Consider the following 72,089-nt stretch of genomic DNA (forward strand, 5'->3'; position numbering starts at 1 on the left):
CCTTGAGCTACAAACACTTTATGAGCCATGGTGTTTTGATCATATGCCTCTAAGGTACATCCCAATGTTGAGGAGCTGGCTAGAGCTATGGCACCAGAAACAGCTGTGGGGGTGAAATGCAAAGCTATTCCTCCTTCATTTCCCCTTTCTCCACTTCTGAAGGTCATGAAAAAGACCAGGGCCTTTTATCAGAAGAAGTAATCAGAAGAAAGAAATTTCAAAAGTTGGGAACTACAAATAAACGATCTTCTAGCATGCAGTGTTGGTGCTCTGCCCACGTAGCCTTGGCATTCACCTCTACCCACCCCAGGCTGCTTGCTGTGAACATCTGGAGCTCTATTCCTGTAGAATTTTTTTTATCTGATTGCAGATTCAAACTTGTGCATGGGTCAGAAATACCAGAGTTAATACCCTTGGGAGTCACCCTCGACTAAGTGACAGACTGGGGAGGGGGGTGTTTTTGGTGGGCAAACTTCCCAGCTTTCTAGTCCCTCTTAGTTAGCTGGGTTAAGTCCGAGGCATATTCTATACTATCCCCCACAGCTCCTAGGAGGATTCGATTCCAGTTGCCCACCCTGGCGACTGGCTCAGAAAGCACTCTTCATGCCTTCCTTCCCTGTCCTGTGCCACTTCTCCGCCTCTCTATCAGTACTTCCCATGGTCACCCCATAAATAAAACACTTGAACTCAAGTTTTTGCCTCTGGTGAAACCCAGACCAGATATTCCCTAGAGGCTAATGTGTCTCCGAGTGGTCATATTCTTTTTATTTATTTATTTATTTATTTATTTATTTATTTATTTATTTATTTTTGGGACAGAGAGAGACAGAGCATGAACGGGGGAGGGGCAGAGAGAGAGGGAGACACAGAATCGGAAACAGGCTCCAGGCTCCGAGCCATCAGCCCAGAGCCTGACGCGGGGCTCGAACTCACGGACCGCGAGATCGTGACCTGGCTGAAGTCGGACGCTTAACCGACTGCGCCACCCAGGCGCCCCCGAGTGGTCATATTCTTACTGTAAGCTTTACACAAGTAAAACGAACTCAAGAGCTGTACAAGTAGAGTGCTACTCTAGGCACACAGAACATTAGAAGAACTCAACAGCCAACAGCTTACACAGGAAAATCTTGGATCTGGAAAGGATTCAGATGGTAATTTAGTTCAACCTCCCACTCAGAACTAGAGCAGCTCATTCTAAAAATCCCTGGCCAGTGATCACCCTCAAGTCCCTATTCAAATACTACAAAACACAACAGACTAGCTAAAGAAACTCAGCCCTTCATGTTTAAGTACCTGCCTTGGGTTGACTGTGGTGGGCCCTAGAAAAGAATGAAGGTAACAAGTGATAACAAAAAAACATGGCTAGTTATCTACAATTTAGATTGATCATCTACAAGAATACCAGGAAAAACCGCCTTTGATAAACATTCTCGAGCCATTAAGCCAAGCATTAAACTGAGCTGTTTCTTTGTCACTGAATTTCTAAAAGATTTTCTTCTTTACTTTCTAACCCATCCCTATTTTCCCTAAATAGAAATTTTCCTTTCTCTCTCTCTTCCTCTCATTTTCTGTTCGAATGAGCATCTCTTGACAGCCACCCAGTAGACCCTCTTGACACTCAGTAGACGGTAAGCAATTTTCATAGCACATGTTCACTCCTAGTCACATAAGCCTCATTAGAGACTCCTTATCACAGAGTTGCACCCCCCAGGCAAACAAAAAAAGGCTAAGAAGTAGTGTGAATACACAACTTAGTGCCAAAAACAGGAGCTGCTTATACAAAGTGCAGCAGCGAACGCAGTCTTCTGTAGAGGATGCTAGAACGCTGGGCTGTTTGCCATTCTTCCCCTCCCCTTCCCCCCCCACCCCAACAGGAGCTGCTTCCAGAAACGAGGGATATTGACATGCAAGTTACTAAACAGAAAGAAATCAACCAATCTAAGAAGTCCTAGAGGCCAGCCACAAAATTTTACAAGCTGAAAGCACACTGTAGTAGCATGGACGCGAATGTGAGGCAGGGTGGTGGGAAGAGCGTGTATTTGGGGCAGATTTGGGTTTCAATCCCAAATTATGTGAGCCTAAGCCACTTACCTAGTCCCTCTCAATCCCAATTGCTTCAGTAAAATGGAGATAGTATGAGCATTTCAAGAGTCCTTTTTGAGAGTAAACAAACATTTAAGTATGTTTAGTAAAACATCAGGTTATAAGGTGATGTGCCGATGTTAGTTATCATTGCCTGTTCTTGAGGCTAGACTGCATCAGGTAACAACACCAACGATACCCTACTTCTATTTAAACAACCCGGTCTGAGTTGGGTAGCCTTGGTCAATCCAAAGCAGCAATCAATTCTGATGAAAAAATAATCACTCTTATCATGGTTAAGACTATGACTTACAGGCACTTCCTGCATATCAGATACCGTGAAGCACTTTTCGTTATGGTCTCGTTGAATTCTTAAAATACATGCATCGAATGAGATATTATTATTCCTGTTTTAAAAATGACAAAACTAAAGCTCAGAGAGGATAAATTGTTTGTATGAAGGCCACGATGACCGTGTGGTAGAGCCAGGACTAACGCTCGGCTCCGTCTGATCCAAAACCCATGCTGCAGACTGTCAATCTCTACTCGGGAAACCATAGTGGAAGAGGTGGGGTGGGGGCAGGGACACCCCCAAAGGGGAGGAAGTGGAGCAATTGGAGAAAAGGCATCGACCAGGGGCAGCCAGGGAGGCCAAACTTTGTACTCTGGTCCAGGTAAATGAAAGGTTTGGCCAAGGAACTGGGCGGGAGCCTATTGGGTCATGTTGTTAGATGTGTTCTGTTAAGGGGAAAAACACCACGAAACGTCTAGTTGCGAGGAAGTCAAGACTCAACCCGGAGTGGCCAAGGCAGAATGGGCTTTATTATCTCATTGAATACACAGTCCAGAGAGAAAGTACTTACAAGGTTAACTGGGCCAATTGATGATGTCTTCAAGGATCCGGGTTATTTACATCCTGTTGCCCTGCCATTCACAGAATGTCACCACACCTTTGCTTCAACCCTGCCAAGTTGGGTGCTGGTTGCAATGGTTCTGACATGTCATGAGGAAACTATATCCAGCGAAGAAGAGAGGTGTGTCTGTCTATGTGTCTGTCTCTTCTTACTCTGAAGAAAAACTGTTCCAGAAGCTACGAAGGACTACCCCTCAGGTTCCATTTGTCAGACGGGTTAGATGGTCATGCCCAAACCAGCCCATGGAAAGGGGGAAAGAATTACTATAATTTACTGAAACTGACCGGTATTCACCTTCTGGAACCAGGACTAGGATGAGGGGTTCCTTTCCCTGACCACATGGCGGTGAGGGCACCTAGACAAAATCAAGGCAGGCCACCCACCCCACAACACACACCCACGTGAGATTGCGTGTGTGCACGTGTTTGCATGTGCAAGTGTGAGCTCTTGGAGACAGGATTGCCACAGCAGGACAGGGTCATCCCAGCAGGCAGCTTGTGTCTCTTCAATGTGTCTCCTGAAAGCAATGAGAAGGGAGTCAACTTTCCTGTAATGAGACCAATAATAATTCGTTTGCCCCCAAATCTCCAAGCCAGAGGTCTCTCCTTTCTCCCTGAGCATCTTCATTTTATTATTTGTTGATCCCTTTGCCTGGAATGCACCCCCTTCTCCACCTGGTCTAAATCAGGCCTGGCTTAGTTACCACCACCTCCAAGACCACTGAAACCTCTCTCACCAGTGCCTATGGTTAGACACTTATTTTCTGTAGAGCCCTTATTCTCCAGCTCTTTATTTTCCAATTTTTTTTTTTTTTTGATCATAGAACTCTCTACCTACATTTTTTTTTTTTCCAACGTTTTTTATTTACTTTTGGGACAGAGAGAGACAGAGCATGAACGGGGGAGGGGCAGAGAGAGAGGGAGACACAGAATCGGAAACAGGCTCCAGGCTCCGAGCCATCAGCCCAGAGCCCGACGTGGGGCTCGAACTCACAGACCGCGAGATCATGACCTGGCTGAAGTCGGACGCTTAACCGACTGCGCCACCCAGGCGCCCCTCTACCTACATTTTTTAAAAGAAATATCCCGGGGCGCCTGGGTGGCTCCGCTGGTTGAGCATCTGACTTTGACTCAGGTCATGATTTCGCAGTTCATGAGTTCAAGCCCCATATCAGGCTCTGTGCTGACAGCTTGGAGCCTGGAGCCTGCTTCAGATTCTGTGTCTCCCTCTCTCTGCCCCTCCCATGCTCATGTTCTGTCTCTCCCCCTCTCTCTCTCTCTCTCAAAAATAAACATTAAAAAAATTTTTTTAAAAGAAATATCTATTGACACCATAGAATCCAGTTGAGGAAATCCTAATGTCAACAATTCATCCAGCAATGAAATATTATTTAAAAGAAAAATGAAACAACAACAACAACAACAACAACCATTTTTGGGGAAACAGCATTCCTTCCTAAATATTTCCATATTTGTAGCTCCTACCAGAAAAGCTGCTCTCTGTCTTCCCTTAGACACCAGAGAAACAAAGGCCTCCTTGCTGCATCCCGACAACACCCCCCTGTGACCATCCCCAGCTGCTTCCTTAGTAGGCATTAAACGTGGTGGAGCCCATCCTTTCTCATCAGAAGGGTGGGGGGCGGGGGCGGGGGAACGAGTGGCCTAATATTAAACAGAGCTATATCACGTCCTGAAATGAGCAGCACAAGAAGCCCAGCATTAAAGACATAAATAAGCTGCAGGTTTTCAGAAACTCGCCAGCAACCCTCTGAAACAGGGAGAGCATACTTAGAGCTGTCCGGCTAACTCTCAGCCGTGAGCCTTATGCTCAGGTCTGAGGCTCCATAGCTGCTGAAACCACTAGCCTTGGAGTGGACTCCAAGGGCACCGCACTGAGAAGCCGCCTGAGATCCCCAGGCGTGCGGATGGGGGAAATTTCAAGATAACCTCTCCATTTGCAGCAACAGAAGGGGGTTATAAATGTCATTCCTTTTCTGGGAGATGTGGTATCTGACTCCATTAGACTACCAGCAGGGCTAAAAACAAACAAACAGAAAATGAGAGGGCTTAGGATAATGGAATAGAATCAGGGCTGCTACTTTAGTCGGGACCCTTGCACCCTGCATTCCTGGACCCGAGCGTGACTGGGATTTGGAGCCATGCTGTTCAAACGTGGAAAACGCCGGAACAAGGTTGCAGGCACCACTACAGGCAGACTAGGCTTTGGGCCTCTCAAGTCTGAGAGCTTCTAGTTTTATGTGAACGGCTATTACAACCAGTAGAGTTAAAACAGATTCCTCATATGAAAATGAATGATGGTCAGGGCCCGGCTGATGGCCTATTTAGTCCAGCAGCGTCTGATATCGTAAAGTTCCCATCCCATGGAAGACGGGGGATCATTCCTTGGAGTTCACAGTGATGAGGATCAAGCCTGGGGCGTAGACCGCTGAACTTTATCAGCCAACAGAGAAATGTTTATCAAGCACGATGTGCTCAAAGACACAGAAGATGCGTCTTCTTCAGAAATTATCTTGAAGAAAACTGTCGTTGTCAAAACCTTAACGTTGCCACAGGCGTGTATCAAGTTAAATAGCGATTTGGATGATAGAACAAGAACACACGACGCTATCTGAGCGGCTAGTGTGTGTAAGGCATCCCACCTGTGGGTGGGCAATGAGGTGACGTGGCCCACGGAGGCTTCGTGGAGAAGGTGGGTGAAGGGGAAGAGAGAGGGGACGCTTAGGAAAACTGCAAGGAATAGCCTTGTGGGAGCAGTGCGGTTTCATACTGGGAGTTTCATTTAGCCCCGTGCCCCTCCATGCATAATCATCTGCCTGAAAATCATTCTTACCATGATCTTCTTTTTTTTTTTTTTTAATTTTTTTTTTTTAACGTTTATTTATTTTTGAGACAGAGAGAGACAGAGCATGAACGGGGGAGGGTCACAGAGAGAGGGAGACACAGAATCTGAAACAGGCTCCAGGCTCTGAGCTGTCAGCACAGAGCCCGACGCGGGGCTCGAACCCACAGACCGCGAGATCGTGACCTGAGCCGAAGTCGGACGCCCAACCGACCAAGACACCCAGGCGCCCCACCATGATCTTCTTTTTGTGGCTGTTCTAAAAATTAGTTGTTTCTATCTTTAAAACAGCTTTGTTGAGTTACAATTGAAATGCAGTAAGTTGTCCGTGTTGAAAGTATATAACTTAACGTTTTGACATACGAGTACGATTCTGTAGCCGGCTTAGTGAATGTACTCATCACCCCTAAAAAGTTGTAATCTGCTTTTCAAATAGGAAGCCAGAAACGTGGCTTCAAGACCCTCATTCTATTCAGATTCTAAAAGCCAGTTCTTCTCCTGCTCTGATATGGGGCCCCTTCCTCTCCACCACGGAACACAGATTTCATGTTTTAATAAGAATCGCAAGAGTCCTTTTTCACTGGAAACATTTGGCAGCCTGGGTTGGTGTTTATTACTTTATTATTCCGAAGGACAATCCCAGTGTGGTAAGTGTTCACTCTATTCCCATTTCAGAGACAGAGGAAGCAAACCTAGGAGATCAGTTAATTGCCCGGGGCTGACAGTCGGCAGGTGGCAGAGATGTTATTGGATCTCCAGGCAGTCTCTCTCAGGACTAGACTCATCTGTATATGCTCAGAGACCTTTATAAACCTTTTCTGGGGGTATAAGGATCCTTCCATCTTGCACACGGGGAAGGAGGATATTGAGGGTCGAGTCCATAATCATTGGATCGTGGAGTCGATAATACAGTGAGCTCAGTTTGGCTGATTCAGCTTTGAAAAGTTAGACGCTGTCAAGTTACATTCCCTCCAAGGGTGCACAGGGTTTACCTTTTCTGCACAGCCTCACCAACACGTGTTCTCTTTTGTCCTTCTGGGAACAGCCATCCTGGAAGATGTGAGATGATACCCCGTTGTGGTTTTGATTCGCAGTTCCCTGATGATTAATCTGGCCTCCCGTGTTCATTTCAGTATTCCCTATAATACCCAAGATGTGGAAACAACCTAAATGTCTTTCAATGGATGAATAAATGTGTGTGTGTGTGTGTGTATACACACATACATACGTAATGGAATATTTTTCAGCTTTAAAAAAGAAGGAAGTCCTTCCATTGTGACATGGATGAACCTGGAGGGCATTATGCTAAGTGGGACAAACCAGACCCAGAAAGACAAACACTGTATGATCTCACTTCCATGTGGAATCTAAGAGTCTAATTCATAGAAGCAGAGAGCACAGGGGTGATTACTAGGGACTGGGGATTGTCAGTTATACCTCCATAAAGCTGGGCAGGGCAGGGGCGGGGGCAGTTAGACCGTGACTTCTTCTCTTCTCCTTCCTATAAAAGAGCTTTGGTGGTCCTGCGTGGGAAGAAGGCAGAGGTTCCTTTATCCAGTGGTATCCTTGCCATCCCACTTTCCTGAAACTCAGCCAGGATCTTTCCTAATCAACAGAAGAAGCCCATCTCAGAGAGAAGAGAAAAGATGGGCATCTTCCTCTCACAATCTCCCCTCCTGGCCTCCACCACACATGGGAAGGAGGCCTCTGCTCTGCTCGCTGCTGTATAAATGTCCTGTCAAGCTGTTTATACTCGCAGTGCATTTTCTTGGCTTCCCCAGCTCTGTTAATTGCCCTCAGTTCAGGAACCTTTGAAGGATTGAGAGCCAGATTGCAGAAACATACCAGTGTTTATCATGAGTGACTTTCCAGGGGATCCCCATAACAGAAAAGGGCCGGTCCTTTTCTTCCGAAGCCAAAGCTTTGCTGCTTCAAGTCTGGGCCTAACTCTTGCTCCCTCACTTGCTCCCTTTGAGATGGGGGCCTCCGAGGTGCAGGAGAGAACAGATTCCTACTCGTAGGCTCCAGCCCCCAAAACTTGCATGAAGCTGCATCTCATGACGTGAAATGCCTGTGTTGGGCGAATGGTTTTCTGGCTGCATGTTTCTGCATCACCATAGGCCACCGTCAAGCCCTTCCAGACAATGCCTCATGTGTCCTCTGGATACTAATCTCACCCCACTCCTCCTTCCCGGTGGTGTTCACTCGTGTGCTTCACTATTTCTTTGGTAACAAGGAATGCAAAGGTCTGCATATATACTCAAGGAGGGTGTTTAAGAGCACAGAAAAGCACCACGTCAGGAAGACCCTTCTGTTGAGAGACTCAACAAAATATGGGTGCTGGAAGGACGGCAGGAAGGCACCCAGTGGTAACCCCAAGGTAACCCCATCGGGTAAGGAAGCTGAGGCTTAGAGAGATGGTGTGATTTAATCAAGTTTACACAGCCAGGGGTAGAGCAGGGATTTAGACTCTGGAAGCCTGACTCTTAACCACAAGGCCACACTGCAGAAGAGGTCCTGAAGCTGACCCCCTTGGGAGATGCATGGGATCAAGACTGGTGGGGCTCGGAGAGGGCATCCCAGTTTGGAGAACAGGAGGAAAATAGTAAAAGAAATGTAGTAAGAAAATCAATGAAAGCATCCTTAGGGAAACTCATTCATTCAATAAATTATATAAATTGAGTTATTCATTCAATAAGTATTTATTGAACACTGTGAAGGCACTGTGCAGGCTCGTAGGATTCATCAGGGAGCAAGCAAAGATCCCTGCATTCATGGAGCTTGTATTCCAGCTCATGATACAAGTATAGTATAAGTTGCAGAAGTAGAGACACACAGCCTATAAGGAAGGATTAGGAGTGTGAGGTGGGATGGAGTCAGGGAGCGGTTAAAATCAGGTGGTGAGGGTCAGGTTCATCACTCGCTGCTCCAACTCTCCCTTCTCTTTTCATCCATCTGTTTATCCGTCTATCCTCACCAGACTCAGAAACCATGGAATTCTTGAGGCAGTGTCTTGGGACAAATTCTTCCTGCTGCATTGACAATCTCAAGCTGCTGGAACGATCTCTGAACCAGCCTGGAAAGTGCTACAAGCTCAGGAGGTTGTGAGCTGGGCACAGGGCTGAGCACGGTCGCTGATGTTTCCTGCTCCCCAAGCCAAGCAGGGCTTGCTGTCTTCCTGTTTACCACATCCCACTTTGCTTCCTTCCCCACAAGAGGGTCAACTACTAGGACAAGGCTGGGTACAAGCCCTGTACGGGCTGTGCAGCCAATCGCTCTGCTGCAAAATGACCCTCCAGCTCAGAGGAGGCATCAAAGGAATGCAGAGTGTGACTCAGGAAGGGGAGTGTGGAAATCCACTGAAGAAATACAACCCATCCCCAGCACCCTGGCCTGGATTCCGCAGTAAACAAGTCAGACAGAGAGTAGTACATGGAGAGATGTGTGGAGAGAGTCACTGTCTCAGAGGGGAGACACTGCCTTTAGAGTCCCATTAGGGAACTCAAAATGAACTAACGCTCTTTCTAACAGCTCTGTAACGGGGATGCAAAGGAGCTTAGTTTTGGTCTAGACAGGCAGCACATGATTGCACAAGGGGTTAAGGTGAGAAGGGAGGACTTCTTTAATCCTCCCTTTGTCACCTAGAGGGTGCTCCATCCCATTGTTGTAACACCCCACACTCTAAAACATCTCCTGACCTACAACGAAGTAGCGAATCAAATCACAGGCGTGTGTCCACACAGGGTCCTCCCTTGCACAGTTCTTTCCTGTTGACTTCACCCCCGTGACTGTTAGCAAGACTTTTCAGGGGAAGGGGAATAGGAGACCACACAAGGATGTCATGAGCCGGTTGAGACAACGTTAAGGTCAGGTGTTGAAAACTCGCAGAAAACGAAGGGCCCTTCCTAGTCCAATATTGCTTAATTTCAAACACCTGAAGACCACTTGACTGGTTTCAATCACACAAACACACACACACACACACACACACACACACACACACACACACACACAAAGGTGGAGAGGAATGTGAGGACATATTGCTGGCACGTTATAGAGGCATCTCACGCACCTGGGGGTTGGGGGGGTGGGGGGGAAGAGTCAGGCTTCAGCAAGACCCCGAACAGGAAGCCATGAGCTGAGCCCGCTCTGAAGACCTCTCTCTGCTCATCTGTCTCTTCCTTCTTTCTCTGCACGCTGGCTTTCTCGCTTTCCTGGGTACCTGCAGAGGCACCCCTGGCTTTGCACGGCATCCAGTTCTTGAGAGGCACTGACCAGGGTCTCTGGACCCCAATTCTAAATGCCTCTGGGACAGATTTGGCCCACCTTAGGTCAGCTGTTTACCCAGGGGGGACCAGAGTTCTTTATCACAAAAATGGCACAGAGGTTACCAACAAGGAGAGGTGTGGCAGCAGGGCAGGAAGGGGAAAATTTTCTGAGAAAGGGGGTTAGCTGGACAATTATTTCAATGACGATGGTGGGTCCTCGATACCTGGAGAAATGTTTCCAAGGATGAAACGAATTGGGCACCATTGATTAAAACACAAGCATGGCTACCTTAACGCAGATGGGTATTTATTTCAATTTCCCATAATGGTGGTGGCAAACGCAGACCACCAGTGAGAGGGCAACTCCATGGTGTCAGGATCTATGGGAGGCAACCTCTAAAATGGCTCCCAACGATCCTCACCTCCTGGTTTTTATGCCCTTGGGTAATCATATCCCCTTGAGGGTGGGCCCAGTGGACCCGGTGACTCCCTTCTAGCAAACAGTACACGGCAGAAGGGGTGAGATGTCAGTTTTGAGACTGGGATACGAAAGACCACCGTCCATTTTGCTAGTTCTGTCTCTCTCTTGCTTACTCTGGGAGAAGGCAACTTCCGTGTTGTGAGCTGTCCTATGGAGAGGCCCGTATTACGTGATGGCTTGGATCAACCTCCAGCTGGGACTGATGACTGCCAACAAGTACATAAGTGAGCTTGGATGCGGATCCCACCCCGGTCAAGCTCTGAGATACAGCAGCCCTGGACAACACCTTGACCACAGCCTTGTGAGAAAGCCTGACCCAGAGGATGCAGCAAAGCCATGGCCAGATTCCTGCCCCCAGAGAAACTGAGAGATCACAAATGTTTGTCATGTAAGCCACTATATTGTGGGATGAATTATTACAGAGAAACAGCTAATACAAGGTGCCAGGCTTCTCCCTTCTTGTGTCTCTGCCAGTTTTGGGTGTTGCCCTCATTCGCATGGTCCAAGATGACTCACTAGCCTGCTTACTCCCAGCTGGCGGGAAGGGGGAAAGGGAATGGGAGGGCATTGCCTCTTATTTTTCAGGGCATAATTCAGAAGTCACACGCATTGCTTCCACTCCCATCTCATTGGCCAGAGCTTAGTTGCGTGGCTTAGCTACCCAGGAGGATAGAGGAGATGGTCTTGTGCCCAAGTGAGAATCAGGGATTCTATTACAATGGAAGAACAGGAGAGTGGGTCCTGGGGGATAATTAACAGTCTCTGCCACAGGCACCAATGCCACAAATATTTGTTCGCTTTGTGTGTGTGATGAGGTTACAGCCATATCTCTGTGGTTCCTGGAGGCTGGGATACATAAAGCATCATGAAGAACCCAGGGAGGTGAGAGATCATGGAAACTATCTCCATTGACCTGGTGCAGAGTGTGCACAGCAGGTGACAGTTTGCTGATGAGATCCATGAGCCAGAAACCTAGTCCCTGTGTGTCATTTCCTCAGGGTCACATAACTATTTAGCAGCAGAGCCACTATGAGCCCCAGGCCTTCTGCCTCCCAGCTCCCAGCTCCCAGCTCCCTCTACTTCTAAATGGCGACTCTGAAGTCACTATTTTGGGTAGGACTAAATGTGTGGTATGAAAATGGGGGCAGAATAACACACAGCAAGAGGCTCATGACAATCAAATGCCGACCTGGCATTTTTCCCCCCTTCCAAACCAAAATGGTTTGATTTCTAACACCTAGTGAATATGATGTCAGCTCTTTCCATCACCATAAGCTCACCCAGTGCCATATTATCTGCGGGTGTTAATTTTTTTTTAATGTTTATTTATTTTTGACAGAGAGAGAGAGAGAGAGAGAGAGAGAGAGACAGAGCATGAATGGGGGAGGGGCAGAGAGAGAGGGAGACACAGAATCTGAAGCAAGCTCCAGGCTCTGAGCCATCAGCACAGAGCCTGACGCAGGGCTCAAACTCACAGACTGCAAGATCATGACCTGAGGCGACGTCAGACGCTTAACCGACTTAGCCACTCAGGTGCCTCAAAACATTTTAATTTAACTGAAGCCAGGTGAGAAGAGAAAGTATTTGTCTCTGTTATAATTCCCCACAAATAAATGAATATGTAAGGGATGGTCTTGTGAATTTTGTTTAAAAATGGTGGGGTTTTCCTTTTAAAAACATCGTACTAATGAAATCCTTTTTCTTGGAAGATTATCTCCACAGTGAAATAGAATATTACACAAGAAAGCTTCCCATAAATGTTTGCTCAATGAAATTACAGGCTTGATTTCTTTCTAGCAATTAATGATGCATATAGAGGAAACTTCTGTCACTCCCTCCCACTCCCTGTATCCATTCGCTCATTTTTCAATTAGGAATAGAACCCCTGGGTTTCACTGGATACATTGGTGCCCAGCAACTGACTGTATTATCCACTTTCATTTGTGGCTTTGTGACCACGTTTGGGTCAGTGGCATGTGAAAGGAAGTGATGCATGCAACGTCTGAGACTTGTGTGGCAGGGGCATTTGTGTGGCAGTGGCATTTGGAGCAGCATTATTAGATCTAGAAACAGAAGCCACATATTGAGGAAGGTAGAGATTCTAAGTGCATGGATGAGTTCACGGATCAGGACCACCTGCTTCACGTTGGACTTTTGCATTAGAGAGAAATAAATTTCCATCTTATTTAAGGCTTTTTTTAGTTGGGGTCTCTTAGTTTGTACCTTAAGTAATACATAAAGTTATGTATTATTCCTACGTTTGAGATATTGTCCAGTTGATAGCTTTTCCTTTCTTCTAAGACTGTGTGTTCTATTTAAAAATGTGTAACCTAAAATGTATGAAGTATTTTAAGAGTTGGCTAAGATTTCTCCAAGGCAATTCCTAAATAGGATGAAGGACAGCCCATCCCACCACCCCCCCACCCCAGAGATCTACTCTTCTGTTTCTCCTCCATAGACAATGACATGGATTTTCGTCCATTACAAATATCTTTCCGCTTTGTCAACTAGAGACTCTACTAGAAAATTAGCGTTCTATGTCTACACAAAACGTTTTGTGTGAAGGGTAGGTCTTTAGAAAGAAGGCACCCTGATGTGCTGCTTAGGTGGCTCAGTGGGTTAAGACATCAGACTTTGGCTAAGGTCATGATCTCATGGTTCATGAGTTGGAGCCTCGCAACAGGCTCTCCGCTGTCAGCACAGAGGTGTCTTCAGATCAGAGGTTTCTTCAGATCCTCTGTCACCGTGCCCCTCTGCTTCTCCTCACCTCAAAAGTAAATAAACATTTAAAAGAAGGCAACCCGATTATATTTTATGAGGTGAAGGTGTAAGAAATTCCACTTGGGTGATGGAAATACTATTCGAAAAGAGAACACATGTGACATTGTGAGCACCCACAAAATATCCACTGAAAGTAAAGAAGTGACTTATAAAATGGACGCATGGCCCTTCGGTGACTATATCGAGTTTTCAGCCTGAGCATCTATTCCCGAATACCATGTTCTCCCCACTGTCTTCTGTATATCTGTCATGTGTTGATTTTCAAGAAGTTTTTCTTATCAATTTAAGTATAGTTGACACACAACGATACATTAGTTTCAGGTGTATAACAATAGTGATTCAACATCTCTGTACATCATCCTGTGCTCCCCACAAGTGCAGCTTCCATCTGTCACCAGACTTTGTTATTACAATATCATTGTGTTGACTTTGTAATGACAAATCCTTGACATAGGGTCGTGTTCTCTCTCTGAGGATCCAAGAAGTATCCTTGGCATTTGCTTCATCCTTTGTAGACCTGACTTGCTCCTACAACTATTATAAGGTACCATCTTGGAATCAGGTAACACCAGTCTGCCTTATACTTATGAACATACATGCAAGGAGAGTTGTGCGTATGTGGGTGCAGTGTATGAATATGTATAATTGAATGAATTGAACATCAAAAACTGTAACTGGGATCCACCTTTTCTTTTCTTACCATTTTCTAACAGACGCTCTGAGGCTTAAATTGTTCTTCGCTGCCCCTTGGGTGAAATCTCAGGCAGATCCAATAGCTTTTTTGGGTTAATTTCAGATCTTAAAGTCCAGTCTCACCCAGCATTAAAACTCTGAACCCAGTGAGAACTTTTTCTCGTCGTCCTCCAGCTCTGAGGTGCCTTGGGCCAAGTGCCTGCAGTGGAAGGGGCATGGCCATTTTTTTTCTCCCTTCCTCGTTGCCTCTCCTCCTCCTCTTCTAGGTGTCGTTTTTGCTCTCAGGGTCAGGATGGGGTCTGCGTGTCGGGTGGGAGGTCCGGTGAGTTAGGGAACGACAGCAAAGTTGTCACTGCAGGTTAGCATTGAAGCCCTCTGTGTTCTGCGTGCCCCAAAGCCTCCTCTTTCTCTGGGTTCCTTGGGACCCTCAGCACTGAGGATCTCATATCTGTGACTCCTTTGAGGCAACATCTCTCTTGGCTGGCCGCAATTGCCCCCCACCCAGTCTCTGGCTTCTGGTTCACTCTCTGTTGGACCTCCAGGAGGCCTCCTTGTGCAAGATCCCTTCAGAGTTGACCTATCAGCAGCTCCTTTCCTTAGGGGGCCACATGTGGCTTGAGAAACATGCATACATCCTTGCCGTCCCCATCCCAAACTCAGCAAGCTCCAGCCTCTCTCAGGCAACCTGCCACTCCGCTCCACACTCGTGTTTACACATCTCAGCTGGGACTATCAGCCTCCCCAAATTCCAGGGAACACGGGCCATTTTGTCTAGCGGGTTGCTTTAAGGGCCCCACTGCAGGGTCCTCATGAGCCTTTTCTCTACACGTTGAACAAGAGAAGGATCTGGCTTAGATGCCCTACACACACAGTCCTGCTGAGGGCTGGCCTTTTGGTCCATTTCTGACATGACCCCTCACTGCAGGAGTTTCCATAACCCGGCCATGACTGTAAGAGCCATTTCCTTAAAACCCGTCTTTCTGATGGTGGGTGGTCCGATGGGCAGTTGCCAGCCATCTTGTGTCCAGCTGCCTGAAGCCATGGGCAGGAGGCGGATGTGTTTTGGAAGACGCCTCCCAGCTGCCCCCCTGGACTAGGCCATCATCACATTAGCACCAGCAACGTGCCAGGCCCTGGGAGTTCTGCATGGCAGAGCCAGGCTCGCTCCGGCCTGGGGTGGGACAAACAGAGCTCAGTGAGGAGTCCCCACTAAGCCACCTGGGCTTGTTCTGATTGATGGTCCAGCAGACCCCCCACCAAACTGAGCACCCACGTAACCAGTGCTTGGTGATTCAGCCGCTGCTTCCCGGTTAAATAAACTTGGGTGACATTTTTTTTTTTGTTTTAAACGGAAGATCCTTGCTTAGTTCATCTGTTGATAACAACTCCTTTTCTGGGTTGTGGCTGAGGGCCAAACCAGACGATCTTCTGCGGCTCCTTTCAGATCAGGTTTCTGTTGGTGGCCGGGGTGGGGAGGACTCAGGGCACATTTGTCTCTGCAGCCAAACTCCATTTCGGCCTGCATTTGAGAGGTGGTACCGTTGCGGTTAAGGACCCAGACTCTGGAGCCAAACTGCCTGATTCAGTTACTAGTTGTATGACCTAGAACAAACAAGATATGCATTGACCGATACACCTCCCCGTTTCCTTTTCTGTGCAGTTAGGGCAAAAATCCATGGTGTTCAGAACAGGGCTTGGCACACAGCAAGTTCTCAATAAGATGCCGCCCTCTCTCTCTCTCTCTCTCTCTCTCTATATATATATATATATATATATACGTATATATTTTTTTTCTTTTTTCAACTTGTAGCAAAAATTACTACCAAACTCCGCTCGTTGGGCCAGAGACCCTTGCGGTGTTAGCGGAAGACTTGACCGTCGTGTAGCACACTACCTACACTTGTGCGTTCATCGGCCAGCCAGCGGCCTCAGCTCCGAGCTCTAACCACGTGCAGTCAGCTGTCCTCATTAAGCAGGAGATGGTTGAACGCTTCAGTTACACCCCTGTGTTGTGGTTCTGGGTCGGCTTGCGTGGCCACAGATGCCAAGAGACCAGCACAGTTGTGCGTATGATACTACGTGTTAAGCCGACACAGATGCCGACTGTGGACATACTACATCCGGATTGTGTCCCACAAAGACCCAGGAGCATTATTTTAGGGATCCTCGATTGTCTTAGCTCAGGCTGCTGGAACAAAATACCAAAACCTGGGTGCGCTTATGTGAGGTAATCATGCGTGTGAAGGCACTTAGCACAGTACCTGGCAAATAGAGACGCTGAATTAGCATTTTGAAAGTCGGTAACGTGCTTACTGTTAGGATCTGTGTTGTGATGGTTTCAGGCAAGGCGCCGGTGACTTAGACCAGATTCCTCGTTCCTGTCCTGGGAGTTTCTGATTTAGTAGATCTGGGATGCGGCCTGAAATTTGCATTTCTAATGGGTTTCTGGGTTACCCATGCTGCTGGTCTGGGGACCTCGCTTTGAGAATCACTGACTAGATTGTACCCACCCCAGCCAAGTCCTCCCCTTTCCTGTTTCTTTCAAGAGAAATCAGGGGCGCACAGAATGGGCACCTTGACCTTGATCTTATGTGTTGAGCTGAGGTTTTCAAGGATGCTAAAGGAGTAGACATGCCTGGGGGGATCTGCCTGAATAGCAGAAGCTATTCACTGTGGAAAAAGAAGTTCCCACTCCTCAACTTTGGGGGAGGAGAGAAGGGGCCCCCACTCTACCCTTCCTCCCACTGACAGCCACATGTTCCCAGGCATGAAAGTTTGCCCAGTTTTGCCTGAACTTCAAAGGAAGGTCTGCCTGCCAAATGTCTGCACGTGCTGAGCAGCCACAGAGTCCAGGAGCCCCTGGAGTTGCTGCGGCATCGGGACAATTGTCTTACCTTGGCAGAGTGGGGCACCAGCATTTCTATGCTGCCCTGCGTCCCGGGCAGGACCTTGCGTGCAGTGGAACAAATGGCTGTGTTCCTTTTATGCAACCCGGCAATACAGCTGCAAGGGCTCAGTGCACGGCACGTCTGACCTGCATTTGAAGCACTTTGGGGGGCTCACAGACAAATATTTTCAGAATGACTGTGGGAAAGGCCCAGCTGGAGGGGTGCTGGGATTGCAGAACGGTTCCCGGTCACTGCTGTGCCCACTGTCGTCTTTCAGCCCCAGGGGGTGGGCTGGGCAGGAGGGGGCAGCCGATTTCTTTGTGGGGTTGGACTTCACTCGACTTAACCACTTTGCCTCATGGGCAGTTTGGAGATGATTGGCACCACGAGCGTTTGCTGAACGAAAGTCTATGGGGTCCGCTTCCGATTCCACCCAGGACAGAACCCTCGGCTGGCGCTGTCTGGACGTGGGTTATGGGAGCTACCCTTCAGGGGACAGCAGGGCTAGCTTCCCGGGTGTGACCTGTGTAGCCTCAGTGGGTCACATGCTCAGAAGGGTCCGTACCCACTTTTATATTCTAAGGTCACTGTCTTGAAATTCTGAGCAATTTTTGAAGGGGCCCTAAGTTTTCCTTTTGTACAGAACCCTGCAAAATATGTAGCTAGTTCTGGGGAGCAGCCTCAACCAGAGAGTAAGAACGGAGGCATGAGGGAGGAAGCGGATTGTGATTACAGCTGCTACATCAAGTGAGATTTCAGGTCTACTCTCCCGAAACCCTGGAAGCTGTCTGTCAGGATGGACTACTCAGGTTCTCTAACCGCAAGTCAATCCATCCAACTCCTGGCTTCCTGGAAGCTTCTTTGAGGAATCTTATCGAGTGTGAAGACTAGGATGGTGGGTAGAATCGGGGAGAATTTTTTTCTCCGGTGAAGATCTCATTTCTCAATGAACAGGCTGTGAGAGAGATCTGGCCACTCTAAGTCAGTATATTCAGATGGAATTTCGACTGAGGTGTCGTCCTGTAGTGAGATCATCACTCTCCCAGAGCATTGGCCCTACCTTCTACCTCCTCCCCTCGCAGCACTTGGCATACGGTAGGTACCCTCATATTTAAATTTTTTTTTTTTCAACGTTTTTTATTTATTTTTGGGACAGAGAGAGACAGAGCATGAATGGGGGAGGGGCAGAGAGAGAGGGAGACACAGAATCGGAAACAGGCTCCAGGCTCCGAGCCATCAGCCCAGAGCCTGACGCGGGGCTCGAACTCACGGACCGCGAGATCGTGACCTGGCTGAAGTCGGACGCTTAACCGACTGCGCCACCCAGGCGCCCGGTACCCTCATATTTGTGGTCAATGATGATGGTACTGACCGTGAACTCAGGTTTCCTCTTCATCTCCTCTGGAGTCCCACAAAGCGAGAGCCATCTATCACCCTGAAAGATCCTTCCTAGTGATTGCAACTGCTTTCTTCAATTCAGGCAGGGAGTCAACCCCAAACAAACCAAACCAATCCTCCAGAGATATTTAGAGCCCCTAACTCTATGGGTTAGGGGCTGTTACTCCAACAGTGCTGTGCAGTCAACCACCCCAAAATTGCGTGACTTGGAACGACCATTGTTTTCTCTCATAAATCTATCAGTGAGCTTGGCTGATGGAGGTTTGGCTTGTCTTGGGAGGCTCTGCTTCAGGCTGTGGGTCCAGCTGGACTTCTTTGGGGAAGCTCTGCTCCTAAATGTGTTCTGGGCCAAATGTGTTCACTTGGGGCCCAGAATGAAAGGTGGCGATCACTTACGGGAAGCTTCTCTCAGGGCTTTGGCAAAGGTACAGAGGGCAAGTGGAGAAACTGAAGGTCTTTTAAAGCCTAGATTGAGAATTGTATCCCGTTACGCCCGTTCACATTTTATTGGCCAAAGTAGATATATGATGTAACTCAAAGAGGCAGGGAAGAATTCTCCACCAATATGAAGTCAAGGCAAGGATTCGACTGTGGAGGTAAATTCAATGTACTACACTAATTCCATTTTCTTTTTTCTTTTTTTTTTTTAACATTTTTATTTATTTTTGAGACAGGGAGAGACAGAGCATGAACAGGGGAGGGTCAGAGAGAGGGAGACACAGAATCTGAAACAGGCTCCAGGCTCTGAGCCGTCAGCACAGAGCCCGACGCGGGGCTCGAACTCACGGACCGTGAGATCATGACCTGAGCCGAAGTTGGCCACTTAACCGACTGAGCCACCCAGGCGCCCCACTAATTCCATTTTCTAAAATACTCTCTCTGTATTTCAGTCATACCCTGGGGCTATCGTTTCTTGAAGACAGAACATCAACAAGATGTTAACTAACCAGGTGCCAAGCAAATACCAAATGGAATTAAATGGAAATACATACCCCATACTCTAAAATGCTTGGATTTTACCATGTAAACCAGTTCATTAAAATTTCCTGGAGAATATGGGGCACCTGGGTGGCTCAGTCAGTTAAGTGTCTGACTTTGGCTTAGGTCATGATCTCATGGTTCGTGAGTTTGAGTTCTTCATCGGGCTCTATGCTCACAGCTCAGAGCCTGGAGCCTGTTTTGGATTCTGTGTCTCCTTCTTTCTCTAAAAATGAATATACATGAAAAAATTTTTTTAAAAATTTACTGGAGAATGGTATGAAAATGTAGATAGTCTATCCCAGACGACATGACAAAGAGGACTGGGTTCCAGGAATCTGCATTTTCATAAGCACATCAGGTGAAACAGGCCCACGTCTGGGAGCAACTGTCTTAGTCCTTAACTTTGCAATTAAGCTAATCCCTACTAGGATGCTAGTAAATGTGGTCAGAGCTGGTGAACTTTCTAGTGATAGGAATTTAGTAAACTTCTATACAAATGAATTATTTTTCTGATCTCCCGTATCCTCTGAATTTCTGCACAAAGTAAAGTCTTGGCTATGTCACTGACTACTGGTTTTGCAAATAGCTTCTCAGCACATTTATTTTGGTGTCATCTTTAGATTCTGAAAATGAGCCTCTTGTGGTTATGCATAACTGTAAAGGGATCAGTTATTTTTGCTCCTTCAGTAGTCATTCATTTTCTTTTGCTACGTCACTTGGATTTGCTTCCAGTAATCACACCTTCCCCTCTTTCAGTCAATGTCTTTACAGCATAGCTGACCCCAACCGTCAATGGCCAGCTCTGGTTCTAAAGGAAGACACATGAAGTCATTATGATTCTTGTGAAGGGCCATGTTTCTCAGTCTGGACCACATTTCTGTCTGCAGTTTGCTAAGCTGGTAGGAAAAAGTCTGGAGCTGTGGAGTCTCTTGGCCCCCACAATAGCTAAAGCCTGCCCTAGAGTGAAGTCGGTACGAAGGCATGCAGGCAAAGGCTTTTAGCAACAACTCTGAGCACCTGAATCTAACTGTGCCTGAAGATGTACTTCCTGGACCTTTTCACTGTGTAAGCCGATGCATGGTCTGTGTTGGGGAAGCTAGTGTGAGTTTGGTCTCTTTCATTCACAACTGATAGAGTCCTGACTGACATATCATAGTCTTGATGGTGTGACCAAGAAGACCACCAGCAACTTAGACTGATCCGAGCTTAGCAAAGCCTAGAATTCACTCAGCAAGCCACACACACACACACACACACACACACACACACCCTACATGGTATATTCTGGTAACTAGACCAGACTTGGGGACCAAACTTCATTAATAGTTATTGGGGACGTCTAAAGCAAAGTAGATTGAAAAATGAATGCAGCTATTAAATATATGGGTGTCTTCTAAGCCAGGCCTAATCACGTTATTAAAAATTACTCGCTCATATTTACATCTGCAACGACAGTTACATTTTCTCTCCCCCTGCTCCCGCCAGTAACATTTGCAGTGGCTTCTTCCCAGGTATTGCATAGAAGGATCTCTCCGAGATAATTTCTTTTTTTTTTCTGTTTGGCTGTGATGAAAAGACAGAAGCCTAACTTTGGACAGCAGGAAATAATGCATCACTTTGAACATGTTGTCTTTCTATTATAAATATGATGATATGGCTAGGTGGGACGGTTTCAAAGAGACAGGATGTTACCTTAAACATTTATAAAGCTGTGGTTAAAATAGTCTCCTGAAACTACCTTTTCAACTCATGGAGCTTACATAAATATTTGGCTGCTGGTGACAGGCCTAATAAATCTGTTTAGAATGTTGCAGCAATATTTACTTACAAAGTAAAGGCATAAGCCCACATTGGCCAATAATTTTAAAAAGGAGAGATGCTACTTTTTAGCACCTTGCATAAATATTTGCAAGACCTATAAATCCAAGATAACCCTGCCTCTTCCCTAAAGCTATTTACCGCTTCCTACCATGTTCCCCCTAAATGCCCCTTTTAAGTGTCTCTCAGTTCAGTTGGAAAAGCTTGACATTTACTTGAGCTGTTTTGGAATATATCAACAATTCTGGGCTATAATGGAAGCATTCTTCAATTTCCTCATGGCCCAAAGTTCTGCAAGATCCTTTCAGGCTGGGGGGAGTGGGGGAAAGAACAGAATCTTCTGCTTCTAAAGCTTGCGAATCAGAACATGAACATTTGAGGAATAAATCTTATTATGTCTGACCAGGAACTAAAGGATACAATTCTCTTTTTTTAAATTTTTATTTATTTATGTTCAGGTGGAGGAGAGAGAGAGAGGGAGAGAGAGGAGAAAAGAGAGAGAGGAAAGAGACAGAGAATCCCAAGCAGGCTCTGCACTGTCAGCACAGAGCCTGACGCAGGACTCCATCCCATGTACTGTGAGATCACGACCTGAGCTGAAATCAACAGATGCCCAAAAGACTGAGCCACCCAGGCACCCCAAAGGATTTGCTTCTTGTTTGTCCTTCCATGTTATAGGGATTATAGACAGTGCTTGAAACAAAAGAAAGAACGGTGGCTCGTCAGAGCACTGTTTGCCCCAGAGAAGCGAAGATGTAACCTAAGCGTTTTGATCAAGGATGTTATGCAAACTGCAATTGGGTATTTAGAAAATAGAATGAGCTGCCATCTGACTTCTCTCTGGCTCTCCTCAAGAGCTGAGTGTTTTTCCTGATTTCAAGAGATGACTCCCCAAGGGGAAAGATACCAACAGTGGCAAACATCTCTTTACGAAGGTCAGACAAGAAAACAAGCTCTTGATTGCCCAAGGTATCCCTGTTTTTTTTCATGAGTGAGTTTTTCAGGAACTTTAAGAGGTATTTCCTGTTTATCATGTGGTAGAGAAACAGGCTGTAGAAAACTCATGCTAAGCACAAATACCAGAGTTCTTAAGTATTTGATATTTGCACATTACAGTGATGTCATCAGGTTTAATTTCCAGTAAGAGGCAATAAGCAAATGGCCACAGTGTACAAGAAAAAAGAGTAATCGACTTATGAAAATAGTATTTCAGAGTAGTTCTAGACTTATGATGAGGCCTCCTGGTCTGAACATTCCTGAGGAGGAGAACAAAAGAACTTGGCTTTGGTATTTACATTATCTAGGGGTAGGAGAAAAGACTGACAGGACGACTTTGATGTTCTGAGGAGGATAGGAGGTGATTTGGTATTTATTCCTTTTTAGTATGTGAATGTATACCAGATGGCCCATTTAAAATAGACCCCATTTTAAACCATTTTGCATGACGTGGGGCCATACAGAAAGTCTTCATTTCCTCTCTGGCAGTAGCTGGTGTGAGATTCCACCCCCCCCTACCCTGCCAACCCCTCCCCCCCCAGAGTGGCAGGGCTGCTGGGCTTGAGTCCTCTGCCAGCCCCTAGGAACTCACCTACTGATGCATCACCACCTGTTAATGGCAGACTGCCATAAGAAACTCTAGTAAGAGAAGTCCAGGCCAGTGACTGCCATCTGGGTCACAACATTTTCTCCCGTCTCCAGGAATGGTAGGTGCCAACAGGACTTTCTCAGTGGGTTTCACTTATGCCTGGGAGAATTGGGAAAGGCCTCACAGAAGATTCAAGGAACGGATTAGTCAGATGGGCTACGTGCTATAGGAAGCTTCCCCAGACATGGCAGTGGACTCTTGGGGACACGAAGTAAGCAGACCAGCGTGCCGGGGGTTAGTGCGTATTCCAGTTTGACTTGAGTTGAAGCCCGAAAGAACATGGTGTCCGTGAGGCCTACGGAATTTGAGGGTGGCTGTGGGGTAGGAGGCCTCCGGTAAGAGATAGGGGTTGAGGATGGAAAGATGTCAGACGAGCCTAAAAGGAACTTTGGAACCAGATTGTGAAAGTTCTTCCGTGTTTTGTCTCTTCCAAGTGGTTTTCAACTCTGGCCTTGATGCACTGGACAGCCCATGAAAATATTTAAGAATCATTATCTTTACATATTGGAAAGGTCAGCCTGCCTGCAGTATGGAGTATAAATGTGAGAGAGAGAGGGGCTGGAGAAAGATTTGTTAGGAATTTATATATTTTTAAATGTTTGTTTGTTGTTTATTTATTTTGAGAGAGAGAGAGAGAGCAGGGGAGGGGCAGAGAGAGAGGGAGAGACAGAATCCCAAGCAGGCTCCGCGCTGCCAGCATGGAGCCTGACAAACTGGGAGATCATAACCTGAGCCAAAATCAAAAGTTGGACGCTTAACCGACTGAGCCATCCAAGCACTCCAGGAGTTTATATTTCTAAAAGTGTCATCGGTCCTCTTAATTCATGGAGATCACTTCGACTTTCTTTTTTTATGATCGAGCAATGCTAAATGCACATCTAGGACCTGTGGGATCCTAAACATTATGGGGAATGGGTTCAAGGAGTTTTCAGTTAATGGGAGGGCATACCGCAGGTAACTTCCAGAAGTCACCCATGTCTTCAGCAAAAGGTGAAAGCCTAGGTCCTCACAGACCAAATGTTGGACGTAGATGAAACTACGTCACTCGTGATGTATCTGATACATTTCTAAGCATAGGGAAGATTCAGACGCTAGATGACCCAAAAGACAGACAGTGTCTAACACAATTATTGTCTATCAGTGTATTTGTTAATGTAAACATGTCCTTCAGAGGATTAGTTTCCTGTGGCTGCTAAAACAAATGACCTCAAACTGGGTGGCTTAAAACAGCAGAAATGTGTTCTCTCACAGTTCTGGAGAGAACTACAGAACCCAAAGGCAAGGCATCCACAGGGCCACCCTCCCTCTGGAGGCTCTAGGGAACAGTCTGGGCTTTGCCGCTTCCAGCTTCTGGTGGCTGTGGGCTTCGCCTGACTCATGGCCGCATCACTGCGTCTCTGCCTCTGTGGTCACATTGCCCCCTCCCCTTCGGACTGTCTCCTCCTCTGGGTGTCTCTCATAGGGATACGTGTCACTGGACTTAAGACCCATCATCCAGGATGATCGCCTCTCAAGAGCCTTCACTTAATTACATCTTCAGTATTTTCCAAGTAAGGCAGCATTCACAGGTTCTAGGGATTAGGACACAGGTACATGTGTTTTTGGGACCATGATTCAGCCCAGTACAGAAGGCAATACATCCATTTCTAGACAGCGGTTCATTCCCTCCTCCGTGTGAGTTGGGACAGCAGGCCATTTCCACTCTTTGTTGGCGCTGTTTTGGGGACTGACTGTATGTCCCCACTGGGCTGAGGGGGCTGACAGGGAGTGGGAGACACTGAGAGGGGTGGGAGAACACAAGGACACTGACTTCTCTTAAAATGTAAATCCGAATGATTCTGTGTCTCCCTCTCTCTGACCCTCCCCTGTTCATGCTCTGTCTCTCTCTGTCTCAAAAATAAATAAACGTTAAAAAAAAAAAAAAAAAAAAAAAATGTAAATCCGAATACTATGGAAACAGGGACTAACTTTCAGACGAGGTCCCACTTTTTCTTATTCTTTCTCTCTCTGTTGTTATGGGTGTGCTTTGTTACAGCTTTTTAACTACCGCTGCTCCGTTGTCAAGTTTCCCTTTTAGCGCATATTACATGCCGCCACGTTTCTCAGTGAGTTTGCAGGTTGACCTTTACTTCCTTACCATGAAATAAGGGCAGAAAGACCTTAGTCTTCTCTGTCTCCTCCCCTCCAGCACCTAGAAGAATCCCCGCAGCCTAGAGAACCCTTCAAATTGTAGTGAGGCTTTGTTTATGTGGTGGGAGTCGGACGTGGAATCTGTCAGGCTGTTTCAAAACACAGTCGCCTTTATTTTACCCACTTGAGTTGAAAACTTATGTCCACAAAAAAAACTTGCACACAGATGTTTATAACAGGTTTTTTTTTTGTAATTGCCAATATGGCTTCCCTCACTATGCAAAGTAGAATATTCCTATGAAAGCTCTCATAAGCTCATGAGAATATTCCTATGAAAGCTCCCATAAGTTCTCATGGCCTAAAGCAAGGAAACAATTATCATTAATTTGTATGGAAAAATTTTGAGCATTCCCAGACCCCCCCAAATAACGTCTCTTGGCTCTTCTGATACCTTAGGACACATCTTGCTAATGGATGCATAGAATGAATGGAGATAGAGCACAGAAGCTTTATCGCAGACACAGTTCAAAGCTATGGCGGGCGGCTTGATGCGGAGATGTTCGGTGTAGTTCCCAGGGAAGAAGCTTGGGGGCGCCACTCCCACTGCTCAGTGCACAGCTGCCTCTGTATCTTGTAATCACAAAACAAATGCTGGACACTATTTTTGCTTTTTGCCTTTTTTGTTTTTTGTTTTGTTTTGTTTTTGTAAAAGTGGAAATTCTCTTCAGATTTCTTTTGGTTAGTGAAAACAGGTACTGATGTAGGTCTTTCATAAAAGCAAAACTTTCGGAAAGCGGGGGATACCTGTGCTTGGAGGCAACCAAGGTGTTCTTTAGTAGGTGCACAGATAAACTGCTAAATCAGATGACGGAATAGTATTCCGCTCTGAAAGAAATGAGCTATACAAGCCACAAAGAGACATTGAGGAATCTTAAATGCATATTACTGAGTGAACGAAGCTAATCTGAAAAGGCTAAATATTGTGTGGTTCCAACCATACAATATTCTGGAAAAGGCAAAACTGTGGAGATAGCCCAAAGCTCAGGGATTGCCAGGTGATGGGACAGGGAGGGGTAAATAGATAGAGTGCAGAGAATTTTTAGGGCATCACAACTACTATCATGGTGAATGCGTGTCACTATGCATTTGTCCAAACCCATAGAATGTGCACCACCAACAGTGAGCTGTAACATAAACTATGGGTTTTGGTGATTATCACGTGCCACGTCGGCTCCCTGATTGTAACAAAAGTGCCGCTCTGGTGGGGATGTTGACGACAGGGGCGTGCGTGGCAGGGGGGAAGGGGATAAATGGGAGCTTTGTATTTTCTCCTCAACTTTGACTAAAGCTGCTCTAAAAAATAAAGTCCGTATATTTTTAAAAATCAACCATCTTTTTTTTTTTCCTCTCTGCCAGAAATGTCAGTGATTCATAGGGACAAGTCTCATTTTGGAAAGTATCTCTCAAGCAGATTTTGGGTATCTTATCTTTTCCCCCTTGAGGATGAAACCCAAGTTTGATATTCAGACCATTAGATAAATAATGTTTTTGGATTCAAATTTGAGACTAAGAAGTCACTGAACCAGCCTTTCTTCTGAAAGGTTAGTTCTGGCCAATTCAAAATGTTGCCCTTTGGGGAGTGTTCACAGGACAGGAGAGGGTAATTCTAGGGCCCACCTCTTAGGGAGATCCCACGGAGGGAGGGAAATGTCTGGGCATGGGGGTTACAAAGAAGGCCATGTTCCCCTCCAGGGCTTCCTTTCCCTGGCTGGGGGCAGAGTCCTCCAGGCTTATTCTAGGGTGACAGAACTTGAGTGTTTGCTATCCAAAAGTGATGTCATACCCACCTAACTTGCAGTAAATCATGGGTTTGGTTGGATTGGTTGCATTTCAAGACTAAGAGGAAAATTGGAGGATGGAGTTGGTTCCTTTTGATCACACCCTGGCGCACAGACAGAAATCAAATAGAAGAACCAGCTGTCATCAGGTAGGGAAAATATTGGGATAAAAAAGTAGACAGTGAGGCATCACAAGGAAATGCTGCAAGGCTGACTTAGCTTCGGTCAGCCACCAAGGTCTGTTGAAGGTCCACCAAACACTTCCTTCTGCTCTCTGCTAAGTATCCCAATCCTCAGTAAGGTAGAGTCAGGGCTAAAGAATCTCTGAAACCATCTGAATGCTTGGGAATAGCCTGGCCTCTCAGGGCCCCAAACGGCCCCTGCATGCTTGCTAACTTAAGGCCATGCTAACCTGACGGTTCTGACGAACACACACACACACACACACACACACTAGACTCCCTCATCCTGTTCTTTAACATTTAAAAGCTTTAAACTTTTCAGATGCGTTTCAGAGGTGGAATCTTCATAATATAGGTAGAGTTAGGAAGTGATTTATATTAAATTATTAATTTATCTGACTGATTATTGCTGAATCACTTAATAATTTATTAATAGCACATAGTAAATGGATAATATTGTTCACATAATAACCAGCCTTATCAGTGCCAGCCACAGTGGGACGTGGAGGGACAGATCAGAGATGACTCAGGCACAGGTCATACCATATCCCCAGACACTCCTGGCCCAGGCAATTAATGGGACGAACCCCCAAGTAACAATAATGCCAGGCAGGCAGACAGTAAATGCCATCAGAGCAGCTCCAATGACAAGCCTTATCAGTGCCAGCCACAGTGCAAGGCAGAAGGACAGATCAGAGATGACTCAGGCACAGGTCATACCCCCAGACACTTCTGACCCAGGCAACTAATGGGATGACCTTCCACGTAACAATAATGCCAGGCAGGCAGACAGTAAATGCCACCAGAACAGGTCCAATGACAAGCAGCAGGGGCTCAGAGGGAGGAGTGGGGGTTACTTCCAGCTGAGACAATGGAGGAGGTAGGATTAGTGATATCAGCAGTGGGTTTGGAAGGCAGGATTGGGTCTGCAGACTGATGGGAGGACAAAGTATCTTAGGGGAACACTTGATTACCAGTTCTGTTGGAGGAGACACGCCTGCTCTGTGACCGAGAGTGAAGAGGGCTGGGAGAGCGTCTCAGAGACAGGGGGGCAGTCAAGACAGCAGGGCCAGGCCCAGAGCAGCACTCCCAGAGATGGAGTCTGGGAGGAAACCTGGGGAACAGAGGAAGGAGAGGGAAATGGTCTCCGGTTGGAAGGTTTCTTAACATTGTCTCTTTCTTTTCCTTTCTGATAGGAGAGTTCTGGCCATGTGTGCAGACCGCGGGGTGGGGGGGGGGGGGAGGAAGCGAGGGGTGAAGGAGGGGGATGGGTGAAGAGGACAGGAAGAGCTGGAACAAAGCATGCAAAGCAGGTTTATTTGCAATCGCCCCAAAGGGGGAGCTCAAGTCCTGCCCCCAACAGGGGAGCAGTTCAGTACATCATGGTGGATTCATTCATTCATACAATGGGATGGTCGGCAGCAAAGAACAAGCAAAATACTGGTATGTTAGGAGCAACACGGATGAACATCAGACACAATGCTGAGGGAAGGAAGTGCAAAAGTGGAATAGTGCAGGCACAAAAGAGTTCCCATTGTATGACTGCATTTATAGGGAGTTTTTTTTTTTTTTTAATTTTTTTTTCAACATTTTTAAATTTATTTTTGGGACAGAGAGAGACAGAGCATGAACGGGGGAGGGGCAGAGAGAGAGGGAGACACAGAATCAGAAACAGGCTCCAGGCTCCGAGCCATCAGCCCAGAGCCTGACGCGGGGCTCGAACTCACGGACCGCGAGATCGTGACCTGGCTGAAGTCGGACGCTTAACCGACTGCGCCACCCAGGCACCCCAATAGGGAGTTCTAAGATAGTCGTAACTAACCTGTGGTGAAAGAGGTCAGAGCAGTGGTTACTGGAGGAGGGTATTAGCTGGGAAGGACTACAAAGCGGCCTGCTGGGGGCTGGCTGTGTCCCACATCTTGACTGGGTGGGGAGAGCACAGGTGTGCACCTGTGTAAAAACGTACTGCATTCTACCTATAAGAAGTGTGCACCTCATGTAATTTATTCTTGAGAGAGAGAGATGGACACAGAGAGGAGAAATTGGGCAGAGCAAAGAGGCAGATGAGAACAGGATGGAGGCAGAGCAGAGGAAGGTGTAAACATGTGGGGACTTTAAGGTAGAGTGAAGACAAATTGAAGTATTATCTCTAGGTCCTGCAACCGTACAGGTGTGAGTAGGTACATGCTTTCCCTGGAGCGGTGGTCGTGATGGGGGTGAGAAACGGGATCTCCCTGGAGTGGTGGTCATGATGGGGGTGGGAAGACAGGATCTCCCTGGAGTGGTGGTCCTGATGGGGTGGGAAGACAGGATCTCCCTGGAGTGGTGGTCCTGATGGGGATGGGAAGACAGGATCTCCCTGCAGTGGTGGTCCTGATGGGGTGGGAAGACAGGATCTCCCTGGAGTGGTGGTCATGATGGGGGTGGGAAGACAGGATCTCCCTGGAGTGGTGGTCATGATGGGGGTGAGGACAGGATCTCTCTGGAGTGGTGGTCCTGATGGGGTGGGAAGACAGGATCTCCCTGGAGTGGTGGTCCTGATGGGGTGGGAAGACAGGATCTCCCTGGAATGGTGGTCCTGATGGGGATGGGAAGACAGGGATGAATTCTGCAAAGAGATACTCTACAACACTTGGTAACTGACTGTGGTGCTGAGGGAGCATCCAAAGGAGAGGAGGTGGTCTAAGATGCTTCCTGAGGCCCGGGGCCTAGATGCATGCCTGAGATACTGTTGCGTCTAGGAGAGTCATTGACTCACCTACCAAGGGCTCATCCCATTGGTGGAAAATGAGTACACATCTAATTCATGGGGCTCAGTCTTGTGCCAGTGTTATTTAGCTGTTGGCTCTAGCTGAATCACCAGGAGCGTTTGGGGTATCAGCAAATATCTCCAGGAATATTTCAGTTTAACAGGAGCTCTCCGTCTTGCCCTTGATGAGGCTGAGTGAAGCGGGATTTGGGGTTCGCAGTCTGTTAAATGCAGTCGCTCACAGTGGAGCCGATGCCGCTTTGAATCACGGGTTCAACAAAGAACACACAACGAAGGGCCTGTGCCTCCCCATCCTGATTGGTGAAGCCAAGTCAGCAGCCCGGGGCAGAAAGCAAAGGTAGGGAGATGGGGCAAGCCCACGGAGGGCATAAAGCTTCACCTCTCCCAGGCAGCATCAGAAGAGCCAGGGAAGCACAGAGTGCTTGGCCATGCTCTACCGTTGGCCTCATGTCCTTCCTACGGCACCTCGAGCTCCACTGGGATGGAGTCCTTTTCCTAGGTGACGGTGAGGTGCAGAAATGTCGGCCCCCTGGGAAAATTCAGCAATTTTCAGGAATGCTGGAGAGCTGGAGGCTCTCAGGAATGCTGGAGAGCTGGAGGCAGAGATGTTGTCCAGGGTCCACTGGGCAACTGCCTTCTCCCTGCAGATGAGGATGTGGTCTGGCTGCTTCCAAGTACAGGTCAGGTCCAGGAGAGCTTGTAAACAGTTCCGCAAATGCAAGCACATAGATTGTTAGCGTAAGTTCTTCCTGGGGGTGGGACGAGCCTGAGGCTAAAAGGACAGTAGTTGAGGGAGGCCTGGGCTGTTTTCTCAACTCTGGCAGAGTCCCATCTGCAGAGTGCGGCCGGCAGCTGTGCATTGTAAGGGAACCCGGGAGCAAAGAACTTCATCAAGATACACTGCACCTGCTCCTGCTCGATGTGACCACTTCCCTTCCCTTATGCTCTGTATCTTGGCTAAATAAACAGGACTGTAGCATGAACATCACATGCAACACATGTATGAGAGCCCTTCAGTGAGTCCTAACTCACTAGACCTGTGCTCTAAGGTACAGTGGCTGCGTGTTGGGCTAGGGAGAGAGGGGGGCACGAAGGGATAGGGGTTTCAGGGGACTCAGGGAACACAGCAAGTATGAGATGCACCACTGGCCTTCAAAACACTTACAGTCTAAAATACAGACAGCTTAACGTGGGCCCCAAAGACACAAACATGAGACAACTCAAGGCCAAGTGAGAGGTAAAGAAAAGAGGTATTGAGAATTGACGGGTAGGGAGAGAAGAAGGGAAAGGAAAAGGGAGGCGATAGACCTGCCAGCAAGGGAGTTCTGGGAAGGAAGACCGCATGATGAGGGGACATTTGATCTGGGTCTTAGGGGAAGCTGCTTAAATTTAGGACCAGCAGAGGGATGGGAGAACATTCCAGAAAAAAAGAACTGGTGAGTAGAAAAGCGTGGAGGTGGGAAAGCGGAAACAACGTTCAGGTGCAGGGAAGGAATAGTACGAACCTCAGAAGGTTGTTGTCAGGTTTAATGAACCTAGAATGAACCAAGTTCAGTGTCTGGTACATGGTGGGCACTCAGCAAATGTTAGCTACTCTTATCGTTATTACAAGGCGGAGGTGACAGGGTTCTCTGCACTTGCCACGTGAGTGACAGGACTTGCATGACCTCACGGGGCCCCCATGGTAGAGAGTGCCGGTTGCCCACCCAATGTCTGTTCTCTCCCTCCTCCTTGCTACTCGACGCTTCATTTTATTTAATATAGCAGTGGGCCCAGATTCAACACACACACGTGTGCGCACACACCTATTTTTCCTAGCTTCCCTTGCAGCTATGGGTTATCATGTTCTGGACAATGAGAAGTGAGCGCTGGGTGTACCCTCTCTAAAGCTCTCTAACTGAGCTGACTCAACAAGCAGGACTTCGTATTCTTCCTTCTTCTTCCTGCCTAAAATATAGATGTGATGGCTGAAGCTCCAGCAACCTGGTTGGACCATGCGTTGGTCTTAAGGGCAGAAGCCTTGGACTAAGGCTGGCTGGAGAGACAAGGAACAGAAGAGTAGGTGGCACTTGGGGCTCAGAAGGTGATGGAACTGTCTTAAAAGGTCTATCCCTTAACTTCTCATTACGTGATAAACATAAACACCTGCACTGTTTAAGTCACTGTATCTCTGATACTCGCCCCAAATTGCAAATCGGAAATGGTGCATTTCCCCTTGACCAAAAAATGTGATTAGGAGCTAGAGCTGGTTGGACCGATGCCAGAATCCCTGGGGAGGCGACTGGTTCCTTCCATGCCCTGGCCGCTCTCCTTTTCTCTCTCTCCTGCTAGTACCTGCAATGGGCTGAATAATGGACTCGAAAAAGATACGTCCGTGTCCTAATCTGCAGAACCTGTGAATGTCACCCGATTTGGAAAAAGAGACGTAACTAAGTTAAGGATCTTGAGAGATCACCCTGGATTATCTGGATGGGTCCTCAATCCAGTGCCAAGGGTCCCTATCAGAGACGCACAGAGGAGAAGATGGACAAAAGAGGAGTAGGCAGTGTGACCACTGAGGGAGAGACGCAGTAAGGCAACCACAGAACAAGGAAGCTGACAGTCACCAGAAGCTGAAGGAGGCACAGCCCAGACTGCTCCCCAGAGCCTCCAGAGGGAGAGTGACGCTGCTTGAGACCTTGACTTTGGGCTTCTGTGTTTCTCCCCAGAACTGTGAGAGAAGACATTTCTGTCGTTGTAAGCCATCCAGTTTGTGTCGTTTGTCGTAGCGGCCACAGAAGACTCATACATACCCACCGGCAGGCTGCATCTCAGGCTCACTTGCATTGTGCAGGGCTGGGGCCGTGAGTCCTTTCCCACTCCTCAATCCTTCTTGGCCCAAATGGATATGCTCTCACGTAGAAGCATGGAGGCCAGGCTGCTCTCCCTTCCTGAGGGAGAAGAGAGGGAAGCAGGCCTACAGCCTTGACATTCCCTGCATATTCCCCTTCACAGGCTCTGTAAACAGCTCTCTTCCAGTGGCAGCTGCAAACCTACCATCCACAGAAGAGTAAAACCATTTGGAGCCATCTGGAGGACACAGCCAGGCCCCCTCTGCTCTGAAATGTCTCCGAGTTTAGAAATCTAAACACATATTCCAGTTTGTCAGACTTCCTGAAGGACTGGGATGTATTATAAGGTTGCATAATGCCGCTAAATGGCTGCACCTCTTGGGCCTCCTCCTCCCCCACGCGGGGGCCAAAGTTAGGAGAGGAAGCAGGCTGGAGACGACTGGGGCCAGAGGGTGGGAAACAGAAGGGCGGAGAAACATGGGTAGGCTCGCCCAAGAACCAAGAAGCTTCCGGTGGGCTGCGGAAAGAAAACCTGCCACGCTACCTTTGCCAGAACCGGAGACCGACGTAAGGTGTTGGTTGTGTGTTGCTGTCGATCACGAATTTGAGTCCAGGTGCTTTCTGCAGCCAGCTGTGTATCCTGGACCGAATTCACCCGTAAGATTTGTTTCCCTTATCCACAAAATGGGGCTGGTAACTGGGCCTACCTCTTCGAGTTTCTGGGGAGACGAAGTGGGAGAAAAGCACCAAAAGTGTCTTTGGAAGCACCTAGTGCAAGGTACGTTTATAGTATTCCTAGAAACAGGGCTTGAGTTTCAACGGAATCCATGACAATAAAGGCACTAGGCGTTTCTGGTCATAGAAATCTATCAACAATACACCCGTTTCCTGTGGACAAATTGTTCAATCCCAGACTTTCAAGGACTTCTCTTTGTTTCCTTTTTTGTTTGTTTTGAAACAGAGCTGGCCCCAAGCCTCGTAGCCCAAAATTCCTCCCTGCCCTCCCTCTTGTCTCCAATGCCACTGGAAGAGCTTTACTTCTCTAGAATCCAGAGGGTTCAGCAAGCTACCTGTTGAGGACCAGAGAGTAAATACCGTAGGCTTTAGGTTTCACGCGGTGTCTGTTGTATATTCTTTTTAAAATTAAAAAAAATATATATGTTTTATGTTTACTTGTTTTTGAGGGAGACAGCACGAGTGCGGAAGGGACAGAGAGAAAGGGAGACACAGAATCTGAGGCAAGGCCCAGGTTTTGAGCTGTCAGCACAGAGTCCGATGCGGGGTTCGAACTCCCAAACTGAGATCAAGACCTGAGCCAAAGTCGGACGCTTAACCGACTGAGCCACCCAGGTGCTCCTCCTTTAAAAAATGTTTAACTTGAGAGGACTCTGCAGGCTGGATTTGGCCCAACCCCTGTCAGCCCCTGCTGGCTGAAGTCTTAAAGAAACGGAGCTGGTCTGATTAGCTTGCTCATCTGCATAAATGAGGCTTTGGGAGGTATCTAAGAGGGAAAAGCGTTTTTTGCCCTCTCTCTCTCTCTCTCTCTCTCTCTCTCTCGCTGTCAGGAGAGGAGGAGAGGGCAATGGTGGCTGCAGAGGGAAGGGACACATCACAGAGATTAGCTGGCTGAGGGACAGAAAGTGGGACCTGGAAGTCTGCCTCGCATCCCCACACTGCCTGATGCTGCCCGAAGCCAGCCTGCTTCCGACCATTCAGCCGCCAATGAAGAGCAGGTGAGAAGCAGACTCACATCTGTGCTTCAATGTGGCATTCATCCCACTACCCAGAAATGCTGTCATTTCTCGGCAGTCCAACCCAGGAAGACCCTCAGAAGTTAAATGCTAAAATCCGATTTCATCAATAATTCACTTCTGTTGATAGGTTCCCCTCATCTCGTAACTTTTCACTCCCAGCAGCAGAAGACAGGCCTGTAGTTTTGACCCCGACAGCAACAAAGAAGCTCTCAGGGTGATGGAATGAGATCATGAGTGTGAACCCCAGAGACAGGAGGTTTCCATCTGCATTGGGTGGAAAACCGGTTTGGGAAGGTGCTGGCCGTGGGATACAGCCTCACAGAGGGGAAAAGAAGGACACTACAGATTGATGAAATTGAGCCTGGAAGGAATGCAGGCTACTCTTTGATCCAAAGGGAAATGGCGCCTATGTCAAGTTGGTCTGTATCCAAACTCTCAACAAGGAAAACAATTATGAACAGGCTCAACCAAATTTGGAATGATAATTCTTAATGGCTTCCTCTAAGGTGTGTATTTCAAGGGATCTTTGCTTCCCACTAAAAGGTCATTCTTTCCCTGAGTTTCTTTATACCCAATGTATTTGTCATGTTTCTCCAGAGCAACAAAACCAATAGAATACGTTGTGAGTGAGTGAGTGAGCGAGTGTGTGTGTGAGAGAGAGATTTATTTTAAGGAATGGGCTCACACAACTGTGGGGGCTGGCAAATTCACAATCTGTAAGGCAGACCACAGGCTAGAAGCCCAGGGCAGAATTCAGCATGTAGTTCAAATCCAAAGATAGTCTGCAAGCAGAATTCTCTCTTCCTTGGGAAACTTCAGTCTTTCTCTCGTAAGACCTTCGACTGATTGGATGAGGCCCATCTGCATTATGGAGGGTGATCTGCTTTACTCAAAGTCTACTGATTTAAATGTTAATTCCGTCTAAAAATACCTCCACAGCAACGTCTAGACTGGTGTTTGGTCAAATAGCTGGATACAGTAGCCCAGCCAACTTGAAACATAAAATTAACCGTCACATCCATCATCCTATTTTTTTCCTTTGGACTCCCCAAATTAGCCACAGGTACTGGATAATCTAATTGTGACTGTACCACACTTTATCTGGGATGATGAAAGGGAACAACGATAGATTATCCCCAAATGGCAGATTCTATCCATTAGGCACGCATTTGGCTGTAGGTGACGCAGAATTGGAAGAACAACAGCTCACAAGGAGAGTTTCTTTTTCTGCCATATCCAGAAATCCCTAAGAAGCCCGTATTTTTTTCTGTTCTTTACTTTGCTGCCTCAAATGCGTTGGGTTCTTTCCCTCACACTCATTGTTTCGTGTGTGTTCCAGATAGCACACTGACATTCAAGGTGCAGAACAAGCAGAGTGGGGGAAAGGTGGTTTGGGGCTGTGGCTTGCCCCTCTACTGGAAAAGCAAAGGGGCGCCTTGGTGGTGCAGTCTGTTAGGCATCTGACTCTTGGTTTCGACTCAGGTCATGATCTCACTGTTCGAGAGTTTGAGCCCCACATCGGGCTCTGCGCTGATAGAGTGGAGGCTGCTTGGGATTCTCTCTCTCCCTCCCTCTGACCCTCCCCTGTGCTCTTTCTCTCTCTCTCAAAACAAATAAACGTTAAAAAAAAAAAAAGAAAAGCTTTCCCAGAAACCTCCCCAGCAGTCTTCCGTTTGTTTCATCAGGTTGACTCCTTGAGTTGCCAGGGAGGCTGGAAAAGCAAGTACTTCCAGGGCCGGGAACAGTGCCGTTCCAAACAGAACCAGGGTTCTGCTCATAAGAAAAAAGGAGACATGACGGTTTGCAATTCTTTTTATCTGGATTTGCCAAGTGTTTCCCTACTTATGCATGCGGTCATTCCTTCCGTAAACACATCTTCTATATGGTGGATTTGAGATACCGTGTTGACAATCACACTGCGCTTGCTTTTAAGACAATTAGGGGCGCCTGGGTGGCGCAGTCGGTTAAGCGTCCGACTTCAGCCAGGTCACGATCTCGCGGTCCTTGAGTTCGAGCCCCGCGTCAGGCTCTGGGCTGATGGCTCGGAGCCTGGAGCCTGTTTCCGATTCTGTGTCTCCCTCTCTCTCTGCCCCTCCCCCGTTCATGCTCTGTCTCTCTCTGTCCCCAAAATAAATAAAAAACGTTGAAAAAAAATTTTTTTAAGACAATTAAGTCTGCGGCCGTTGCCAAAAATAAACCACTCTTTATTCGAGAGATGGGTCGGAGGGGGCGGGGGGCAGATACCTGATTCACTGGTCAGGAAAAAGTGGGTGGAAAACTGGGAGAGCTTCAGAGAGATAGCGCTGGTTACAACCGGGTCTCCAAGGATGACCCAGAGCTGGCCTTGAGGATGAGCAGGCAGAAATACAGCACAAGCAGAGGCCTGTGGTGGGAGAGCAGGTTGTGTGGCTCCGTCAGGGTCTCTCTGGGAAAACAGACACCTCTTGGAGTTTATGCAACAGAGGGAATGTAAAGCAGGGGCGCGGCTATGCGGACGAGAGAACTCAACGGGATGACGGGGCAAGGCAGAAACGGGCATCCGCAGGAAGCCACAGCCACCCCTGCTAGAGGGAAAAAAGAAGAACCCAAACCCAGAGCTGAAACCACAGCGGGCCTGTTGGGGGAGAGCTGGAACTAGGGAAGACACATGGTGACTGCTGCACAAGTCCCCAGGGCAGCAAGGAGGGGAAGGCCCTGCCCTCTCCTTTCTTCTTAGCCTCCGTCATTTTCTGTGACATCTGAAACACTGCCACTGCAGGGGTCAGTGGTGAAGGGTGAAAACAGAGCAGGGAAAGCGCGAGGCTGGATTCAGGGCAAACAGGCCCAGGACCGGTAATGCATCTTTGGGTAACTGTGAGTATCAGTGATGGACAGTAATGACAGCCAACATTTTTAAGCGCTTACTAAACGCTAGTAAGTATGCTAAGTGTTTCATGTGTGTCGACCTATTAATGTAGGTTAGGTATGTAGAGAAGAATGGCAGGAGACGGTGTTGCAGGATGGAATTAAAGGCAAGGCTTACAGGGGCGCCTGGGTGGCTCAGTTGGTTGGGCATCTGACTTCAGCTCAGGGCGTGATCTCACGTTCTGTGGGTTCGAGCCCCATGTCGGGCTCTGTGCTGACAGCTCAGAGCCTGGAGCCTGCTTCGGGTTCTGTGTCTCCCTCTCTCTGCCCCTCCCCGACTTGCACTCTGTCTCTCTCTCTCTCTCTCTCTCTCTCTCTCAAAAATAATAAATAAACATTAAAAAAAATTTTTTTTTTAAAGCAAGGCTTACATCCCAAAGAGCTTTTATACCACACCAAGGGGTTTGGACTTAGTTCTGAAGGCACCAGGGAATCAATGACAGACTGAAAGCGGAGGAATTGTATAATTTTATTTGTATTTCTCAAAGATCATTCCGTGACCGTGTCTGAAGTTCTGAGCATTGCTAATTCGCCGAAGTAAATAGTGGGGCTATGACGAAGGCTCCTTGGGGGTGTGACCAGCTTCTCTTCCCGCCTTCTCTGTTCCTCTGCCTGGAGTGGACAGCATCACTTCTGAACACTTGTGTCATCTGTTGACATAGTAGGATCTTGGTTTACTTTAGCTCAGCAAAACTGGAGCAGTAGAACCTTTTTAGAGCAAAATATTTATTACTAATCTATACGATGGTTATAATAGCTAATGTGTTATTATAGTACCTCGTTAACACACTGCCAAGGGAATCTATATCCCAGCAATGGCTTAGAGATCGTCTTGCTCTACTCCTAGTCCCTTAGAGAATATTTGGTCCTTCTGCCTTGATTTTCAGCTTTTAAATAAACCAGTGTCATCTGTCACTGGCTGTGGAGGTGGCAGTTAGAGACAGCGCCGCAGGTTGACTTGAAGTATGGACACAATGTTACCACAGAGCTAAGTCTGAGGGCCTTAGAAGATACATTTAGAGTTTCTCTCTTCCCAGAACCTCTTTCGCAGGTGAGAAAAGTGAGCCGCCGCGAACGAAGTGACTAGCCCAAGGATTTGAAAGTAGTTAGTGGGGGGCGCCTGGGTGGCGCAGTCGGTTAAGCGTCCGACTTCAGCCAGGTCACGATCTCGCGGTCCGTGAGTTCGAGCCCCGCGTCAGGCTCTGGGCTGATGGCTCGGAGCCTGGAGCCTGTTTCCGATTCTGTGTCTCCCTCTCTCTCTGCCCCTCCCCCGTTCATGCTCTGTCTCTCTCTGTCCCAAAAATAAATAAAAAATGTTGAAAAAAAAAAAAAAATGAAAGTAGTTAGTGGAGGTAGGACTAACAATCCAGACTCGCAGACCAAAACTTCTTTCACACTTGGCTTCATTGCCAAGGTGTGTCGAGCTCTTGAGGGGCTTCTGTTTTCTGGGGCATCCCGGTGGCTCAGTGGGTTTAGCCTTTGACTCTTGATTTCCACTCAGGGCGTTTATCTCACAGTGAGTTTGAGCCCCACATCCGGCTCTGCACCGACAGCTCAGAACCTGCTTGGGATTCTCTGTCTCCTCTCTCTCTCTCTGCCCCTCCCCTGCTCACTCTCTCTCTCTCTCTCTCAAAAATAAATAAACATTCAAAGAGCCATTCAAGTATTTGTAATGCCACTAAAGTTTGAGAACCATTGCTCCAGACCTATTAAAAAAAAAAAAAAAGCTGCCGTTTTCTTATTACTGAGAAATAGTGCTCAGGTGACTAAAATATCACCTCACCCGAAGGTAAGCAGAAGAGGGGGTTGGCTCAGGAACCAGTTTAGGAGGGGACATCAATTTCAGGCATGGGTATGTCTAGGGGCTCACTGTAGTAGTCAGGACTCAGCCCCCTTCTGTTTCTTGGATCTGCTTTCCTCTGGGCAGGTAGGTTTCATGCAGACAGCCTCCTCCCATGAGACGACAAGGTGGCGACCAAGGTCCAGGCTCACAACCTGTCTGCTCAACGTCACTAGTGAAAAGAACACATCTCTTGCCCATTAATATCAATGAAAAGCCCAGGCATTGAATTTTACTGGTCAGCTGGAGTCATGTGCCTGTCCTTGAACCAATCACTGCAGCCAAGGAGAATGAAACACTCTGGCTAGGTCTGACTCCTATGCCTACACGGTGTCATAGAATGGGCTCAGCCCCTCTATTGTCAAATCATACATTTGGAGAGGGAAGGCAGTAAGATTCCTCAAAGCAAAACCGACGTGCCATCAATCCAAGAAGAGGGAATGGGTGCTGGGCAGGCACAAAACCAAGATGCGTTCTGGATGCCAAGATTTAGGTCCAATAACAGAGTGGATTTCTAGATAATATGGGTCAGATTTTCCTGTTGGATATCACCCTGTTGTACAAAATAATCCCCTTTTGGGAAACTGAACTTTCCGTGTGCAACACACATGTGCCCACCATGAAATTCAGAGAAGCCGATTGTTTCTTCAGATTTGAGTCTGGTTTTATAAAGGTTCTGAAGAATATTTAAGGTTATTCTGAGTAGAGGACTATGCCACTCCATCCTGTCCCACCCCCCATGGATTGTACCCGAGCAGTTCTCTGGGAGACACTCTCTTAACAAAGAGGCTCTCCCCTTGGCTCTACTTTAGAGGCGGCCATTCCAACTAGCTTAACAAATTCGTATTTAACAGGTCAGGTGCTCAAGGATGAGGAAGGAGCTTGAGGCAAGGTGAACGTGTCTGCTCAGAGCTCCAAAGACACAGGGTTCCAAATGAATGTGAGCATTCAAACAAAGAAGCAGCATCCCCTTGGGCATCATTGTGTATTTGGGGGGCCTCACTGGACTTTTCATGCTCTGTGATAAGTTAGCCAAAGTAAGCCAACTCCAGTAAACAAAAATATGTAAGGTTTTATTCCACTGTAATACAAAATCTCATCGATCTACTCACTGCCTCTGTTCTTTTGGGGCCAAAAATACATAAAACATAGCCAATGGGGGTTTGATGAAGCATTGTCTAAAAACCACCATCTTCCTTCAGAGAGCAGCGATAAACGGAGAACTTTGTAAGCATGATCCCAAGGCAGAAACCTTTTTTTTTTTTTTGTTTAATCTGAAACTTTTTTTGAGTATATGACGAAACGGTATACTACTAAAAAGTTAATGGTCGGGGTGCCTGGGTTGAGCGTCAACTCTTTTTATTTATTTATTTATTTATTTATTTATTTATTTATTTATTTTATTTTTGGGACAGAGAGAGACAGAGCATGAACGGGGGAGGGGCAGAGAGAGAGGGAGACACAGAATCGGAAACAGGCTCCAGGCTCCGAGCCATCAGCCCAGAGCCTGACGCAGGGCTCGAACTCATGGACCGCGAGATCGTGACCTGGCTGAAGTCGGACGCTTAACCGACTGCGCCACCCAGGCGCCCCGAGCGTCGACTCTTGATTTCACCCGAGGTCATGATCTCATGGTTCGTGGGTTCAAATCTCCAGTCCGACCCTGCTCTGACAGTGTGGAGCCTGCTTGGGATTCTCTCTCTCTCTCTCTCTGCCCCTCCCCAACTCATACGCTTTCCCTGTCTCTTCTCTCTCAAAAAAATAAACATTAAGAAAAGTTAAAAGGGCAAATAGTAAACTTTGAAGAAATATATAACTTGTATTAAAATCTGATAAAAATATCGTTTACATATAAAGAGTTCTTATGAAGAAAAAAAATGACTATCACAATAGAAAAATGGGCTGGGGCACCTGGGTGGCTCAGTCGGTTGGGCGTCCGACTTCAACTCAGGTCATGATCTCACACTCCGTGGGTTTGAGCCCCGCGTCAGGCTCTGTGCTGATGGCTCAGAGCCTGGAGCCTGCTTTGGGTTCTGTGTCTCCCTCTCTCTCTCTGCCCCTCCCCTGCTCATGCTCTCTCTCTGTCTCAAAAATAAATAAAAACATTTAAAAAAAAAAAAAAAAGAAAGAAAAATGGGCTAAGGGGATGAATAGCCAGTTAGCGAAAGAAAAACAAATGGACAAACGCATAAATGAAAACTAATCCATCTTACGAGTAATTAAAGAAATTAAACAGCTGGTGCCCCAGTCCTAGAGGTTGGCATCTCTGTGCACCTGAGACCGGCCAAGCCCCAGACTGCAGGGAGGCAAGGGAGGGTGAATGTATTCAGTAAACCATCATTTCAAGTCTACTAAAAGTTTGTTGTTTTTTTTAATTTTATTTTTAGACCCGACTTTGAGACTATCAGGTTAGCAGAAGATTGACAGTCCCCGGAGTTAGCCCCAGGTGTAATAAGATGGCCCGGCAGACTGACAAAACTTGCAGCAGCCACAGGGGCTTGGGAAGGTTACAGTACGACCAGAAGCCACAAATCCACAAATCACACACAGCTTTGACTCACCACCTCCAGGAACTTCTCCTAAGGAAATAGGTTAGGAATTTGCACAGGTCGTTTTAGGACATTTAGGAATTTAGCTGCAGGTCGTTTATAATAACAAAATCCTGCAAACCACCAAGCTACCCAGGACAGGGGAATTAGACATATGATGACATAGTCATTGTATGTATTGTTAAGTGGGGGCAGCAAGTAAATCATAAAAAAAGAAGTGTGATTTTTCATTTGGTTTTGAAAGGTTTTCTTTTATTTTTAAGTTTATTTATTTTCAGAGAGACGGAGCAAGCAGGGGAGAGGCAGAGAGAGGGAGGGAGGAAGGGAGGGACAGAGAGAGAGAGAGAGAGAGAATTCCAAGCAGTCTCTACACTGCCAGTGCAAGGCCCAACTCAGGGCTCAAACCCATGAACCATGAGATCATACCTCAGCTAAAATCAAGAGTCAGTTGCTCAACTGACTGAACCACCCAGGTGCCCCTGGTTTTATAAAAGTTTGGGGGTTTAAAAAATTTTTTAAGTTAATTATTTATTTTGAGACAGAGAGAGCACAAGTGGGGGAGGAACTGAGACAGGGAGAGAGAGAGAATCCCAAGCAGACTCTGCACTGTCAGCACAGACACCGATGTGGGGTTCAAACCCACGAACCATGAAATCATGACCTGAGCTGAAATCAAGAGTTGGACACTCAGCAGACTGAGCCACTCAGGAAGAGTAGTTGGGAAAATGTTAACAGGGGTTTTCTTCTTTTTTGCCCATCTGGACTTTTTATCTAAAATGAACACAAATGAATATTATTAATTTCAAATTATATTAAATTTTAAGTTATTTCTTAAAAAAATTTTTTTTAATATCCATTTATTTTTTTTTTAATTTTTTTTTTAACATTTATTTATTTTTTGAGACAGAGAGTGACAGAGCATGAACGGGGGAGGGGCAGAGAGAGGGAGACACAGAATCAGAAACAGGCTCCAGGCTCCAAGCTGTCAGCACAGAGCCTGACGCCGGGCTCAAACTCACGGACCGCGAGATCGTGACCTGAGCTGAAGTCGGCCGCTCAACCGACGAGCCACCCAGGCGCCCCTTTAATATCCATTTATTTTTGGGGGACAGAGAGCGTGTGCGAGCAGGGGAGAGGCAGAGAGAGAGGGAGACACAGAATCCAGGATCCGAAGCAGGCTCCAGGCTCTGAGCTGTCAACACAGAGCCTGATGTGGGGCTGGAACCCACGCATGGTGAGATCATGACCTGAGCTGAAGTTGAATGCTTAACCGCCTGAGCCAACCAGTCTCCCCAATCTTTTTTTAATAAGAGAAAGAAAAGACTAAGGAATGTTAAACTGCTTAATTTAACAGGGGCCTTTCCTTGGGCACATCCTCCCTGCTGGAAGAGGTATAGAAACTTCTGCTTCCTTCCTGGGATGGCCCTACAAATCCCTCAGAAGGATAGAACTGAAACACCCATTTGCCCTACTCACGGAGGCTTCTGATTTCATGGCGGGTATTCGTGCCTGGCTCCCCCTGGGTTCGAGAGAGCCCCTATAGCAGCAATAAACAAGCTTGGCCAACACAGAAGGCTTTTGATCTTTATGCCTAGACAAGAGATTCCAAGGCTTAGCTAAGGCTTGCTCGCCATGCCAGTGTGAAGAAGGAAAGGGGCCTTTTTACATGGACTTCGGTTTAGTTTTTCTTTTATTTTAAAAATACTGTGTTTCTTGAATTCCCCTCACTGCCTTTGCACACAGATATTTATCAGCTCTTACCAAAGAAGAAAAATGGAAGGAGAGACAAAGGGAATTCAGTCGATTCCATTTGTCTCCAGATCCTATCTTGTGTATGTTTTAAGTCGGCTACTTCATATCTCCTTCTGGATTCTAAAACCCCTTGATAAGATTTCCTTTTAGTATCTCTGCGCTTTTCAGGGAAAGAGGCTCAGAGCTGGTCAGACCCTTTCATCTCCAACTGATAAAGCTGTATGTTTATTTAGATTCAGTCATATTGAATCCATTTCAACAATTACATATTACCACCCCCTGCCCCTGAACAATGGATGTTCCCCTCCACGCCCCCCTCCCCCACCCCCCCCCACCCCCGCTCCCCTTAGGCCCACTGGGGAATTCCAAGGAATTTAAGAGATGGGAAGCAGAGGTCTGGGATGGAATGGGAGGGAAAACAATTTCTAAGGTCCAACTGGCATACGGTATTTCCAAATGCCGCTGCTCTTCCCAGCTCCTCCTCCAACCTCGCCTCACCTCGTTTGATTTCATATGCTTTTGTTTCATTTCTCAGCGCAGACCCTGCATTGTTCTGATCATGTCTCATCTGGATGGAATTGCAGTGTTCTCCTCTCCCACCTGATGGATAATTTCCTGCACACGTTTTGCAGGACAATCTGGTGAACACTCCTTCCTCCTACTGAGCCAAAACGTTTCATAATTCTTTAGGGCTTCATAGGAGGATCCAGCTCAGAAGCTCCAGTGACTCACTGAGGATGAATGTTTCCTCTGGCCTTATCTTTCTTTCTTTTTTTTCTTCTAGTTTCTTAGTACATGGCTTGAGCTCTACCTGGGATTGTTGGGTCTTGTGGGTTGAATTCTGCTTCAGAAATCAGGGGACTATATGGTTATGGCCATCTACCTCACTGGTGACTTTTTCAGCGCCTCCAAAAGGGTCACGGGGAGGCAACGTACTTTCTTTCCCATCTGTTTAAAATAAGACCTCCGAGAGCCGCATCAGGCTGGATGAGCCTAGTTTATGGAGTGCTTAGAAATCCCTGAAGGACAACCCATTCCCCCCAAAGTCTCTTCATAGTTAGCAGACCGGCAGCTAGAAAGCAGACACTCTACTTAATGGGGTAACCAGTTCCTCTCCTGGTTCTAAAAGTCAGTTTGTAATGGAGTCGTACCACTTCTGGCTAGGTTCCACATACGTACTAAAATCTTTGCTTCTAACGATAAGTAAATAGTGTTTTTCTTTACCTTGGAAAAAATTAGACACACTTTAGAAGTAAGGAAAAGAGACATCTGAACTCCAGAGGGAATTTCTGGGGGTGATTTATATGGTATTTTCCTTGATTGTGGCGATGGCTTGACAGACGTAGACATATGTCAAAACTTATCAAAGTTGACACTTTATTTATTATTTAAAAAAATTTTTTTAATATAAAATTTATTGTCAAATTGGTTTCCATACAACACCCAGTGCTCATCCCAAAAGGTGTCCTCCTCAATGCCCATCACCCACCCTCCCCTCCCTCCCACCCCCCATCAACCCTCAGTTTGTTCTCAGTTCAAAGTCGACGCTTTAAATGTATATAGTTTATTGTGTGTCCATTATATATATTCAACGTTCCCCATTTCTGGTGCCAAGAGTCTGCTGTCCTGTCTTGTACTGTTACTAATAAATAGGTGTTGCAGTTGAAAACAAACTTCACGAGGAAATAAGGTTGGTGCGGGCAAAACTTTTTAAAGTGGCCCAGTGTCGCATTTGTATCCAACTGTTCTGCCTACTTTCAGAAATCTAAGAGAATTTAAAGTGAGATCCTATTTCTGGGAAGAGTTTTAAGGGGAAGATGCCATCAGAAAGAAAGAAAAGTGATAAAATCCCCCCAGAAATTATTTAGGGCAAGGCTGTATACAGGAGACAGCTGGGAGTCCACTCTTAAACAACCTTTAACATTTCTAGCCTGAGCTCGGGCTATCTCAATTGTTTTCATATGGTTAACTTCTCACCCGTTTCGAGGCCTATGATTTAAGGCAGTATTTACTGGTCATGTTTAAGGCTAAAATTTCAGACGAGGCTCTGTGGATTAGAACAGGAAGCGTGAGGCAGGCAAAGAGAAGAGTCAACTATCACCTAACGGGTGAGAAATTGCTTTTTCTCTTTCACTATCAAAAGTACACTGATTTTGCTAATTAGAGCAAATGTTAAAACTGTTTGTAGACTGGGAACAGACCAAGGGGGCACAGACCAGGAAGGTACTTGCCGTGACTTTTTGAGAGTAACACCTGATTACACGTGCTGAGAAAGAAATCAACAGCAAGGCTCTGCTCTACGTGGTTTTCTCTTGGTTTGCTCTCTCCATGGTGGGGATCCATGAGAGGGGTCAAGGGTTGTAAAGCAAGTACACGTCCCACCTGATGATGGCCAGGCTCGTTTGTGTGCAAAATGCTTGATGCTCTCTACATGTCGTGGTTACCTAAACTTCACACTTTGAAGTAGGTATATCATTCCCATTTTATAGAAGGACTTCCTAAAGCAGAGATGTGAAGCAACCTGTCCAGGGGCAAGTAATTCTAATACAAATATGGATAGCAATACTAAAAACAAGTACCTATGTAGCATTTACCATGAGCCAGGGACAGAAAAGGGGATGGAAAAAGGACAGAGGGAAAAAGTGAGAGCAAATGACATCACTTGAATCTTAGAGATTTTTCAGGTCCTCTTAATGTTTGTTTATTTTTGAGACAATGTGAGAGACAGAGTGCAAGTGGTGGAGGGGCAGACAGAGGGAGACAAAGAATCTGAAGCGGGCTCCAGGCTCTGAGCTGTCAGCACAGAGCCCGACTCGGGGCTCGAACTCATGAACCGTGAGATCGTGACCTGAGCTGAAGTCAGACGTTAACTGACTGAGCCACCCAGGTGCCCCTCGGGCCCTCTTGACTGCTGAATTTCCTAGTTACATGAACTAATACATTTCCTTTATTATATAAGACGGTTTTATTTGAATTTCATTTGTTACCTTAAAAATACTGACACACGCAGAAAATATTCTTTTTTATTTTTTCTTAAACTAATAAAATTATATCCATTCCAAATTTACTTTTAATAATAGTACACATCACACTTATAATATTATGAAGGCAAATAATTGTGATTCTTTACACACTTACAGTTAGAATATTGTTCTATGTATTTTTAGGTGAGTCGTACTATGGAATATGGCATCATTAGAGAGAAAAGTAGGAATTTAAAAAATGAATATTATACTTCCTATTGTAATCAAGACAGAACTAAAGGAACAGAGACATGACTTGGATTGAAATCCACTAGATCTGAGAATAAAATTAGACTCCCTATTGAAGATGGATCCCTTGCACAACACAAAAGATTCACCAGGATTGGTAAAAATTCAGGCGACATTCTAGAATTGCTCTTTAAACCAGAATGCATTTGAGTGTTCTCTTATAAAATATATTTCAATCAAATAGATTTCAAAGACTAATTTCTCTGGGGCAGGGGGGTTCCCATAGAGTCCTATTCACCCCCATATGCTTCCTTGGTCCCCAAATACCTGAGAGTTCGTCTTTAGGGGACCATCCTTTTGGATTAAATAGTCCCTCTTTCTCTGGTTTTTCTTGAAAGAGCTTCTTTGCAGGATGATATTACATGGCTTTCATCTTAAGACAGTAATTTTATAGCAGTTAAATTCATGAATTTAAGCCAGAAAACTTGGGGTCCAATCCTGGCTTCACCATTTATCGGCTATGTGCCTTTATCTCTCTTTACTTGACCTCTCTCTTCCTGTACTTTATCACACCCCCCCCATGTAGAATGAGGATAATAATAATATCTACCTGGAGGGTTGCTGTGGGATTAAAGAAGATAACACACATAAGGCTGTTAGCATGGTACCTGGCACATAGTATGTGCTCAGTAAATGTCAGCTGTCATCCTGAGCGTGAGACATCCTGGCTGTGTGAAAAGAGTATTGAGAAACGAGCCAGGAGCCCTCATGCTAAGTCTGCTTCTCCAAACACTGTCTGAGTGGCATTGACTGAGAGCCCTTCGATTTTCATCACCTGATAAATAGCAATACTAATGCCCCCCATGCCAAGTTCTCAGTAGTGGCAAACCTGAGGCGAGTGTTTTGAGGATAAAACAAGCTAATGGAGATTAAAAAGAGGCTTGGAAAGAGTAAATGGGCTTCACAAATAATCACTACCAGCAGGGAGAAAGAGTTTATTCATTCAATCACTTTTTACCAAGTGTCTACTGTATGCAAGGAGAAAATACAGTTTTATCTTTACACAGGTGGTAAATCCTGCTTTGCGATGGAGGAAATTCAGAAGAAAGCGTGAAAACCCGATAAAATTAGGGAAAATATAAGAGGTGGGAGATGAAGGAAAGATGAAACTTACCTTCTTTACATTTTTGCAACACGCTAATTCCACAAAGTTTTCCTGAACCTTTTCCTGGTGCGGCCAACCCAGAGTCTGTCTTAATGCAATCTATTCTTCAAACGAGGCCCCACAGAAGCTAAGTTGGGCACGCATTTCGAAACTGGGAGAGAAGCCATTTCCATATGTCGTGCCCATGGCTTGGAATTAATGCAAGTTGCTCTCTGAGGAACAGTGCATATGTATATTTAATTGTGGCAAAATACACATACCGTAAAATCATTTTTATGAAGTTTATTTTTCATTTATTTGTGTGAGAGAGAAAGAGAGTGGGGAGAGGCAAGAGCGAGAAAGAGAGACAGAATCCCAAGCAGAGAATCCCGATGCTGAGCTCGATGCCACGAACTGTGAGATCATGACCTAAGCTAAAAACCAAGAGCCTAAAAACTCAACTAGCTAAAAACTCAGGAGCTAAAAACTCGACTGACTGAGCCATCGGGCACTGCCCATGTTAATCATTTTTCAGTGTACGTTTCAGTGGTATTAAGTACGTTCATAATGCTGTGCTAGCATCACCACCTCCCATCCCCAGAACTCTTTCCATCGTGTTCAGCTGAAACTGTACCCATTAAACACGAACTCCCCTGTCCCTCTCCCTCCAGCCCTGGCAACAGGCATTCTAGTTCTGGTCTCTGTGAATTTAACTATTCTAAGTTCTCCACATAAGGAAAATCATACAGTTGTTGTCTTTTTGTGACTGGCTTATTTCACACACAGCTTTGTTTGTTTGTTTGTTTGTTTGTTTGAAGGTCTAAGATCATTGTCCCTGAAAATTTGGGATTCGGTCACAGTATTATTATTATTATTTTAATTTCTAGGCTCTCCAGTTTATGATGGGTTCTCTCTCTCTAGGTTTTAATGCACCCAGGCTTCAGTAAAAGGGTGGAAGTTGCCACTCTGTTTCTTATGACTTCTAATCAAAATGGCGGTGTCTTCTAATCAAAATCAATTGGCTGCTCTCCATTTTCGTCTAATTTTATTTTTTTTAATTTACATCCAAATTAGTTAGCATATAGTGCAACAATGATTTCAGGAGTAGATTTCTTAGTGCCCCTTACCCATTTAGACCATCCCCCCTCCCACAACCCCTCCAGTAACCCTCAGTTTGTTCTCCATATTTGAGTCTCTTCTGTTTTGTCCCCCTCCCTGTTTTTATATGATTTTTGTTTCCCTTCCCTTATGTTCATCCGTTTTATCTCTTAAAGTCCTCATATGAGTGAAGTCATAAGATTTTCACAGGATTTTTGTCTTTCTCTGACTAATTTCACTTAGCATAATACCCTCCAGTTCCATCCACATAGTTGGAAATGGCAAGATTTCATTCTTTTTGATTGCTGAGTAATACTCCAACATATATATATATATATATATATATATATATATAGTCCATCGATGGACATTTGGGCTCTTTCCATACTTTGGCTGTTGTTGATAGTGCTGCTATAAACGTGGGGGTGCATGTGTCCCTTTGAAACAGCACACCTGTATCCCTTGGATAAATGCCTAGTTGTGCAATTGCTGGGTTGTAGGGTAGTTCTATTTTTAGTTTCTTGAGGAGCATCCATACTGTTTTCCAGAGGGGCTGCACCAGCTTTCATTCCCATCGTCTACTTTTCACATAAACAAAGCCTTTGGGAGAATGGGGCGGGCAGCGTCTGAGCTGTGGAGTTTGTCCAAGGAGTTTAATGGAGGCTCCTGAAGTCCGTATAGCAACGTGAGAAGCAGCAGCTGTTCACCCCCTCCGAGCGTCCATTAATGATGTGAAGTGCATTTGTTGTCAAGGCAAACAAACTCTGAAATGGGAACATTGCAAAGAGGGTCCTGACAGAGGCTCATCAGCAGGGGGCAGAGGCCAAAGGTACATAAGGCCGGTGATCCTGGAGCCAACAGAGGTAGAATGCCAGTGTTGCCTGAGGAACAGGCCTCCACGCCCCAAACCCAGAAAGAACATGGGGTCTGTGTGTCCTTATCTGCTACATCTGGGCTCCCTACGTATTCTCTCAGCCCACCTCCTTGGTACAGATGACTTTTTAAAAAGCACACGTTCCAGAATTAAAAGCATGCCATTCCAAGTGGTGGTTGCCTTCCTCAAAGTCGCCATGCCTTGGGGATGTCATCTTGCCCACCAGGGTCATCCTGGAATGCTGCTTCGAACAGGCCTACAAGCAGAGACAAAGTCTGGTGAGCTTTCTCACTGGTGGCAAGTCAAGCTTTGGCTTGGATTTTGAGATAGATGCTTAAATCTTATAAATGCAGCATGTGGTCAACCCGGTTATGTGGTTGGGGGTAGAAAAACCAGGCACAAGCTTAGCTGATGTTTCCTGAGGCAGGCCATGTACTTTTCTGAGTGTTCTGGATAGCTTATCTTAGTTCACTGTCACAATAACCCCATGGATGGGAGAATGCATCTCAGTTTTACAGAGTAGGAAACTGAGGTACAGAGAAGTAAAGTAACGTGCCCAATGTTACACAGCTACTGAGTGATGGAGTCCAGCTCCATGCAGTCTGATTCCAGAAGCCTTGCTCTTAACCATTCATTACACTGGCTCCCTGATTTACTTGAGTGGCCTAGAAACTGCTGAACGGAGAGGTTGCCAAAGGGACTTCCAGACTCAATCTCTTACTTTTCCCCAGGTCCACGAGGCCTGGAGTCTCAACATCACAGTTATTCCTTAGACATCTGTTTTCACAAAGGCTCCTGTTAAAATGCAACTGCATTGCTTTGGAGAACATTTATTCAGATGTGTTTAATAAATTAAAACACTCAGAGTTGAGAGGTGGAAAACAGGACAATGCATTTTGATGAAGCAAGAAGTGGTAAGAGATCCTACTCCTAGAATTCCATGGGATGAGAGAAGTCTGTGCACTCCATCCAAACATCCATCCATCCATCCATCCATCCATCCATCCATATTTAACAGATTATTTATTGAAGGCCTATAATATTCTAGGCATCATGCCAAAAGCTGGGATCCAATGTTAAGCAGAAACAGACCAAGCCCCTCCTAGAGTTCAGATTCCAGAAGGGGAGAAGTAAACCTTGAACTGTGATAGGATCTGGGAAAGAGAAGGACAAGATACTATGAGAAGAGATAACATAGGGCTGGAATAGAATGATCTGAGGGCACTGTGTGTTTGGAGGGGAAGAAAAAAAAGATGCCAAAAGAGAGGCAGGGAGGGGGCTCAGCATGGCACATGGTGCTGAATGCTCACCAAAATTCAGCTCAATCTCCAAGTTACCGTTCCCTTGATGTTTGGTGATAGACAAGTACATATATGTGCAGACTGCTTTATCCCTGTGAGGAAGTTATTATGATCATACAGTGTGCTGTTAATTAGAGGGAAAGAAATAATGACCAAGCATGCATTCAGCCTTGACTCTTTTTCTCCCTAACTTGCCTGCTAAGGCACTTGAATAACCTTGACTTCAGTTGCTCAGAGAAAAAATGATGAGGTCAAACACTGCCTCCAGTCTCTCTTCAGAGTCTGTGTTGTGTGGTTATGGTAGGAGCCCAGAGGGCTACCTCCGTCTGTCTTCCATTCTGGAGTTGCTGTGGAACCTGAGTGCCGTGAGAGGCATCCATAAAGCAGCATGGCGGCAAAGGCATATGGCACCAGGGAGTCCAAGATGGGGTGGGGAGAGGAGAGGACTTTCTTTGCTCTGTTCCTGGAGGGAGGAGAATCAGACAGAAAAGTCTCAACACTGTATACTATAATCTGCAAGCTGGGTTCTTTTAATGGCAATCGAATCAATTCATGTTGCAAACATCCCAGAAACAACCAATTTTATGAATCGGTTGGCAAGTTCATAAAATAAAGAAGAGTGCAATCCCAACTACTGCCAAGAGCACACGTTTCAAGCAGTCATTTACTAATAATGTTAATACTAATAACAACTGTTAACATTCATTTAGCATTTGCTATGTGCTAATTGCTTCACATTCATTTTCTCATTTACTTCTCACATTAACTCTAAGAACTAGGTACCGTGAGGGGCACCAGGGTAGCTCAGTCAGTTAAGTGTCCGACTTTGGCTCAGGTCGTGATCTTACGGCTCATGGGTTTAAGCCCCATGTCAGGCTCTGTGCTGACAGCTCAGAGCCTGGAGCCTGCTTTGGATTCCATGTCTCCCTCTCTGCCCCTCCCTCGCTCGCTCTCTGTCTCTTTTTCTCTCTCAAAAATAAGTAAACATTAAAAAAAAAAAAGAAATAGATACTGTGCTATTATCCCCATTTTACAGATAAGGCAACAGAAGTCTAGAGATGCCGTGTGACTTGCCCAGGGTCACCACCCTGTCAGTGACACAACCACGGTTGGGACTGAGGTCTGGCTAATCCCAAAGCCCATGCTCTTAAACACTTCTCCCTATTGCTTCCACGGTAAAAGATGCTGACATCCAAATATTTACCAATCTCTTACTTATTCCTTAAGAAAGTAGATCTCTACAGACCGTGAGCCCAATGTTGCTAGATTTCACAGGTGAATAAAATTTTTTAAATACTTGGGCGTGTGACAAAGGGGTGTCAAAGTTTTGCTTTGCTAAATCAGTAACTTCTTTTTTTTGTAAGTCTATTTCATCGTCTCATTAGAGAACGGATAACTTGAAAATCAAAAAATTAAGGAGGAACTAATCTCAGAATTTCAAAGCTGACTAGATTTAGCTCAATGAAGAAATCACTGCATGGCTCCTGCTTTTCTCATGTTGTTTTAAACCAGTGTGAGCAAGGGCCCCAAAGTACTGATTGGCATCAGTGCAAGAATTAATATTGAGAGTATCTATCCATTGGCAGCTTATTAGCAACAATTTGAGTGTGAATATAGCTTGGATAAAAAATAGGATGGTATTTTGTGTTTCTTAAAATCATTTGCAGCTCAAACTTCCCACTAAATTCATCTGGTTTCTATCCTCTCCCACCGCACAATTAGTCTGAATATTTGAGGTTTCCCTATTGTCTCCAGAAAGGTTCTTGGAGACAAGGTCAAAGTAAGGGCAAGTCTCATAGGTCAGAGTATTCTGTTTTGAGCCATATAAATGTGTCTTCAAATAATTTTTTTTTTAAGTAAAATCCCGTGTCTCTGAAGTTATTTGGTTTTCAAACCAAATGGGTGAGTAGGTCTTGGGTTCCAACCAGAGACCATTATTTTAAAGGTGACCAATGATTTTTAAACGATAATCAATCACAGTGCAAATGGACAAAGAGAGTTCACTTCAGCTATAGGGAAGGCAAGGCTCTAATCAATGAGTAGGTGGGTCTGATTTGTTTGGGGCCAGTGACCTTGCCCAGCTCTGGCATTTTTTCAGACCTCTTTTTTGACCATTCAACCCTACACAGTTCTTAGTTTATGAGTCACAGGTCACCTTGAGGGCAACATCTCCCTTTCCTGGGGGTTTGTATGAAAATTCTACCATGTAAGCTGAGTGCCATCATCTTTAAGATTCTTTCTTTTGACATTTCAGGGACAAGCTGTCAGAAGTGTATGAATCATCTTAGCCTCTTCCTTTTTAAATAAAGCAAAGCATCCTGTGAGGAAATACCACTCAGTGAAATTATTTCACATTAAAAATAAAATGCTGCACTTGATACACTTATAAGATCAGTGAGAGTATCATCGGTCTTAAACTGGTCATAAGTCTCCATATCCTCAAGTCACTTGGATAGTTTGGACAGGATAGACAATTATTCAAATATTTCCAGATTTTGAGCTCGTATTTCGCCCTCAGTTTTCAGAGTGATTCTGAAGACAAATAAAAATCAAGATAAGGGCTTCGAAATTTTTAGTAAAAAATTTCCCATTAGTATAGCCTAGCGTCTATGGACTTCTGGAAATAGACACCCCGGAATCCCCATGTGGGTTCTATCACTTATGTTTATAGGACCCTGGGCAACTTAACCTCTCTAAGTCTCTGTTTCCCTATGTATAAAAAGGAATGAAGCAAGGCACTACATGTGAAGTTCCTGGCACTATGGCTAATGCATAATGAAAGTTCAAAAAAATGTGATCTGAGTTCACCAAATAGTCACTCTGCCCCTCTGTGTTTCCCAACTTCCCTTGATATTAGTTGGAACAGGTGGACCATGAACATACATGTCATATTGGGTTGAAGCAGTAAAAGGCTGGTATGTCTCCTCTCTCTCTCCCTCTCCCCCTGCCCCGGTGACCGTCAAAGCCCCACGTCGAGATGGCCACATCACAGGACGGAGGGATCCTGGATCCCTGAGTTACCACTTGGAGGAGAACTCCTGCTGAGACACATCAGACTTTCTGGTAGAGACACAGCCAACTTTTTCATATAAATGCCCTGATGTTTTGAGGGTTGTCTGTGTGTTCACTTTTGTTCATTAGCCTAACACGGCTAGTGATTGAGATGCCTATGTACTTTCATTCAAATCACCAAACCACATTCCTTCTATTAGGAGCCCGTGTTGCTGGAGCTACCTCCGTGCCTCTGGGGAGGAAATTCAGAGAAGCCTTTCTAGCTCGTGCATAAGTCACCCCCTCCTGACTCCTAGGAGGAGAAGCTCATTTTCAGAGTATGCCTTCCAACCATCTAGTTACTCAGTCACTGGGAAGAAACTGCCTACCTGATGGCTATGGGTTTGCAAGATTTCCAAACTCTCTTCTCAGATTATTTCTACTCATGACAAGCATCTATAACTTTCCATGGTCAAATGTATGACTCTTTTTTTTTCTTTTAGCTTAAATAGCAAATTTAAGACCTGAGTGAAGGCTGGGGGTATTAGTTTCCTTCACCTGCCGCAACAAAGTACCACAGACAGGGTGGCTTAAACAACTGAAGTTTGTTTTCTCACAGTTCCGGAGGCTGGAAGTTCAAGATCAAGGTGTCATCAGAGTTGGTTTCTTCTGAGGCCTCTGTCCTTGGCTTGTAGATGGCCACCTTCTCCTTGTGTCTCTGTACATGTCTGTGTCCAAATTTCCTCTTCTTATAACACTAGTCACATTAGACTAGGGATCACACTAATGACCTCATTTTAACGTCATTACCTCTTTAGAGACCCTCTCTCTAAATATAGTCACATTTTGCGGTACTAAGGATTAGGACTTCAGCATATGGATGTGGGGGGAACATAATTCAGCCCATCACACTGGGCAACCAAGATATCAATAAGAAAGGAGGCCAGAACACTGGGGCTCTTCAACTTCCTCACTGCGTGCATCTGAGACAAAGGACTTGGACTTGGGGAGAGTGTGGCCCCAGCGACATTACTGGCTCCCATCACAAAGCAGTAGCAATCATTCTGCATAGTTGTTCATTTAGCTAATTTGAATGATCTCAAGATTGATCACTGATCTACCTAGAGCCAGCTCAAAGGAGATAGCATTTAAAATATCATTTAAGATAGGGGCACCCGGGTGTCTCAGTCAATTAAGCGTCTGGCTCTTGTTTCCAGACGCTTTCGGATCTGTGACAGCACAGATCCTGCTTGGGATTCTCTGTCTGCCTCTCTCTCTCTCTCTCTCTCTCTCTGCCCTTCCATCACTCGCACACGCTCTCAAAAATAAACAGGCATTTTTTAAAATGTCATGTAAGCTAGACATATGAGTGAGCTTTTCATTGGTTTCTCTTCCCCCAACTTAGCAAACAATAGCAGAACATATAAAGGCAAAAGAATATTCAGTTTCCAATTTGTTCTTTAGCTCTCAGGGTTTGGTTTAGTTTGTGTTTATCAGTCAGCTGGAACTGGGAGACCGGATCAGCCTATTTACTGATTTCGTCGAATGGCAGGTTAACGTGCCTCCCTCTGGGCACACTGCCAGTCCTGCTGGGGAGAGACTGTATCCAAATAAATAAAGCTTGGGCCATAATCTTTTCCAATCAGATGAAAATATTTCCTTCTAAATTGATTTTGCTGCAATTTTCGAACGTGTAAAAGACCAGTTTGGTGTTTCATACATACTTTAGGGTCATTTCACTCTTTCAAATTCATGCATTTGTGTAAAAACATAAAAGGAAGTTAAATCAAGACCCTTAGATCAGGGAGATGTGATTAATTGCTGGCCTTTCTAAGACAAGCCACTACACAAAGCCATGTAATAAATTAATAATGCCTCAGATCATGAGTTAATAAAGACGGCTTGTCTAAAAGGCAGATAATAATTTGTAAAGGCCTGTGCAGGCAAAATGTCTCAAACAGCCCCTAGGAGAGAAAACGATCGGCAATAACATCCCCCATGATAGACCTTGCTTATTACTGTAAGAAATTTAACAAATCCTTCTCAGATTCCAGAGCTAATTCGAGTTTAGATTATAAAGGAGACTGTTTCTTTTGACCCGCCCAGACTCTGGGCAGGGATGGGGGGTGATTTCATGGTAGTGTTGGGGAGAGGGTGGGGAAGAGACCTAACAAAAACATCAGTGGTCTGGGCTAACATACCAAATATTCACTGATGGCCCATAGGTCTGCAAACGAGCATCATGGGAAATAAAGCAGGTCAGGAAGTCGGTTATGCCAAAGGGGCTGCTGCTGTGCTTCCAGTGGGGGAGGGAGGGCCAGGCTGTGGATCTGCACTCTCCCAGGAGTCTGAGGGGCATCGGACTCCTGGGCAGGTTCAGCCCTAGGCTCAACCCCACTGACCCCTCCCCTGGGAGCACCCTCTCTGTGCTCCCAGACTCCCTCCCAGGAGCCTGGCCCTGGTCAAAGGGGCTCCACTCTGAGACTGGCAGCTGGTCAGCAAGACTGCTGAGAGCCTGCGATCAACCCAGAGGAGACCAGGTTCAATAATTAAATCTGCCTGTTTCTCCGCATGCACCTGCATTCAGCACCAAAGAGAAAAAACAATCATGTTCTGTCTGAGCTGGGGGCCCAGACGTCAGTCCCTTTCTCATTGCTGCTCGCTGCCTGAGGTCGATTTGTGCTCATCACAGACCCCACCCTTCTGTGCCCTGGCCACTCTGGTTGTTGTGAGGTTGAAGGAGATAATTTTTACAAAATGCTTAGCGTATGCCTGGGACATGGTAAGGGCTATAGAGGATTTTCTTAAAGTAATAAGTCAGAGGCCAATAAAAACTACCTGTAATGGTACCAAGTTAGCTCACTCACTGACTTCACAATTCCTGAACAGAAGCCGCTCAAGAGCTGCTGAGGTCAGATTGTCTCAATATCTTGGCTCACATCCTGCGCTGGGCGAAGAAAATCTGTGGGCTGTTGGCAAAAAGGGACCAGGCGCTCATTACCGTTAGCAATATAACAAATCAATCTCTGATCCCAGAGCTGACTCCAGTTCCGATTAGAAAGAAGACTGTTCCTTTCGACCCCCAGGAGTTTGCGCAGGGCTGGAGAGGCTGTTTCATTGCTCCGACAAGACCCATGGTGTTCCGGGGCCAGCATCCCCAGGATGAGCTGATGGCCAGAGTCTGCGACGAGGATCCCAGAAGGCAAAGCAGGTCAGAGTCTGTAGGCTGGGGGTGGGGGTGGGGGGGTGGAAGGTTATGCCGCAGGGGTCTGCGGCCAAGCTCCCAGCGGTGGAACAGGGGCTGGCTGGAGTCTGTCAGTGCTCAGGGACAGCGGCAGCTGTCATGTCCAGCCCCATCCAGGGTCTGAGGAAAACCAGCCCAGAGTGCTTGTGGGGAGAGCCCTGTGCTCAAGATGGGGGCTGTGGATTTGAGTCCTGACTATCATGAACGCGTCCTTGCATGTGGCAAGTCATGTACCCTCCAGCGGCCCCTGTTTACTCATTGGTAGACTGAGAACCGGAGAGGGCTTTTCAAGTGTTTTTAGCGGTCTCCCCTTTTCTTCAATCCAAAGCTCAAGTGGAAACTCAAGGAGCTGAGCGCTCTGGTTGGAGCAGACATGAAGGCAGCTTCCTCTCCATGCCCCATGCCACCCAGGGGCTCACCCAGACAGCAGAGCTTAAAATCCACACTCTGGAGCAGTGCTTCTCGCATTTTAATGCGCATTAACATCACCCAGATCCTGTTGAAACAGATTCTGATTCCAAAGTTCCAGGGGTTGAAGGATGATGGGGGTTGCAGAGGGTAGAGGGGTTGTGTGGGCAACCCCGTATCTCAGTCATGCCCGAGGCTTACTTACCAGGGTAAGCAGGTACATTTGGTCAGTGGACCCTACTTTGAAAAGTGAGATCCTTGCTGATTAGCTCTAAAAGCCTATAAATTCTTTTGCCCCCTAACTCAGTGTACGTCACTACATGGGGTCACCTCCAGTGATGGTTCTCAACGGAGTAGGGAGACGCCAAACACAAGCTTGCTCTCTCCTTGCTCACTTTTGGATTTCACAGTGATTAAGCACAGTATTGGTTGAAACTCGGGAATGCTAGATGTTCTGGGAAGTATGGGGCTGTCCCACATGACAAAGAACCGTCCCGTATCCTGCATATCTGCCTTTTATCTAAGCTCGGCAGCTAACAAAAAGCTTTCCCCCCACTTCCTCAACTTTTTATTTTGGAAAATATTCACACCTACAGAAAAGATGCAGGAATAAATAGTTCAAGGAGCACCTGGGTAGCTCTCACCTACAGTCTCCAATTGGCAATGTTTTTGGCATCTTTGCCTTATTACATTCTCTCTGTGTGTATTTATACAAAATCTCTCTCTCTCTTGCTAAATCATGTGAGATTTAATTACAAACATCATACTACTTTTTTTTTTTTATTTTTTTTTTATTTTTTTTTATTTTTGGGACAGAGAGAGACAGAGCATGAACGGGGGAGGGGCAGAGAGAGAGGGAGACACAGAATCGGAAACAGGCTCCAGGCTCCGAGCCATCAGCCCAGAGCCTGACGCGGGGCTCGAACTCACAGACCGCGAGATCGTGACCTGGCTGAAGTCGGACGCTTAACCGACTGCGCCACCCAGGCGCCCCTCATACTACTTTTTTAAAAAAAATTTTTTTAACGTTTATTTATTTTTGAGACAGAGAGAGACAGAGCATGAACGGGGGAGGGGCAGAGAGAGAGGGAGACACAGAATCGGAAGCAGGAAGCCATCAGCCCAGAGCCCGACACGGGGCTCGAACTCATGGACCGCGAGATCGTGACCTGAGCCGAAGTCGGACGCCCAACCAACTGAGCCACCCAGGCACCCCAACATCATACTACTTTATGCCTAAACATTTCAGCTTATCTTCCCTAACTAGGCATTCTCTTGCATAACTATAGGTATCACAGTCAGGAAATCTATAATTGATACAATTTTACTTCAGTAATTTACAGTTCATATTTCTAAATTCCCCTAATCGTACCAATGGTCTCATTATACCAACAATGTCTCTTTAAAAAAATCCAGAATACAAAGATCTTGCCCACATGGATTTCTCATGTCCACTGGATGTCCGGGGGGGGGGTGTGGTAAAAAAAATCAATCAATCATCAATCAACTAATCTCTTTGTATCTGAACCTAGAATCTAACTTTATGAATAAACACAAAACCATTTTTCTCTGGTTTTAATAAACATTGACTCTTACACAAATGCAACTACTAGGAAAATTAAGGAAGAATGCATGTTGTTTTGTCTGGGCATTTAGTTGAAATTGTTTGCCATTTTAGAAAATCACACCCCTGTTGGCAATGCCGCCTATGGGGTTTGGGTTGCCAACACCACATCTGTGTCTGTGTTTGTCACTGGGACCCTCCGGTGTAAGCATTTGACTATGTTATCATGGCTTCTAGTTTATGCCCCCTTATTTGCATACTGAGACACGTATTCTTTTATCAGAAATTGTTTTTATTTCTCTTCCACTTGTTTTAATGAGGCATTATAGGTAGGTATAGTAACAATACATTTTATTTCAGGAAAATAGAGGAGGTGTTACAAAGCACTTATTTATGTATTAAAAAAATTTTTTTTTAATCTTTATTTTTGAGAGAGACAGAGACAGAGACAGAGTTCGAGTCGGGGAGCAACAGAGAGAGAGAGGGAGGCACAGAATCCGAGGCAGGCTCCAGGCTCGGAGCCGTCAGCACAAAGCCCGATGCGGGGCCGAACTCATGACCCGTGAGATCATCACCTGAGCGGAAGTTGGACGCTCAACCGACTGAGCCGCTCAGGCGCCCCAGCACTTATTTATTTTTAAATTAAGGCAGCTACTTTCCTTTGAACAAGAAAGTGGCATAAGCAATTCCAAGTATCCCCCCACTAATATGAGAGCTCCCCCTGACCCCCGACAGCACTCCCCACCCAGTGTTGGGACAAAAGTGTCTTCTCTCTGGCCAGTCCTGTCCTCTCCTATGGCACCTTCTTTACAAGTTGGGCATGGAATCCACTGAATGGCATCTGCTTACGGTCGAAGAACCAGGTCCAGAGGGAGCAGCTCAGCACTCACTTTGGGGAGATGCTCTCATCCGGGTTAAAGTCAAATGCTTGCACTAACACAGGGCTGCTGACCGCTGCTCTTGAATTAGGTAAAATGAATGTGCTTTGTCGTCATTTCCAAGCTGCTTCCATGTAAAAGTCCTTTTACAGCTTTTACAATAAAGCTCTTTTCATTAAAACATACTCCGTTCAAATAATCTTGAAAGGAAAGCTCACCTAGCCCCAAGTGTACGGGATAAACACAAAGAGAAAGGACAGGTTCTTTGCCGTGACCGTGTCCAGGATATTCACAAGGGCGAAGGGTGAGCTCAGCCGGGGAGCACCGCTGTGCTGTCTGCACCCAGACTTCCACCTGCTGCCCGCCAGCCTGGGAATGGTCAGCTGGCCCCTGGTTCGCCGTCCACACCGGGTCTCCCGCAAACAGTGGGAGTCCTGACCTTCCTGTCCTCACCTTTCTGTGCTCCTCACAGAACATCTTAATCTTTTCTAAATGATTTGGTCTTTTATCCTTGCCTATGGTTATTCTGTCCGTCCAGCAGTGCTTTCTCTTTTTGGATCTTCTTGAATTCTGGATCGTTCTCCTATTGGTCAGCATCCAGCTTCCAGGAGAGAGCCCTGAGCCATGCAGCTGGTCCAGGCCAACGGGGTGGCTGGAGTGGGGCTGCCTGGGGGGTCGGTAGACTCATCCATGTACCGGTCCTGCACCACAGGCTGATCGAGGGCACGGCAAACACCCACCCGCAGACAGTCCCCCTGTCCCCCACCCCCACCCCCCCCCACCCCCGTGCCCGCCCACTGACCCTGCGCCTGAGGCGGCAGGAGGCAAAGGAAGATCCACTAAGCATTTATTACATAAAGGCATTGTTGACCCCTATTTGGAATGTCTAAAATTTGAAAGACTGACCGTACCAAGTGTTGGTGAAGATGTGGAACAGCTGAAAAGCTCAAACACGGCTGGTGGGGATGTAAAATAGTACAACCACTTTGGAAAACAGTATGACATTTTCTTAAAAAGTTACACATACGCCTCCCATATGATACAGGCATTCTCCTCCTAGAAATTTGCTCAAGAGAAATAAAAGCATTTGTTCACACGTTTATTAAAAGGCCAGAAAAACGAAAGTAAGAATGGCACAAAAGCTCTCTTTGCAAAGAGGGGTCATTCGGAAGTGAATACCCCCAACTATGGGCAAGGGATGTTATTTTACAGGGTTCCCCCCCCCTTTTATCCTTTGTTGTCCTCATAACTGTAGGGGCTGAGTTGTTGATTTCTGTGGGAAACATGAGTGGGGAGTTGATAGTGTTTGTTTCATTCTTAAGAAAAACTTTATGTTCAAGGGAGTTTCTCTCACGGTCAGGTGTTCCCAGCCCTGTTGCATAATATGTGTGCTTTCCTACAATCAGGGACTCAAGTCCTAACATTTCCCTCTCTGCCTACTTAACCCTATCTTTCCCTATCATAATGACCTCTACCCAAATGTTCACAGCAGTTTTACTTGTTTTTTTTTAATTATTTTTAATTGCATCCAAGTTAGTTAACATATAGTATAATAATGATTTCAAGAATAGAATTTAGTGATTCATCACTCACATATGACACCCAGTGCTCATCCCAACAAGTGTCCTCCTTAATGCTCCTTGCCCATTTAGCCTATCCCCCTACTCAAAACCCCTCCAGCACCCCTCAGTTTGTTCTCTGTATTTAAGAGTCTCTTATGGTTTATCTCCCTCCCTGTTTTTATATTGTTTTTGCTTACCTTCCTTTGTGTTCATCCGTTTTGGATCTTAAATTTCACATATGAGTGAAGTCGTATATTTGTCTTACTCTGACTGAATTATTTCACTTAACATAATACATTCTAGTTCCATCTATGTTGTTGCAAATGGCAAGATTTCATTCTTTTTGATCGCCAAGTAATATTCCATTACACACACACACACACACACACACACACACACACCACCTCTTCTTTATTCATTAATCACTTGGTGGACATTTGGGCTCTTTCCATACTTTGGCTCTTTGGCTCTTGTCAATAGAGCTGCTATAAAGATTGGGGTGCATGTGCCCCTTCAAATCAACATTTTTGTGTCCTTTGGATAAATACCTAGTAGTGGAATGCTGGGTCATAGGGTAGTTCTATTTTTAATTTTTTGAGGAACCTCCATACTGTTTTCCAGAGTGGCTGTGCCAGTTTGCATTCCCACCAGCAGTGCTTAAGCTTCCTCTTTCTCTGCATCCTCGTCAACATCTGTTGTTGTCTGAGTTGTTCATGTTAGCCATTCTGACAGGTGTGAGGTGGTATCTGGGGTTTTGATTTGTATTTCCCTGATGATTAGTGATGTTGAGCATTTTTTCATGTGTCTGTCAGCCATCTGGATGTCTTCTTTGGAAAAGTGTCTATTCATGTCTTTTGCCCATTTCTTCACTGGATTATTATTTTTGGGGGGGTGTTGTGTTTGATAGGTTCTTCATAGATTTTGGATACTAACCCTTTATCTGATATGTCATTTACAAATATCTTCTCCCATTCTGTTGGTTGTCTTTTAGTTTTGCTGATTGTTTCTTTTGCTGTGCAGAGGCTTTTTATCTTGCTGAGGTCCCGATAGTTTTTTCTTTTGTTTCCTTTGCCTTCGGAGATGTGTTGAGTAAGAAGTTGATGCAGCTGAGGTCAAAGAGGTCATTGCCTGTTTTCTCGTCTAGGATTTTGATGGCTTCCTGTCTTACAGTTAGGTCTTTCATTCATTTTGAGTTTATTTTTGTGTATGGTGTAAGAAAGTGGTCCAGGTTCATTCTTCTGCATGTCGTTGTCCAGTTTTCCCAGCACCAGTTGCTGAAGAGACTGTCTTTATTCCATTGGATATTCTTTCCTGGCCAAATATTAGTTGGCTATATGTTTGTGGGTCCATTTCTGGGTTCTCTATTCCATTCCATTGATCTAAGTGTCTGTTTTTGTGCCAGTACCATCCTGTCTTGATGACTACGGTTTTCTTTTTTCTTTTTTTTTTTTAATTTTTTTTTTAACGTTTTTATTTATTTTTGAGACAGAGAGAGACAGAGCATGAATGGGGAAGGGGCAGAGAGAGAGGGAGACACAGAATCGGAAGCAGGCTCCAGGCTCTGAGCCATCAGCCCAGAGCCCAACGGGGGGCTCGAACTCACAGACTGTGAGATCGTGACCTGAGCCGAAGTCGGACGCTTAACCGACTGAGCCACCCAGGCGCCCCGATGACTACGGTTTTCTAATACAGCTTAAAGTCTGGAATTGTGATGCCTCTAGCTTTGGTTTTCTTTTTCAGGATTGCTTTGGCTATTCGGGGTCTTTTCTGGTTCCATACAAATTTTAGGACTATTTGTTCTAGCTCTGTGAAGAATGCTGGTGTCATTTTGAATATTTTGAATATGTAGATTGATTTGTGTAGTATCAACATTTGACAATATTTGTTCTTCCAGTCCATGAGCATGGAATGTTTTTCCATTTGTGTGTGTGTGTGTGTGTGTGTGTGTGTGTGTCTTATTCAATTCCTTTCACAAGTTTTCTATAGTTTTCAGTGTATAGATTTTTCACCTCTTTAGTTAAGTTTATTCCTAGGTATTTTATGGTTTTTGGTGCAATTGTAAATGGGATCGATTCCTTGATTTATCTTTCTGCTGCTTCATTATTTTTTTTAATGTTTTTATTTATTTTTGAGACAGAGTGAGATAGATCATGAGCAGGGGAGGGGCAGAGAGAGAGGGAGACACAGAATCTGAAGCAGGCTCCAGGCTCTGAGCTGTCAGCATAGAGCCCGACGCGCAGCTCGAACTCATGGATTGTGAGATCATGACCTGAGCCGAAGTTGGATGCTTGACCGACTGAGTCACCCAGGCGCCCCTACTTCATTATTGATGTATAGAAATGCAACTGATTTCTGTTCATTGATTTTATATCCCACGACTTTGCTGAATTCATGGATCAGTTCTAGAAGTTTTTGGGTGGAGTCTTTTGAACTTTCCATATAGAGTATCAAGTCATCTGCAAAGAATGAAAGTGTGACTTCCTCCTTGCTGATTTGGATGCCTTTTATTTCTTTGTGTTGTCTGATTGCTGAGGCCCACAGCAGTTTTACTTGTAATAGCCCAAACAGGAAACAACCCAAATGTCTATCAACAGATGAATGGATGAACAAATTGTAGTGTATCCATACTACACAATACTAAACAATAGAAAGGAATGAAACTATTGACACACACAAAATCAGTGGCAAATTTCAAAATAATTTTGCCTGAGTGAAGGCAACCAGCAAGAAAAAGTACATGCTGCATGATTATTGAAAATTAAGCAATTAAAACTCTGGAAAAATATACACTAATCTACAGGAGTGGAAAGTCACTTAGCAGTTGCCTGGGGGTAAAGGGATTGGGTGGGTGGGTAGGAGGTATTAGAAAAGGACAGGAGGCAACTTTTGGGGATGCTGGTTATATTCATTATATTGACTGCGGTGATGTTTTAGAAGTATATACATGTCAAAATATATCAACTTGTACATATATGTGAAACTTCATATATCACTTATACTTACATAAAGCTATTAAAGAAAATAGAGTCGTTCCCTCTCTCTCCTTTCTCCTCTTCTCTGCCCTCCCCTCCACTTTCCTCTCTCCCTCTCCCTCCCCCCTCTCACCATTTCTTCCATATCTCCCTAGATTAGTGCTTAAGGGCACAGACTCTGGAGCCAGGCAACCCGGTTTGTGATCCTCATTCCATCACCGAAGAGCTACATATTCTTGGAGGAGAAACTTAACCCATCACAGACCGCGAGATCATCACCTGAGCCAAAGTCAGACGCTCAACCGACTGAGCCACCCAGGCGTCCCCCCATTACTTAATTTTTACAACAAGCCTATGAGGTGGCTGCCACCAAGGTCCAGATGACAGAGATGATGAAACTGAGGCTTAGATTAAATGTCTTGCCAAAGTCGCCACAGTTATAAGTGGAGGAGTCAGGACTTGAATTCAAGTTTGTGCAAATCTGTGACCCCCAAACAGTATGCATCAAATCACCTGGGGGGCTTATTAAAACACAGATTGCCAGGCCCCGCCCAGCCTACACCCAGCAAGTTTCTAAATCTGGGGTGGGGCCTGAGGATTAGCATTTGTGGTAAATTCCCAGGTGGTGATGACACTGCTAGTCTGGTGATCATATTTTGGGGTCCATTGTATTTGTGATAGGCACTGATTTATCCTTAGAAAGCATAATTCTTAAGTTGATGTCTTGAATTTCGCTAATTTTAGTATATGTGCTGCCGAAGTGAGCATGAATTTCGCTAAAAAAGTTAAGTAAAGTCGTATTTTTTATCAGAGGAATAGAGGAAACGTTTCACATTCATCATCCCACTGATAATGTTCTAGAGCCCATTATGACTTCAGCTCAAAATCTTACTTACAAGCTAGTGGTTTCAAGCTAGTGCTCAAGGAAATGGACTGTCACCTACATCCCATGATCTGGTTAGGCTTCTTTCTTTGTTTAGATTGGTGTTATTTTGTTAATTTCTGTCTTTTCCCACAAAGGTCATTTATTTCAGAACTTTTCCTGCAGAGGAATCAGGAATCTGAGCACTAGAGATATTGACATTGTAGATTTCAATTGCCAACAGGTGGGGAGGCACAGGAGACCATCAAGCATCAGGATGGTAAACGGGTGTGACAGTTAATTTTGTGTGTTAATTTGACTGGGCCGTGGGGGTACCCAGATGACACATTATTTCTGGGAATGTCTATGAGTATTTCTGGATGAGATTAGCATTTGAATTGGTGGACTCAGGGAAATAGATTGCCCTCCCTAGTGTGGGTGGGCATCATCCTTTGAGGGCCTGAATAAATAAGAGATACAGGAAGAAAAAAAATTCACCCCTTTTTTCCTTGCCAAACTGCTTGAACTGGGACATATCTCATCTTCCTTGGCCATCAGACTCAGACTCATAGTTTTTGAGTTACACCACCAGCGTTTCTGGGTTTCCAGCTTGCAGACAATCATGGGATTTCTCAGCCTCTATGATCACATGAGTTGACTCCTCATAATCTCCCGCTCTCTTTCTACATATTTATATACACATACCTACATACACACATATGGGTTTGGGTACAGTGAACAGTTCCTTGCCAATGGGGAAGAGATGCTAATTGCAGCATTCAGTGGCTTCCCAATTGATCAAGCTCAGGGGGCTGTGGTGAGGTGTGAGCCCCGAAGCAGGGCCTAGAGTGTTGGGTGGGTCCTCCCAGGTGCACCAGAGCATTTATGGAAAGCAAATGACAAGCTAAAGACCTTTCATTCTCAGTTCAAGTCATACTCCGAGAACCAGAAAGTTGCCATGGCAGCCCCAAAGAATCTTTTGTTTTATTGTAGCCACGGGCCCATACTGCTAAAAGTCAAGCACAAAATTTTCTAGGGAAGGTTGCAGAATTACAGTGTCATTAGAATTCACAGCCTTACCAAGTTTCTTATGTAAAAGTTAGAGACACAGCAGGGTGCCTGGGTGGCTCAGTCAGTTGAGCTTCTGACTTCAGTTCGGGTCGTGATCTCACAGCTCGTGGGTTCGAGCCCCGTGTCGGGCTCTGTGCTGACAGCTCGGAGCCTGGAGCCTGCTTCAGAATCTATGGCTCCCTCTCTCACTCTTTGTCCCTCCCCTGCTCATGCTCTGTCTCTCTCTCTCTCTCAAAAATAAATAAACATTAAAAAAATTTTGTTAAAGTTAGAGAATTGGTTGAGAAGGAATGAGACACTGAAACGTGGAGCGAGGCTATAACACTCTAACACGTTCAAGTCACTCTGGCCAGTGGATGTACATTTCTTCTGTGCCTGAGAAGACTAGCCTTCTTTTGGGTGAAAACCCTGTGGTAACTTCCCCCACAGGATCCTTGCAAGGGGTGCCCATTTTCCTCAAGACACAACACAGCTACCCTTTGTTGCCACAGACCAATAACTAAACTCAAATATCAACCTGCCCCAGGGTGGGGAACACGTGAGGAGAAGGTAGCCAAGACACATTGCATTGCAAGATTTTACTAAGATAGAATGGCAGAAGCCTAAAGAATATGTGTGATAGTGGATTTTGTAAAGTACACTACGTCTTTTCTTTTTTGAAAAAACAAGGTTCATTTTATGGAAGAGTTACGGGGAGATTAGCCTCCATAGAAACTAAAAATGCATCGTAAAGCTCCAATATTTGAAGAAGAATGATGGTAGTGCATCAGTGAACAGAATAATCAGTTGAACAGAGTCCAGAGACATACCTAAGTAATGAATATTAATTTGGTTTATGAAGATAGTAGTGTTTCAATAAGTGATCAAAGAACGAATCAACCAACCAATCAACCAACAGTGTTGAGACCATAGACTAGTGACCTGGGGGGAAATGAGAGGAGAAAGAGAAAGAGAGAAAGAGAGAAAGAAAGAAAGAAAGAAAGAAAGAAAGAAAGAAAGAAGAAAGAAAGAGGAAGCTGCGTTCCTACATCATTCCTTACCTAAAGTAAATTCCATTTTGGTCTATTATTTGTGACACATAAAAAAATCCATAAGAACTTTGGAGTAAAAGGCAGATCCTATCCCCCTGGAATAGTGAGGATCTTTCAAAGCATGACATAAGACCCAGGGGGTATGAAGAATAGATTTATCAATGTGACTGCACACACACATTTTGGATAGCGAGACTCACAAAGCCAAGAGACAGACCACAAACTGGAAAACATAACTGCTACCCATTTTGCAGACTAAGATTCATTTGTTTAATTTACAAAGAAGTGCTACAAATCCAATAAAAAAAGGGGCGCCTGGGTGGCGCAGTCGGTTGGGCGTCCGACTTCAGCCAGGTCACGATCTCGCGGTCCGTGAGTTCGGGCCCCGCGTCAGGCTCTGGGCTGATGGCTCGGAGCCTGGAGCCTGTTTCCGATTCTGTGTCTCCCTCTCTCTCTGCCCCTCCCCCGTTTATGCTCTGTCTCTCTCTGTCCCAAAAATAAATAAAAAACGTTGAAAAAAAAAAATTAAAAAAAACAAACAAACAAATCCAATAAAAAAAAAAAAGCAGTGAAAACCAAGCAGAAAACGCTCTGTCTTCCTCTCTCTCTGCCCCTTCCGCCCCGCCCCCCAAAAAGAAAAAAAGCAAGCAGCTCACACCAAGATAAATACAAATAGCTACCCACGACACAAACGGATGTTTAACTCCGCTCAGAATCCAAGAATATATGTAAACACAACACAAGGAAACAGCACAAAGATGGATGATGCCCAGTGTTGATGATATCTGATATCGATGACGGGGAACTGGCCTACTCTCTTGCTGGAAATACAAATCGATTCCATTTCTGAAAGTGTAGCTAGTTGAATCTATCAAAATTTAAAATGTCTATGCCCTGACCCAGCTCTAAAATATTTATGAGAGAGGTGCTCACACAGGTGCACAAGATACTTACTGCTGGCCTGTTTGTATTAGTGAGACTCATGCTGGAAATAATCCCAAAGCCCCTCGTTAGAGAACCGGTAAATAAATCATGTTCTACGCAGGTGATAAAACGCCGCAGGGCTGCTTAGAGCAATGAGGTAGATACACACGCAACACCGAAAGACCTACATAGTATATGATTAAGTAGAAAAAGCAAATTGCCAAACCGGATGTATCGTATAATATCACTTATATTTTAAAAAGTGGACATACATATAAATGTATAGAAGAAGTCTGGAAGACATGCTAAGAATTGTTAACAGTTCTTACCAGTGGGGAGTGAGATGGGGAGGCTGTGTCTGACAAGGATTTTCCCGTTTTATCTCATACGGTTGTCATTTTAGAGAGCATATATGAATTTTCGATTAAAAAAACACATTTCGGGGGCACCTGGGTGGCTTAGTCGGTTGAGCATCCGACTTCGGCTCAAGTCATGATCTCACAGTTCGTGGGTTCGAGCCCCGCGTCGGGCTCTCTGCCGACAGATCAGAGCCTGGAGCCTGCTTCCGATTCTGTGTCTCCCTCTCTCTGACCCTCCCCCGTTCATGCTCTGTCTCTCTCTGTCTCAAAAATAAATAAAACGTTAAAAAAAAAAAAAAAAGAAAAGAAATAAACATTTAAAAAAAGGAATCTTCCTTTCTCTTTCGTGTTTGGTGCTCCCCTCTTTAATAGATGCCTTCTTCTCCATCATTCTGATTGCTGCCTAGAACAATCACTGTTAAGCTCCAAGTGGGTACGAGGACCCAGGAAACTTGAGAGAAGTCACTGGCTGAGCAGAGAGGTGGGAGACCCGGGTCCTTCTTCTCAGTTCTGCCTCCACCTGAGGGTGTGACCTCGTGTATCTCACATAAGCTCTCTGAACCTCCTTTCCTTTGGGAGATGAGGCCGGAGGGAAGGTTTCTTCTAGGGTCTGTGTCATACCGATGGCCTGAGAAACGACCTTCTCCAGTCCAGCAGTTTTCCAACCCCCTCCTTCATCTCCTGGGGACACATCTTCTGCCTTATACGGGAAGCTTCCAGCGCTGGGAGCCTGGCAGCACCCACCTTTCACACGTAGGTGCCGCTCACACTGATGGACAACAGAGGGCTTTTATTGCACCTCAGATCTGCTCTATTTTGGGGTTGCTATCAGCCATTTCACATCTCAGACTTGCCTTTGTTATCTAAATGGCCTATTTGGGGCTGGAAAACAGATGCTTGAGCCATCAAGGGGAGCGGTCTTTGTCTAGGTTTGAAGTGTTTCTCTGAACAGTCCTGCCATTCAAATGCCTGGATGGCTCCCGAGTTGAGTCTAGAGACATTGTGGGTTGGATCTCCTGTATGTGGAAGGACTGCAGTCCCAGGCCTAAAATGCCATAAACAACTCCATAAACATGACATTGGGCGTGTGTGTGTGTGTGTGTGTGTGTATGAGAGAGAGAGAGAGAGAGAGAGAGAGAGAGAGAGAGAGAGAGAGACTACCTTTCACTGAGCACTTCCTGCTTTCCCACCAGCTTGCTTAGTACTGTCCATAGGACCTATCATCTAATTTCCCCAAATCCTAGGAGCTACATGTTCTTAATCCCATTTCACAGGTGAGGAAAACTGAGACTCAGAGAGAGAAATTAACTTGTAACCATGTTTATAAGAGACCAGCTTTTTAAGAAGTTGAGTCAGGGGCACCTGGGTGGCTCAGTCGGTTAAGCATCCAACTTTGACTCGGGTCATGATCTCGTGGTCCGTGAGTTCAAGCTCCGCATGAAGCTTTGTGTTGACAGCTCAGAGCCTGGAGCCTGCTTCAGATTCTGTGTGTCCCTCTCTCTCTCTCCCCCTGCCCTGCTCGCACACACACACACACACACCCACTGTCTCTCAAAAATAAATAAACATTAAAAATTTTTTTAAAAAAAGAAGTTGAGTCAAAGGGTATACACAAAAACCTTCTTCACCCATAGGGCACCCAAAGACTGCCTTCTTCACCCAAAGGGCACCCAAAGACTGCCTTTTGTTTTGCTTTTAGCCAGGACAAAACAGGTCACCCAAAATACCCTAGTGAATACTGGAGGAGAAGGCAATTCATTGCTAGTCTTTTCTCTATTCTTTCCCCACCCTCACCCCCACCAACCACCACCAAAATATTATTTCCGTTTTCTTTCTTTGCCGGGTATTTGTTTCAATAAACAAAAGCCTTACGGTCAGCAGTATTTGCCAAGTCGTGGTGGCTGGGGGTGGGGGTGGGGGGGCAGCACTGAGGAGAAGGGGTACGCAGCGAATGTTTAAGTGTCCTTTAAACTATGGTCTGTGTCCGTGTCAGAGGTTTGCACAAAGCTCGGAAGCAATTCATTGATTTGGACACATTCTGGAGGACAATCAATGTGTCCTGAAATACGGGGCAAGGAAACAACTTTACTAGAGCTCGTTTTTCAGTGACGAGTTCCCCCTCATCTCGAGTGGCTCTATTTCTAAAGCGATAAGCACATGTCCTGCCGCCGTTGAAAATAAATGTGTGGAGACAACACACTGCCATGGCGGGGGGTCCGTGTGCCAAACAGGAAGCCGCGGAAGTGCTTCCATACTTCTTCGGGAGACAAATTGCCCTGCCATTTTCTTTAGCAGCAACTACAGAAGATGATATTTTACTTGCTGGACCTATAAAACCCTCACTGGGGCCCAAATGTCAGGGTAATATTTCTTCCAGCTCTGTACATTCTGCTGCAAGACTAGGACGGGGCGGGAGCAAGAATCATGCAGTTCTCTGGAGCATGAGATGACGTCCCCCGAAAAGGCCCAGACCCCACCTCTACACTGTTTGGGTATTGCCTTTACTGTTCGTTGGCTCCTCTGTTCGTCCCTTTCTCACCGGGAAAACCCTACCCAGCCTCTGCATCTTCCCCATGATGTAAAAGCCCCACATTGCTTTTTCATGAGCCTGAGAATTATTCTAGAGCCCCCTGGCAAGTTTGGTAACATCCCAGCAGACGATACACATAAGCTTTTTTTTTTTTTTTAATTTTTTTTTTTTTTTAATGTTTATTTATTTTTGGGACAGAGAGAGACAGAGCATGAACGGGGGAGGGGCAGAGAGAGAGGGAGACACAGAATCGGAAGCAGGCTCCAGGCTCCGAGCCATCGGCCCAGAGCCCGACGCGGGGCTCCAACTCGCGGACCGCGAGATCGTGACCTGAGCTGAAGTCCAGTGCTCAACTGACTGAGCCACCCTGGCACCCCAATCTTGAGTATTTTATGGGGAGTCTGGGGATAGGAAGTTTTTTGTTTCTTTGTTTGTTTTCCCCCACTGTAACTGCTACGTCTCAGGATATTGTGAGCCAGGAGCTTTCAGCCTTCACTTAACAGAGAGGTCCTGCCTGGGAGTTCACCCAATACACAGAAAACAGAGCCAAGGGATAGAGACAGAGACAGAGAGACTGACTTCTGTGAACATTGTTTAACCCTTGGATCTAATTATACCTGGAGCCCAAAGGCTCCTGGAGGTTTTAAACATAGGACCCAATAAATTCCCTCAAGCCAACTGAGTTTCTGGAAATCTAATATTAAAA

At 45.8% G+C, this 72,089-nt stretch overlaps 1 long non-coding RNA gene and 1 other non-coding gene across 2 annotated transcripts; one reads left to right on the forward strand and one right to left on the reverse strand.

Annotated features, from left to right (window-relative positions):
- Positions 1–15,880: 15,880 nt before the first annotated feature.
- On the reverse strand, positions 15,881–16,034 carry LOC131508248 (small nucleolar RNA SNORA62/SNORA6 family). Its single transcript, XR_009259948.1, has one exon. It is a non-coding gene; the product is annotated as a small nucleolar RNA SNORA62/SNORA6 family (small nucleolar RNA).
- Positions 16,035–36,561: 20,527 nt separating this feature from the next.
- LOC131507587 (uncharacterized) lies at positions 36,562–59,105 on the forward strand. Its single transcript, XR_009259567.1, has 3 exons — positions 36,562–37,166; positions 57,065–57,189; positions 57,551–59,105. It is a non-coding gene; the product is annotated as an uncharacterized LOC131507587 (long non-coding RNA).
- Positions 59,106–72,089: the final 12,984 nt, after the last annotated feature.

The sequence above is a fragment of the Neofelis nebulosa genome, chromosome 3, assembly GCF_028018385.1.
Source record: "Neofelis nebulosa isolate mNeoNeb1 chromosome 3, mNeoNeb1.pri, whole genome shotgun sequence".
In the NCBI taxonomy this organism is placed as follows: Eukaryota; Metazoa; Chordata; class Mammalia; order Carnivora; family Felidae; genus Neofelis; species Neofelis nebulosa.